The following is a 72,089-nucleotide window of genomic DNA, read 5'->3' on the forward strand; positions in this document are numbered from 1 at the left end:
GCTTGAAAAAAAAATATCCTAGAAAAGACACTGACTACTGGAAAGAAACTGCAGGAGAGAAGAAAGGGGAATAAGAATTTTAGAAAAAAACAGCTGAGGAAAATAAGGAGTTGATTTTCCTTATGTGTAAAGATAAAGACACAAAGGATCAGAGGAAAGACAGAATCCCTCATGCAAAAGGAAAAAAAAAAACTGTGGAGCTTTTCAGTGATTCTGACTCCAGGCCAAAAGAACTGAAATATTTGTGGAGTCAGCTTGAGCAGTGCTTTGCTTTACAAAAGCCTGTACAACTTTCTGCAGTTCACAGTGTTTGATTAAGCTCATTTGGGGATGAAATGATGTATCAGAAATTGGAATAAAGCTGAAACTAAATATCTGAACTTACAATACACTCTGCTGGCAATGCTGCATTACTGTAAATGTCTGTGCTATTGCCATGATACATAAACATTCAGGCACCTGAAGAATGAGCTTTAAACTCATGTTTGTAGCAATTTGCCAAACCTCTGGTGTTTAATAATGCAACAACCCTTGCTTAGCACTAGCAAAATAATTTGAGTCTTTTGCAATGTTCCATGAAGAGCATTAATGCAATAATACATTCTAAGTACTTAAAAAAGGAAAGCAACAATACAGTGATCCAGCTAAAAGCTCTATTAAATGAATGTAGAAGCAGCAGACATCATAGATGACTTGAATGAATGTTTTTAAATTAAAGTTCCCATAGCTGATAGGTTTGAAACCTCTCTCCTTCTGTGGAAAACAAGGAAACATGATTGAATCCAGTGAAAACACAAAATTGCAAATGTTTCATCATGGGAATTCTGTGATTAAATACACACCAGAGGTGACATAGCAGGTTATATATAAATTAAACCACTGCTCAGTAGCCAATACCAAGCACTGTGACCTGTCATGATGCAGGATTTGGAGATAAAATTAAAATGTGGTTCATCACCAAAAGACAGAGCCTGGTATTGGTAAAATATTCCCTTCAAGTTATCTCACCACATTGATACTTTCCTTTTGGACAGAAATCACTACTCCTAAAAAAAAAGTTGCTTTCCTGAAGTAGGACTAAATGGATGTTTTTGTTTTAGCAGCATTCATCACACTGCTATCACAGACAGGAACCTCACCTGCAATGCAAGCAGCCCCCTGGGACGTGAGCCCAAGGCAGGAGCTGATCCAGAACTCCCAAATCTGACAATCCCACAGGTACAGGGGCTGGGAATCCCCTGGCCCTGAGGATTTCCCCAAGGAATTGTGGAGCAGGGAATGAGTTCTGTGCTTCTACCCCAGCCTGGGCATTCCCCAGAGTGGGCACTGACCCCTGGAGCTCTGATAATCCTCCCAAATTGCTGCTGAAGGCACCTTACAGGATTTTCTTGAGTAGCACAAGATTCTGCTCCTCATTATGCTGCTCCACATCTCACATTCTGCTTCTACAGGCAGCGTGTCACACACAGACAAAATGTGCCATTTTTATGATGGGCAACCAAGAAACAATAATTCAAGCATTTTTTAAAATTACTGCTGTCAGAATTTTGATGAGAATATTCCTATGGAACAGCTGCTGTTATATGACTATGAAGTAGGATATTGATCTAGGAAAATAGTGAATAAACTCTCCCTTTGAGCTGTTTTTAGTGTTAGCTAAGCTTGATGCATATTTCATTTGTATCATATTTTAATGCTGGAATAACCAGATATAACTCCTATTTCTTGTATCCTGTTTTTCTCCCTGATTATAATCATGTGGTTCATTACAGAAAGAGTGCTAATGACATCATCTTGCATTATACCAGATAAAATAAATTCTGTTTTTTTGTTTCAGAGTGATAGTTAATCAAGCAGTAGAGAGTTGGTTAAATGGTCCATCTCAAGCAACTTCAGTTCACCAGCTCCTTTTCCTTATTTATTTGGGTAAACCATAGAGTTAGTCAGGAATTATGATGACTTTCTTCATATTACTAAAAAAAAAAGTACAGGAACATAAAGAAAAAAAAAAGTATCTTTGTTTCACCAATTCTATTGAACCCCTCTCCACAGCACTCACATGATGCCCTATTAAATAAACAAAAACCACTTCCAGTCTGCATACAAATCCAGAGTTTTCTGCAAGCTCATACTGAGGATGAACATGGTCCAGGTTTGTAATGAAGAAACAAAATCAAAATACTGATCTAAGAACCAGGAGAAAAAGGAAATTTTCAGCCCTTCCACCTACCAAAACAAGCTTTGCAAGGCTGACAAAGATACTCTGCTAGATAATTTTTGTTATTTTTAAATCACTTATTTGAATTATCTTGATGGTGTTTAAGAATATTTTCTGGAGTGAGCAGCAGTCACATGAATTCTAAAAGAAATCCATGCTGATTGTGAGGAAATTGGAGGAGGAGCCTTCAAATCACCCCAGTATCTCCAATAAAATGAGACAGTCACCTCCACACAAAATCACAAAAAAAAATAAATTCCATTGTGGTTAAAGAAATCAAAATGGTTCAATGAATAAATCAGAGTATTCTTCAAAGAACTGAACTCATCCCTAAGTGAAGAACATGAAAAATTCTGGCATGGTAAATGGAAACAGAGGACACAATGAAGATCCACCATAAATTCAAGTCCTGGGAAAAGAGGTTGTAGAGCAAATTCAGCAGAATTTTGAAGAGTAATCTCCAAGTCTACATAGTATTTTACACAGTTCTGAAAGAATTCAAGCATGAAACAGCTGAATTACTCACTGCAATTTAACTCAAAACTGTCTCAATAACAGACAAAGATATTTCAGTGCCAGGGGCAAATATGACACCAATTTTCCACAAAGACAACTGTGGCAGAGAGATGAAAAATTACAGCAAATAAGCCTGGCTTGCTTATCCCTCAAACTGGCAGAATTTGTAATAAACCTCCCATGTATTAGCAGACACCTGAATAAATAAGATATCTTTAATGAGTCAACACAGCTTTTGTTAAGAAAAGGCAGACTTTGAAAATAAATGGATAAAAAATTGTCTGATATCTCACATTCCAAAAGACCTTGTCCAGAAATGTCTCTGATACTCAGAAATATTGATAGCTGTCTGCAGTTATTGAAAAATATGCCTGGGGGGAAAGTAGGTCTTTTGGGTAGAGAAAAACTGTTAATGTTTTATGAAAAATAACATTTGAAAATTAAAAGACAACCTGCCAATATATCATATACAGAGGTAGTTGCATTCTTAGCACAATAGAATTTTCGTGCAGTAAACAGCAAAAATAATTTGAGTGCATTGTCCCAAAACACTCAAGAATGGCAACATATGAAAAATGAAAAAGATTGAGTAGCTGGCCATTTTCTTGAGCACAGAGTAATTGCATTTTACAAGTTTAATGTTGGTTCACCTGTGCTCTCCAGAAAAACAAGAGATATCTCATTTATATGTGCATATATAAATATATATGTATTTAATATGCATGCATGGAGTCACTGTTGCATATAATCACAGGAGGTGAATTAGATTTAACAATTTCTCTATAAATTGCAGTCTCACACTGATTTCTTCATAAATCACAGCTTCAGCCTCAGTCAGCTAAAGAGTGCTTTTGAAAAAACCCAAGATGCTCAAAAAACAATACTTAAAGGAAATTGAAAATATCTTTCAGTTATTTAAGGACAAAAAAGAGAATTGAAAACTGGTTTATGGTGAAGTCTCAGAACTGAAACAACTTGAACAGGGATTATTTTAGGAAAGCAGTTTCTGACTAGGTTCAGATCCCTCATTCTTCTCTCACCATGTGCCTGGAGCCAGTTTTAGCTCCTTCCCTTGGTCCTGTGGGTTTTGGCAGCTCCATTTTCCAGGAAAACCACCTGAGATCAGCCCTGGATCCTGCCCTCCACGTGCCAGGCTCTTTCCAGCAGCATTTAAAAGGAACACACACCCACATTGAGGTGCTTTGGATTCACCTGGCTGTAGCCAGACTTCTGTGTTTAAACTCATTTGCTCTTCAGGAACTGATATTTACTGGCAGGCCCAGGGGGATCTCAGTGCCTGGTGACTGGAGCCAACTGGGAACAAGAAAAAACCACAAAAAAAACCCCCAAATTAAACTAGGAATTGTGTAAAACACAGCAAAACCAAACAATCATTAAAATAATGGAATATTCACCTGTTCTGTTGAGATGCCATTTGTTTCCATCCTAGAGATGACCTGGAAATACACTTGGACTTTCTGCAAATTAAAAAAATTGTGTGTCTATACATTACATGCACACACTCCTCCCCCTCCCCATTTCAGGAATGACATTTTCCTCTCCCCCCAAGGTCTCATCCTATGCCAATAATGCATTCTGGTTATAAAGGACTGAAACAGGAATTGTAACATAGAAATGATAGATCATTTTCAGATTTTTCCTAACAATAAAAGGAATTGAATATTTCATTAACATTATTTTCTTCCTGATTTTAAAGGTTTGGGAACTGTTACGGCATGTTTATGTTTGCATTTACATCTATTTCAAATAAATATATGGTTGTATATAAAAGGCAATTTAAATACATATAATGATAAAACTAAGTTCCATTACTGCAATATTCTTTATTTTCCACAATAACAATTCACTAAGATTGTTATCCCTTTCATCTTAATTGGGTAATGTATTTTCCTCAATGCAACTGTTTGGAAAACAAACACTGGGTTTCTTTGAGGCAATTTGCAGACATTGTTAATCTCTGTAGCACTTATGATGCATATTTCCCTCCACCACTTCCATGGTATTTTATTATTGAGCCACAAACCCCTCATTTTACATGTGAAATAAACCACCACGGTCGTGTTTGTTTCAGCAATGTTTGTTCTTTTTTTTTTCCTTGGAATTTGTAAACAACCAGACAGGGAGGAAAGAGAGGGCAGACTGAAATTGAAATGTGCCAGCTCTTGAGAACATCCCAAATCTGCTCCTTCCTGATGGCTGCTGGGAGCTGAGGAGCTCATCAGGATTTCTGGTGGAACTGGGGATGAACACCCCAAAAACAAGCAATTATTTGTATGTGATCTCTTTCATGGGTCCAGGGGCAGCTTAGAAAACCAGGTTAGAAATAAGGGTTGCAAAAATCACCTCTTTCTGTGGCTCATGCTGCTCCTTTACTGATAATTTTATGCACATTGCTCTTGCCACAGCTTGTTTGGACTTTTCCTTTGTGCTTTTTGCTTTTTTTCACTCTCCCCTCCAATTGCAGAGGTGCTTCCACACCAGTGAAGCTTCAGAGGGAGGAAGCAAGCCCAAAGTGAGGGTGAGGATGGTGCTCTCCAGTTAAACTTAAAAAAGAACTGAAAAGTTGAAGAACAGGACCTTTCTGCTTCTACCCAAGTCCTTTGCTAAATTGCCTTCTGAATTTTTTTTGGCTTTTTTATAAAGAAAGGTTGTGGCACCATCTTTCCACAGTTGGAGGCTCTTTACTAAAGAGCAGATGAACTATAATTTAGTTCTTTTATTGCCCAAATTGTGATCAGGTATCATCTCTATGATCTCTTGAAGCTCCTGTTTGGCTGCAGAGATGGTTTCTTTTCCACCTGAAGGATTTTGTTATTTTTTTTCATTTTTGTTATGAAACTTAGATTTCACTACATCCAAGCCCTAATTTAAACAATCCAAACAGAAAGTTAAGAGAGAGGCACACAAGCTGTTCCAGAGTCTTATGCCTAGGAAAGCTCTTCAAAATCCAAGTTTAGTGTATTTTTGTAGAACATTTAAGATATCTCTGATATTTCAGTGGCAGAAACAAATTTCATTCATCTATTTCTAAGCAATACTTTTAATTTTTACAAAAATTACTCCTAGGTAATTAGGATTAAGATCAAGTCTAAATCAAAAGAACAGAGAATGCTTTGTATTAATGGCATAAGCCTGGAGTAAAAGCTGGATAGGAATAGATGATTTCTGCTGCTTTGGTTCAGTGACCTGGGTTCAAAGTCAGCCAAGGATAAAATCAAAGTAGGTTTTTCAGTCTGAATAACAGAAATGTTATGTGGGAAGATTTATATTCTGAATGCTATCTAAGCAATTAATCCAAAGGGAATTATTTATAATTGCTAATTAGTTAGACAACTACAAACGATATAGAATGGAATTATATATCAGCTCTCTTCTAAAATCTCGTGGGCTAATGTAATTGTGTTCCATTAGTATAAATCCCTTTACAATGGAGATTAAAATAAATGGGACTGAGCCTTCCTTGGCTTCTGTTTCCAGCCCTGCTGTAATGGGTGGTTTGAGCCCAAATCCTGTAATAGGATGAAGCTGCCCAGCTGAGGGGCTGGCAGAGGTCACAGGCTGCCACCAGAGTTTCTGCACTTTTCAGCAGTGCTTATTTGCTTCTCTTTCTTCTAACATTTACTTCCACTATTTATTTGTTACTTACAAAAAGTGGAAGCAATCTTCTGCTCTGTTTGGTCTCTCCCATTCCATCATACACAACCCTAAACACGATAAATAACTTTTCACTTTTCTGCAGATGTAAAAGTGTCATTTCTCTTTTTTGTATTTGCTCAAGATGAAACTTTTTACCACCATCACTACAAACATATACATCAATTATTTGAAGTAATTTTGCTTTTTGGCTTCACTGGGACATCAAAAAGTTGTCAGGAAAGAGAATGGACAGATTTGAGGGTTTTGTGGGGAAGTTCATTGCCATTAAATTCCTTCTCTCCTTTCTCAAAGGACATTTCCAGGATGGATAATTTACACATGAGAATGGTTAACTGAAAACTGGATCCAAACACATTTTCAGTCCACAGAAGCACAACAATGATGTTGGAAGGATTTCCTGTTGTTTTCCATCCCAGGGGCTGGAGGGATGCTACAGCTGTGCCCTTCCCAGGAGCTTCCTGAGGGACAGGATTCATCCCAAGTAACTGCAGCAAGACAATGGAATATCTGGGGAATGTTTTCACAGAGATTTCAATCAACAGCAGAAAAAAATCAAAACACTTTCTTTGCATCTCATGGAAAGTTTGTTGAACTAGAAATAATTTATCCTGGCAAGCTGAAGTCTCCTCCTGAGACAAGGTTTGGGAATTCTGCACAGTTCAAAGGACTTGTGCTTTGTAAAATGAAATGACCCCATTAATCTACATTGTGAGAATTTATAGTCAGTTTATGCAGAATAACTTTACCATTTCAAGAGCAGCAAGAACTTGATTTACATGCTGCTACTCATACCAAAAGAGTTTAACATTTTCAAACAAGTGCAGCATTTCCTTTGGGGATGGGACACTCAGCAGGGCTGCTAACAGGGTTTGTGCCAGAAAAGGCTGAGAGGATAAACTGCCCCAATCTGCAGAAGGTGTCCAGCTGCAGATGCTCCTGGGAAGGTTGGGAATGGCAAAGAAAGTAAGATCAGGACTCTCAGCTCTGGCCACTGGGAGAGGACAGCCCTTGAGTGGCTCTGGACATGTCACAGGTCACTGAAAGACAAAAATCTAAACAAATTAACTTACAATCTAAACAAATTGATTGTCTTGAACTGGCCTCTGTGTTCTCTTCAGGATTTTCCAAAATGTTGAGGAAAAGCACTGGAATCAGGTATTTTGAATCTATTAGAAAATTCCACGTGCATACAAAAATTGATCACTAGCATTGAACTGAAGGTTTGTACTGCCTGCTGTGCTGGAAAAATAGATAGATACTGTGAAAATGCCATGAAGAAGAGATAACCCTGCTCCTAAAAAACAGACATAGGAATTTCCTTTTGGGAAACTGGCTGAGAAGTGCACCAGAAATCCAAACTAAGCTAAAGTACTGCTGTATTAATTAGTAATTTAATATGCAGAGTAATTCTGAGAGAGAGACAACTAAGGAAGTCAAATAAAAGAGCCCAATAACCACTATTAGGGGCTCATTGATTTGTTTGTCCAATTAATTTTAGACCTAACAAATTACTGGCTGCCATGTGACTGATCTCTGATAAACTCAAAATACTGAGTGGATGAAAATATCTGCACAGATTGGATAGCAACAAAGCAGAACGTGAAGCTATGGGGGCTTAGATCTGTTTAATTGGAATTTCAACGAAATTAAATTGAATAATAAGGTCAAAGTAAACTGGTTCTGATTATTGATATAAATTTCATGTAGCTACAGGAAGATATTGAAGCAATTTATTTCAATCTAAAGTTTTGATTCATTGTTAGATACGTAATTAAATTTATTTTGTAGAAGCTTTAGAAATGCGTAAATCTTCAGTGAAATATTACCCTGTAACAGAAGGTTTGAACAAAACAAGTTACATAGTTATCTCTTGGATTTACCTTTCTTCATTCGGGAATCCTATTCTACTGTTTTACATCATTTTATTTATGTACATCAAAGATATTTCCAAAAACTAGAAAATCAGAGCTCATTTCCCATCCTTAGGTGGGAATTAAAATAATGTCAAAGATGAAAACCACCATCCCTTTTTATCTGCAGACCTACAGACAGCCCTGAGGTCAGTGGTGCTGCTGAACCTGTGCTGAATGTGAGGGATTTTCCCAAATTTCAACCTAAAACCCCCTGTGACCTATATATATGTTACATTTTTATGTTACAGCCTTTTGTGCTTACACAAAGTGCGTTTGGTGATACACAGATGATCTGTTCCACGGGGGAAAAGGGATTATCCTGATAACAAACCTGTTGTAGGGTTTTTTCTATTGTGTTTGTATTGAGCTAAGCCACCAAAAATAAATGGGAAGGTTTTATTCCCATCGAGGCAAATCAAGATGAGGTTGAGATTAATTAAGCAGGAAAGTACAGCACATGACATCTAGTCTAATAAAGACATTTGCATATTTAAAGGAAGTGAAACAATATCTGTTTTAATTAAGTAGGCTGCTCCTTCAGGTTAATGCATTCAGGGGAAAAAAATTAAATCTGTCTCGAATCCCTGGAAGAAATGGAGAGTGGCTGTAGGAAATTGGCCTCCTGAAATGTGATTAATGGACTGGCATGATGAGGAGTGGCTGCTGCAGGGGCACCCCAGGCACAGGGCAGGGGGTCCCTGTGACCCACAGATCAGATCTCTGTGCAGATGTTCCCCTCCAGCTGTCATCAAAAGGTTTGACATGTCATCTGCTCCAGCAGGGTGTGACATTTCCTGCACTCTCTGAGGTGGGTCAGAGGGAAATGCAGCACCCAAAGGAGAGGTGCAGCCCTGCTGCTCATCCTGCTGGACACAGGTTTGCTCCCCTCCGAGCCAGGGATCAGCAAAGACAATTAAAATCACACTGCCCTGCCACAGCTGCTGATTAGAGGGGTCAGGTCCTGATGTGCTCTCTTGTTAAGTGATTTATACCCTTTGAATTACTCCTGTGAGCCCAAGAGCAGGAGAAGAAACCTCTTGAAGTGATCAAAATTCCATTCTGCAAGGAATGGAGCGCAAGGAGTGCTGCAAGGTGAGGAGCCAAAGACTCTTTGTGTTCTAGCAGAAAACTGTGCAAAGCAAGAACAGAAAGGTGATTTCTACTCCCATCTGTGGGCCCCACAACACCTTCAGAAAGGGTGCCAGGCAGAAGAAAAGAGAATTTTTAAGCTGAGATTTCCAGAGAAAAGCAGTGAAGGTAAAGGAGTGCCCCAGTAAGATCAAAGGAGAATTAAATACCTGCCATGGACACAAATTTATGCATTTCCCCTGTTTTCAAAGAGCAATTTGATGTGATGCCACTTCAAGTCTAGCACATTATGCAAATATTTTCTGCAGAAATCTGGCATTCCCATGGCATGTCTCGTGCATAATCTGACCAAGGAATACAGCTGGAGTTTCTCTCACCCAAAACCACTGCAAACATCCCTGCCAGGCACAGGGATTTTTCTGATAAAGAGAGTTCTGGATGTTAAAGCTTTTAAAACAGAATTTATAAATATCAACAACTCTGCAAACTTCCACTTGAGCCTTCAAAGAATCATGAAGAAAAGTGCATAAAAGCCTAACTCATTATTATCTGGTAACTCATTAATATCTAGTAACTCATTAATATCTAGTAACTTATTAGTATCTAGGGAAAGTTACCATAAGAAATAAATATAAGAGCTGGAGAAATCCATATTAAATTCAAGGTTATTAAGTGAGTCATGCTTGATAAAAGCACATCTTCCTATTTTTTATTGCCTAGCACTGCTCAGGATGCATCTAGCAATTAAAAACATAATTGTTGCACAATAAAAATTGCCAAAGCTATTAACCAGCCATATAAATGAAAACTTTGACTCCTAGCATTTTCCATCAGAGTAATACAGAGTACAGTCAACATGCTTCACATTTCCAGGAATTCACCAACATTACATTTTTTTTTTTATTGGTAAGTCAATCTATTTAGTTAAAAAAAATATAAAAATCTTTAGATCCACCCTGCCAAATTTTGCTAGATATTTTTGATTTTTACATTATGAGAAAAATATAAGGGACAAATCCTCCATTAATTAAATCTAATTAGCTGAAGGATATTTTGATGTTTAAAAAAATGTTAGGGAGAGGATGTCCAAAGGTTAAAGCATCAGAGTGATGAAGTGCACTTTAAGTTGGGGCATAAATATGGCCCCAGTAATAGCTGGAATTAGCAAGACAAGGTTAAAATTTAATTTTTCTAATAGAGAGATGTTAAAAGTTACATCCTGCAGCATCAGGCATAAGTGGCTTGTGTTACTTTGACTTTCATGGGCAGAGCTGAGGTCACTGGGCCCAGCTCCAGGGATGGACTCCAGCACATGTTTAAGTGCACAATAATATAATTTATTATATTATTTATTAATATATTTATTATAATTTGTCCTGCCTCATTTGCTCAAGCTCTTGCAGCTCCAAAGCCAGTGGTAAAAATTAAGAAATGAGCTGATTTCTGGGGGGATACTGGTCACAGAACCTGCTGGGACACAAGCAGGCAAAAGATTTGCAGCTTGAAACATTTTCTCTTTCCTTAACCTTGGTGCAATCCAAGTCAAATTATTCTGGTTTTGGGGTATATATATTATTTATATAATATATTTATATTATTTATATATATAATATTATTTATATAATATATAATATATTTATATTATTATATAATATATATATGCAATAAAAAGAATCATCTCCTCAACCAAATATCCCCTCATGACTGTTATTTTTTAAAACACTCAGGAAAACGTTGCTAAAAATCAGAATTTACATAAACTGCCAGCTGGAGAAAATGAGGAGAGTTCTCATTTAATTTTAATTTCCAAATGGCTTTTGAGGCAGAATTGTAGAACCTGGAATATTTGCATATTTAAAAGCGGACTATGGAAAAGATATTAATATATATTAATTCTGGAATTCATATTTATTCTGTTTCTGTCCACCAGGGTCATATATAATTACTGGTAAAAAAAGTCACAGGCACCTTCCAATCTGCAATATCAATGTTTACTCTCTGTATTATTTTTATATCTAATATTTTGCCTCTATCATCTTTCCCAAGGTATCTAAAAACACTTTACACTATAGTGTAGTAAAAATTGCCTGATTTATTTACAAATTATTATAATTTAGTTATTCAGAAGCTGTACATTTTTATCCTGCTTATCTGATAGATATTCTGATGTAGTAGTTTAATAGACAAATGTAATTTTACAAAACACTATTAGATTGCATGCTTGTTTTAAAGATTAAAGTGGGTGACAGATTGATTGCTCCTAAATTGTTCATTCAGGGTAACTACACACATTTTAAACCACATTTATTTCATCTTCTGTGTACATAAATCCAATGAAACATTAATTTTTCTATTTAAAAACCCCATGTTGGAGGACAGGAATTATTGTCCATGCTCATGGAATTAGATTAGATTACTTTGGTTTTGATAACTTATATTAGAACAATCAGGTCTTAATTTTGTTATTAAGATCTAAACTGTGGATGTACCTTATTTCAAGGGTGATGATATATAAAGATTGCTTTTAGGGTAATTCTTTTTCCTAAAGCATTATTCCTAAAATAAGCTATAAAACAAATTACTCCTATACTGAATAAAATTTATTTAAGTTAACGATTTTTACACTTTATGAGCATAAAGTGAGAACAGAAGAAACATTAAAAACCATTATAGATTTGTAAGTATCTTATTAGGAAAAAAAAATGATCAACTTACTCTCCAGTGTGGCTGGCCAATTAGAGTGATTTGTTTGTAATAGAAGGATAATTTTGTTTTGGTAAAGAAAAGAAACCATTTTGTGCTGTCATTTATTCCAAGCTGGATTTGACAAAGGGCTTGAACCCAACAGTTAATTTGTAATTTGCCTCTGTGCTTGGTTTTGCTGCAGCCAAGGTTTCTGTGTGATGAATACAAACACAGGGTGGGGAAATGCACCCAATTTTTTATTTTTTATTTTTTTTTATTTTTTTTTTTCTTTGGTGCAGTGACAATTCTTGGGGATAAGAGAAAAGCACACTGTTAGAGTTCATCATGACTGCAGTGTTCTACAGTAACACACAATACTCTCCTGAGCAAACACAAAATAGATTGTTTGGATTAAGTTTTCTCCATATGGGATTATTTTTAATCACTGTCAATTTGAATGGATGAATAAAATGTAGTTCAGGTGTGATTTTTCCAGGAATGACACTCACAGTTTTCTAATATTGTCATGGATGAGAGAAGGAAAATATTCCTAGCAGATTGTCAGGTAATTCAGATGTGGCAGTAGCATAATTGCATAGCAAAAATAAAAGTTATTGTGATCCTGACCAAGAATAATAAATGAATAAAGAACCATTGTAAATAAACTCCAGTGATGCAGACTCTGGGAAGCTTTGTTAGTTTTAAGGTCAGTGTCTTACCTTTTTTTTTTAATCTCTTCCTTCAGAAAGTATCCACAGAGATGAGGAAGTTACTCCTCTTCCTTTGTCCTTGCAAGTCCTCTGTAATCTTTGTTTTGAGACAGAAGATCAGGCTCATTGCATCTGGTAACGACCCTTCTGCTCTGAGCAGATCTGTCAGCTCACACTGGCCAATTATTTTGAAGTGTGCAACGCTGTGAGTTGATGTTTCTCAAGAAATATGGAGTAAAAAGAAGAAATATTCCTCCTTTAACCTTTATATGGCATAAACTGACAATACTGTACTCTTGTGTCCTTTTCTTACCCATGTTTTCAACAGAAAATTCACTACTTCTCCATATAATGGTGGTGGTCCAAAACGTGCAAGGATGATTGGATGAGTGTGCCCTGAATATTTTTTAAAGGTGTTTTTGCCACCCAGTTGAGATTTGGGTGGCACTGACATCCCTGGAACCCGTGTGAGTGGGACAGCTGAGCCCAGGGGCAGCTCAAACTCCAGTGAAACCACAACTGCCCAGTTTATGCTTCCAAAACATCATGAAAAGATTTTTGCATGCCATTTTCTCTTTGACTTAATAAGTTTTCAACAAACAGATCAGAAATCTTCTTCTCTTCCCCTCCAACTCCCAGCACAGAGAGCAGCCAGCAGTGCCTCTCGCTGTGAATGCATCTCAGGTGTTACCTTGGTTGTTCCCATGCATTCCCTGAATCCTTAATGCTGTTGGACACCATTCTACAAACCCTGCTCCAAACCCCCCTGAGTGCTGGTGGCTTTGTGCTGGGCTGATGGAAGAGCTCTCAGCTCCCCTTTTCCTCTCCTGCCCTGCTCTGGCTCTGGGTCAGAACAATTCTCACACTTTCTGCTGCTGCTGAAACTCTTTTATCTTTCCAGTGCTCATCTCTGGGTGAGTAATTTGCCTCTGCCATGAGGAGCAGGGAAGGAAAATGACATTTTGCAAATGTAGAGTTAAACACCTACTTGAAAACCAACCCAGCTCAGCTGTGGATTTCCATAACTTTAGCAAAGCCTTAACATAGGAAGTGAAGATTTTGACACAACAATGCAATTAACACTTCTTTATACAAGCGTCTTTTGTGACAAAAATTACAATTTTTAAAGACTACAGGAAAAAGAATGTCTGATCTTGAAAAACTTGCAAGACATAGGTGATAAGCACATACAGCAGCAACTAAAATGTCTTGTTTCCTTGCTTTGCTTTTTTTCAAAGAAATAAATGGAATTTTCAATTTCATTCAAATATTTAAGAGTAGAGTAATTTTTATTAGCTATTTTTGTTTTTAAAGGGAGCTGAGTGCCTTATTTGCTTTGAGAATCTAGCAAGTATATTCTCAGTTGCTGAAGGAATGAGGACATGCTTGTTAAAACCTGTTCAGCTAATTTGACATGTATTTGCTAGAAGAAAATATATTACCTTACAAGTTGTCTGCTTCTATATGATGCCAAAATACATTTGCAATATTTTTCTCTAGTGAACTGAGCTATTAATTTACACAACAGAATTGCAAATCTGAGAAGATTTTCCAGGAACTAAAGTGACTGATGTTAACACTTTTCATAATTTACAGAAACAAGGAAAAAGACATTTGCTGGCATGCAAGTAATCTAGTTATAGGATTACAAAGATAAACCTCTTCTACATCAGTGTAACACAAACAATCTTGCTTTTAAATTGTTTTCTTGCAGTCTGCAAGGATTACAGGAGCACATCAATAACTGATCTGTGAGTATTCCCAGTCCCACATCCCTGTTCTACCCAGGGCAGACAAAATGAACTGGGTTCCACTGAGACCTGAGGTGCAAACTGTGAGCAGGAGGTGCCCACACCCTCAGCACCACATTCCTGCACTAAAGCCTGCACCTGCTAAAAGATGCCTTTTTTACATATTCAAAGCAGAAAGCAAAAAAATTTGGATTTTAATGGAATTTATGAGTTTCTGCTCCTCCTGTGCCCTTCATTCTGACTGCATTTTCACCATTAGATGTTTATGGAGCAGCAGTAGTAACTGAATTCTGAGCCTGACTCAGATGAAAAGAGAAATATTAAAAAAATTGTTATTTATTTTTGTCTGGGTTTGCTTGGGGCTCTGGCTGCCAGCTTGCAGGAGGCAGGCTGGAGCAGGTTAGCACATGCCCCAAGCCCAGTCTGTCACTCAGTCCATGGAACTGGAGGCTAACTTGGCTTTCTGTAGTTTATAGCACTGCAGAGAACCACCACTCCCTCCCCAAAATGGGCCAGGCATGAGAATGCTCTTATTTAATTACTCAAGGGAAATATTGACACTTTTAATTCATTTTCATTTCCTTTCTTGTCAATATCTTTCCTTTCTTTACTATCACTTTAGTGTGTGCTTGCAAATCTTCCTTGCAGGTAAACCACTGCAAAAACTCTTATTTCTCCTTATAGAAATATATATTTAATTTCTTTTTCCTCATTGCCCTTAAACACAAACATGAGTCTGCTCCTTAAACAAACAATCCTTATCACAGCTGTTGAAAGCCACCACTCTGTAAAAGCCTCCCCTTGCTCAGATGGAAAGTTAAAATTTGGAGATGAAAGAAAAATCTCCTTGTGATCAAATCCTTCCCTCCAGAATTATCTGGCTAACTGAGAAAAAAACCAAAGTTTTCTTATTTGCTTGTGCTAAATTTTGACTTTCTGTCTAACCCTTCAGCTGTGTGACACTGTACTAATGAGGCACCATGGACAGTGCACTCCTTTGTTTATTTGTTTCAATCATGATTACAAGAATGGGCAGTGCCCCGAGAAAAACACACTCTGCACTTACCCAGGACAGAAATTTCTGGCTGCACACACAGAAATGGGACCACACATCAACTGCTGCTGAGCAGAGATCTGATCTTATCCCTGGTCCAGCTTCTTTGTCAAGTGATAAGATCTGTAAAAAAATGTATTTTAATTGGCATTGCTGTCTGGAAATGACATTTTGAAAACAAATGCCAGGTGAGTCTTCAAAATTTTTTCTAGCAGCTGTCACAGTAGTTCTAACTTTATTTCCTGGTTTATTTTCTTTACATGTTCAAATGAGAGGGCCAGCTTTGGTGGATATTGTAAATTTTGTCATGGAACATGAACACTGACACACTGCCTCTGCTCCTCACTCATTGCTGGGATGTGATTTTTTCATTGTTGTTGGACAGGTAAGTTCAGTATATTTAAAAGTTGTGTGATTATAACTGTGTGAGGCTGTTGAAAGCCAATGGCAGGTTTACAGAAGTGCTTTGAATTTGCAATACTCCTCCAGATGCTCCTACATCCACTGAGTGTGTGCTGGCCACCAGAAGAGAAGCAGAGATTGTCCAGGCAGTGGCAAAGAGATATTACAAGATTAACAGAAAGACCATTCACCTTTTCCAGTGCTGAAGGAGAAGCCAGGCCAGGAGGAAAGAATTAGGAAATAATTACTTCCATTTCAGGTACAAATATTTACATCTCATTTCTGAACTCTGTCCCAGCCCCCAGAATAAGCACAGAGCCTCACCCAGAGTGTGACAGTCACAGACACAGTGGTATCTACGTGCAACAGCAGCTTTGGCCCCAGTTCCACACAAACCATGGTTTAGTTAAATGAGGATCCATGTAGGTGAACTCTGCTATTGTATGCCACCATAACAACGGAGTAAAATTCAATTTCTGTCGTTTTTTAGACCATTATTATAGCAGCAAATATCTGCCTTTGGCTGTATTGGATAACAGAGATAGAGATGGTGTGTCTTACAATTGTCTATGGGAGTGGGTAGAGCTGTGTTTATGCAAATGATGACAAGCATGCACTCTGTGAAATGTGAACATGCAGTTCTTTCATGTAGGTTTTTAGACAGCATTTAACCTGTAAAGTCTGAATTACACATGAAGGGAATAGTTAAATTATATCCATTTATAGAAATGTGGTAACTGGACCAGGAAAAAGACATTTAAAGTTGATGCAGCCACACCAAAGCACTTTGTTGAGCACAGAACAAAATCTTCCACTTAATCTGACCTTTATTAAACCATATCAAACCTTTTGTTTTAATGGAGTTCAATTTGAAGACTAAAACTATCTTTAAGTGATTTCACATGTATGTCTATGAAAGATGAAAGTGGCTCCTAAGATTCCTTCAAGAATCTTTTTATTTCTCACAAATTATTTGGATGAAAATATAAGTAGCTCCTCTGGCCTATCATTAACCACATGAACAGATAATTTATGCTTCAGTACAATTCTATATATGAAAATAAGAATTCTTTAAATGGTTGTGTGTATTAAGGTATAAAGTACAACATTTAAAGGAACTTATCTTCAAATTCAAAGATTCTGAATGCTTTAAAGTGAGTATGGCAAGAGAAAGTCCCCAGGGTGAGAATCATGGAATTGGAACTCACACAGGATATATGGAACAATCACCAGGTAGAGAATCCACCAAAAATAAATCTCTCAAATGAACAATTATCTTTAATAAGACTTGCCAAGAATGCAAAAATATTTGTATTACTAAAAAAAGAGATGTAATTTTCCATTACATTTTCTTTGTAAATGTGGTATATCCTAGACCCACAAATGCATCATCCAAGCCTTTTCAGGGATTAGCTTTGATGTCATTAATTCATAAAGACTTCAAAGGCAGCACCTATCAGGATAAAATTCTTTTTTTCACCTTTGTGGTGCTGTGCATTTTGCTTTTCCTCTGCTAAATATCTAATCCACAGGCCCATTTAATTAATAGGCACATGTACAGCACAATAAAGAACAGATAGCTGCAAATAATCCTGATTTCTCATGTTATTCATATTGATGCATATCAGGAATAAAATTCCTCTCTGGGATTATTTACCTCTTTTGCAAAACTAAAATTCTTCTTTCTTAAAGGAGTGTGATTAATTTCTGACCTTTATAGATCCCATTCAGTTATGATTATGCAGAAAATGTCTTTTGAGTCACATTCTAGTGATTAACTGGGCATTTTTGGATTTTGCTTTATCATATTAATAACTGTACATGTGTACATTATTTTAATTAGAAAAATAATAATTTTACATAAACTCTTTTAAATGTCCTGCTCCTATATCCTCCTGAGATTATTCTATGAGAATTACAGAGAAAATGAGACAGAATTGGTATAATGTTGTATGTAGGTCAAAACTAGAATGCTTATGCCACTGAAAAAAAAAAAAAAAACTCAGTGGAGAGACTTTAATCTCAATTTAATGTGTAGATGAATGGGCCAAATCCTAAACCCACAGTCCCTGTTTTAGTGCTGACCTGAAGCCAAAAGAGAAGCACAGATTCACAGAACATTAAAAAGTCTCAGGATCATCAATCCAGCCTTCAACCAGAGATCCTCCCGTCCATCAAACCAGATCAGGGAGTGCCACAGCTCCTCCTTTTAACCCTTCTGAGAATGGGGACTCCACCCCTTGTTCCAAGGTTTGACCTCTCTTCCAGTGAAGAAATTTTTCATTTTTCCTGTTGCCCAACCTGAGGCTGTTTCCCCCACCCCATTCCCTGTTTCCTGGGAAGAGAGTCTGACCCCACCAGACTCCTCTCAGGGAGCTGCACAGAGCAATCAGGCCTTTTCTTCTCCAGATTAGACACTCCTAAGATCACAACTCCAAGAATTTGATTCATTCCAGCCTCTTGTGTCTCAAAGTGTCCTAGAAGTGAAGTTGGAGGTGCTGCTGTGGGGCTCACAGAGAGAATTTGGGGTCTCAGAGCTTCCTAACCCCACAATCTGTGTCAGACACCAAACCTGGCTTGCCAAGCTCCAGCCCAGTGAAGCTGAGCTTTGGGGGTGTGATTAACACCACTGACAACCCAGAGCCTGTTTTGAGGGTCTGTCTGAGCTCTGCTTTAATCAGCCCTGTGACAGCAGGACACGTCTCTGCTAAAGAACACCCAGCACCAAACACTTCAAAGCACTTCTCCTTCCTTTTTCATACCCACCCCCCCTCTCTGATAGCTAATCCAACTTAAAATACACGGCTTGCAAATACAAACCTGATTTGTGACCTACCCAGATTAAAGAAGAGCCTTTGTTCTTCTTGCAGAATGTCTCACACACCAAAGGATAATTATGAGAGGTACAACCCCTAAAACCATCTCTGTGACAAAACAGCCAACCTGCAATGGAAAGATTCCAATAGAAATGTGAATAGTCAATGTAAAGAGCACTGTCAAAACCCTCCCCTCAGATTTATTTCAATTGCCTTGTTGATGAAAATATAACTTCGATAACCAAAATATTTCCATGCTATGGTATCCCAGTAAACAAAACCATCTTGGAGAGACAGACAGATCTTTAGGGCAATGTTTCTAGATTCCCTTACAGTTTAATATATGAAGCAAGTCTACATAAATTTAGGGAAATGATGATATGTCTTTGAAATGTAACAAATTCAATCAAAGATTAATGTTATCAAATCTTGAGCTGAAGAGGCCACAAGAAGGAATGGAGGGAAGGAGGAGAAGTTCAAACTGCAGAATGGTGTAGGAACACTCAGACTTACTCATCCTGTCATGTTTTTGCAATCACAGCCATCCTTTCTCACCCAGGGTCTCATTTATCACCCATGGTCATTTTTAAAGCTGAATGTTGAATAGGATAAAACAGGACGAGAGGAGACCCAAATAAATGTTGTGGTGTCACACACTGCAAACACATCAACATGGAATTACAGCTTCTTTGGAATCCCATGGTCCTGGGTCTCACACAGGGTTTGTAAAACAAATACAGCAGAAGGTCATGAGCATCTGCTGCACAGATCCAATCTGAGAGAAGCTTTAGTCAGGAAAGCTCAAGCCTGCCAGACCTGCCCAAGTCAATTAGAGCTGCTCAGGGCCCTCCACCCCAAGCTGGCCCAGCCTGTGGTTTCTGCAAAGCTGAGGCTGCACTTCCATCACATCTGCCCAGAGCCAGAGTCCCCTCTTGGAGCTGAGAGAACTGTTCATTAAATCTCTAGCACTTCCCATACACCTTCAGCCCCTTGAACATGGAGAGCTGTTAACTGGCTTAAACATTCCTAAAAGTGCATGTAGAGTAAGTTGAATTAAGCTACGTGTGTCACTAATTAAAATCATTGAGACTTGAGTGGGCCTTAAGGGCAAAAATCTGTTCCTTTTTAAAAGGAACACACATAAATACTCTGGGAACATTTAAGTATAATTATTATAGCCTTTAGGACTCTGGCCTAAAAGTATCAGAGTGGCTGCATTCCTGATGGCAAAGTTTATTAGCACTGTTTATTTTTATTTTCATGCAGTTATTACATGAATGCCTGGAAGTGACACTAGCATGGAAGATCTGTTAATAATACATCCTATATAAATACTTGGATTACTTTTGCTTATCTAATTTCTTTCAAGGCAATTTTTAAAGCTGAAAACATGATAGCTGAAGAAATTTTACTCCCTTATTCAAAGGAAGAGCAAGAATTGCATTTTTATCATCAGTTAGGAACCAGCCTAAACGCCACCTGAAAAAAAAAGAGAAAACAACTTGGGCCTCGATTTTTCCATCATGGTGCTTCTGGGAAACTGCTGATTGCTCTGGCATAAACCTGGATCTAAGTCAAGGTCTAAGTCTAAACCTGGATCAAGACACTTGACCTGCTGTGTGCCCTGCTCTCAGTAATAACCAATATTTTCTGTGCTGCTGTCAGGCAGTTTGGTGCACAGTGGTGATGCTGCTGTAACTAATAGATATTAAAAACACACAGTTACCACACATTTATGGCTGTACACATAAATGTGTGTTTTAATGGCCTATTACTTTGTGTAGAGAACTATTTAACGACCCTAGGATAAGGATGTATGCATGGCTAGGTTGTTTTAAAAAGGCTTTATGTTCTTGGCAAGCCAGATCTCAAAAGCTATTGAAGGAATTCAGAAGATGTAGAAGAGGTTTCCAAAGAAATCCAGAAAAAAAAATGAGGAGAGGAGGGGCTTGAGGGGGCAAGCACAGATTAATACCAGAAACCCCAGCTGAACAAACACAGGGCACTGATGATCAATCACTGATCAATAATGAAAGCTACAGAGCATAAGTGGAACAAGTGCAGAGCTCTGAAACACATTCTGCAGCTGATGGTGACTGAGAGAGAATGGACAGAACCATTTTAGCTATGCAAGGCTCCAGTTAAATTAACCATTAATGTGCCTTTCCTCAAACCAGGGTAAGAAAGGCTGATTACTTTGATAGCCTGTAATAATACAAAGAAAATATTTATTATCACAGAAAGGAAATCAAAGTCTTGGCCTGTGTTATCATAATCCTCCATCCTGGAAGCTGGGAATTCACATACAAGAATATATTTATTTCCTTGTCATGTTTCCAAAGCATACTTTACAAAAGTGTCAAACCATTAGGAGAAATGAGGAGAATTATTCTTCTGACCTTTTGAAAGTAGATTACAGAACTGTGATCAAATCTCATTAGAATTGTATATCCATAAAGACACTTCAGCATATCCAAAAATCAGGGTAAAACATTCTTAAACTATTTTGGTTTTGCTCTGCAAAGAGGTTTAACCATGACTAAGAGGAATTTTGTAGCTATCCTTTCATTAGCTTTGAGACTTGCCATTCATGTGCAGCAACTCTTAGGGATCAACATATATTTTTAAAGATGAGACAAGATGAAGTCTTTTATCTTTAAAGAGTGGGTAAAGAGGCTAAAGACTGAGAAAAAGGCACAAAAGTGTCTCATTCAGAAATGAAGCTCCATTTTAAATTAATGAAATCATTAAAAATCACTAATGAGGGAGCTGATAATCACACAAGAGCTGGCTGAATATTGGACTGGGGTCTGTGCAGCCATCCCAGGTGAGTGGAGAACATTAAAGGAACAGGCAGAGCTGGTTGGGATGTTAATGACAGCAGGCTCAGGTGGAGCTGTGCACAGAAGGATGGAGCTGGGAAGGGAAAGGAGAGGAGGGAAGGGAAGGGAAGGGAAGGGAAGGGAAGGGAAGGGAAGGGAAGGGAAGGGAAGGGAAGGAAAGGAAAGGAAAGGAAAGGAAAGGAAAGGAAAGGAAAGGAAAGGAAAGGAAAGGAAAGGAAAGGAAAGGAAAGGAAAGGAAAGGAAAGGAAAGGAAAGGAAAGGAAAGGAAAGGAAAGGAAAGGAAAGGAAAGGAAAGGAAAGGGGTGTTAAATGTCCATGTACCCAGGGTACAATTTGAATTTGCAGCTTGTCTCTTTGTCCTTGCTGTGCATGCAGCCCCATTTCCTCCAGCAGAGGAAGATCTCCTCACCCCAGGGCTCTGCCCTGACCCCCAGCTGGACCTGCCCTGCTCTGACAGAAGTGACTCTGCCACCCTGCTCCTAACAGATTTTAGTTTTCCCTCCAAACCTTTAAAAATAGCCTTTATTTTACGTTTGTGGTATAGAATTGATGCCTGATTTGAAATTTTCCTTAATGAATATTTGCTGGAGTTGGACATCTGCCTGTTTGCAGAAGATTTTTAAACCCCCAGCCAATCATTACTGCAGCTCCCCTGTCTTACAGGCAGCTCATATTTAATCTGGATGTTCTTTAAATGCAAAGCATGCTATATTTAGTGTTCAAACTGCAGCATTAGTAAACTGAGCCCTCATTTATGTGTGCATGTGGGTGCATTGGGTGTCTCACAAAGGATTCAAACAGATGCTTTAGCTTTAATGATATTTCTAATCATCTCACTTATGCCCCAAGGATATTTTCTTATGCTTTATTCTCTTGTCATGATTTCTACTCATTACAGTAAAGTGTTATTTTAAATCTACTTTTTATATTTGAACTTGCTTCAGCATCAGCTCCTTAACAACTTCATTTTTTTTTTAAACACACATTTTCCCTGTGCTGTCTAATTATAGGCACTGTCCTCAAAGGCATAGGCAGCACAGATAAAAACAATCACACAATTCAGTGGTGACTTGTAATCTTTAGTGGTGACATCAGTGGTGATTATGATGCATTTTTCTAAGAGAGAAAGTCAGGAAAAAGTCAGGCCAGGCTGGGCTGGGCTTGGAGCAACCTGGAATTTGTCCCTGCCCATGGCAGGAGGTGAAACAGGATGGACTTTAAAGGTTCTCTCCAACTCAAACCTTCCTATGATTCTGTGTTTCTATAAATTTTTTAACTCCAAACTTCCTTTTTTTCCCATATGTTCCCCCTAGAAACTGCAACCTTGTAATCCTGTCCATTAAACCAGCTCATGCTTAAGCATCACATTTAAATTCAGATTTTCTGAAACATAAATAAATATATTAATACCTTTATGGCAAGTATGGTATCAATTGTTTTATTCCATGCAAGTCAGATTTCTGAAAGAAATAATTATCTTTTCTGTGTATAATGATGTGCTATTTCTTGTGGGACAGTCAAGGAAACCTTTCTTGGATTTTTTTTTTTTTTTAGAAAGGAGAAAAAAAGGGGGAAATAATCTGACCCCTGGTGGAAAGTTTGATCCAGGAAAAACAGCTGGGAATGTCAGAATTCCCTCCCTGTGAAAGCTCATCTTACAATCATGAAAACAATGACTTGGTGAGGAAACAAAAGGAGGGGAAAATAGGGGATGGAGGAAAGGAACCACGTGCAGGGGAGGAAATTACCTTGGTGTGAATATTGATTCCCAGAAAAACCAGATATTTATCTGTTAGGAAAAAGGAAATAAAAAGCCATGGTAAAATTTAGTTTCTTGCATAGAAAAACAGAAATAAAGCTGCACAAAACTGCCCTGCAAATTACAGGCCTTAAATTGGCCAGGCTCACACAGAAGTCAAACTGTAATTAAAATCTTGATCTATTATTTTGTGTGGACATTGATTCAGAGCAAGCAAAAAGCCAAGTTTTCTGATTAAAAACTTTAAATTTCTTTGAAAGAAATAATGATAAAAAAAGCTCTGGCAGAAGTAATTGGCAAAGTAAATTTGAGAAGCAAAATTTGTCATTTTCATTAGCAAAAAAAATTAATTAGCAGTAGGTATTGATTATCCAAAAGTAATAAAAACCCCTGAAAAACCCAAATACTCCTACTAATTTGCAATCTGAAATTAATCACCCATAGCCATATGTCTTTGCTTTTGAAGAGCATCTGACAGATTGGAATTAAAGAGTAAGGAATGTTTCCTAAATCATATTTTCAATAATTGTATTTGAAAAGCACTTTTGTATCCCATCAATAAACACAGTCATGGTATGGGACAAAATTAGAACTGATTAATTAATCTGAAACAGAAAAATCCTGGCTCTGAAGTTCTAGAAAATTATCTCAGTGTAGATGTTGGTACTTTAAAAATAATGTTAGAAGCAAAACAAAATTCTGTCAAAATAGATAAGGGTCCATTGAAAATAGATATTTACTTTATGGGTTTAAAACAGGTATCAATTTTTACCTGTCAACAGCTGGTTTTGCCCAGGTGCATGTTTTTGGGTATTTTTAACTTTTTTAGAAGTTCATAAAAAAATTATTTGGAATTAGGGGAAATTTTGTTTTCCTTCTATTTTCTCAAAGCCTTTTCCAGCTGGTTTAATTAAGAACTCTCAATTTATTTTATGTCCTTTATTAAACCTTACTAATGCTTTTGTTAAGGGAATTTTTTTGGTGTGCCTTCAAAGCCAGTATTTATTCTTTCTCTATTTCCTACTTTTGCAGGCACAATTTGCCAAGATAAAGACTGCACACATGCAGATTTATGTTCAATAAAACCAAACATTTCATTTGGCAACAGACTATGTTTCAACCAAAGACACTTAATTTGCTTCCACAGAGAATTTAATTTTTATTTATCAAAGATTAGACTCCAATCTGCCTAAATCTTGATCCTGGATCTAACACAAATAGTTTCTCTCTGAAATTTGGCAAATCAAGCCCTGTGACTCTCCTTTTTTGGGAGGGAAAAAGTGAATTTTTTGTCCTTGGGACACCCAAACCCCCCTGTGCAATGCACACACCAGCCCTGGTGCCTGTAAATAATAACTCTGATGCTTTGAAAGCCTCCTGCAGATATTTTATAAATTTCCAGTTGCATACTGGCTGTAAAATCGTCATTTAGGAAGTTGATTTATTTTAATTAAGAACAGAAGTGATCCTGTGTCTCTTGAGATTTGCTGGAATGACTCATGGACTCATATTTATCTTATTACCTGGGGACTTAATATAATACTGAACCAAATTTTTCTTCTTACTGAAGGTTTCTGCATCAGAAATCGACTGATTTAATGATTAGAGTACTTAAAGAAAGGATAACACTTTATTTTCTGTTTTAACCAGCTATGAAGACTTGCAGAAGGTGTTCACATTTATTATATTATGATTTATATAATCTGCAATTTTTTCCCCTCATAGCTGAGCACGAATGGATGAACATCTTGATTTCAGACTTTATGTGAAAATGACTCCAAGCATCCTAAAACTTATTCAGCCAAATTAATCTCTTTATATAATGGATAATTTGTCACTATTCATGAAAACCCTAAAGAGCAATACTCTAGAATTTGTACAGTAGAAGTCTCTGGTTGTCTTAAATTACAGGCAATTATATCAGCAAGAGAGTGAATTCCCAACTTTCACAAGAGACTAAACATTCCTGAGTTTTTAGGAGGAAATCATTGCCCAAATGTATCACTCAAAATTGCTCTTAAATTTTGGGGGAGCATGGCCTGCACCTTGTAAGGACAAGCCATAACATTGTAAATACCTTGTGCAAAATGATTGCTTTATACTTCTAATATCTCAAAATTCTAATTAGTTAATTGCATAATTCTAAAGGATAAAATTTGCCTTCTTCTAGAGATGGAAGCCCAATTAGAAAAGTTTAAAACAAACTGCATTCTCCAACAATTCTATGTCATGGAAATTCCAGCAGGAATATCTTTTATCTTCCTTTATACTCAGTTTTCTTGGTGTGGTTCATGTGCCACATAATGAGCTCATTATGTACATGAAGCAGCATCATAGCATTTGCTAAAATATCATTAAAATTTATATTATTTATTCCACTCTAAAGAGGCAAGAGTATCCCTGTGGAGCCCTCTGAGTTGTTTATTATAATAATGCTGTGTATTTGCAGGTCTGCAACAAGGAAATCTCATAGGGAGAAAGATTAAAGATGGAATTGTACATTAATATAATAACATTTTAGAGGTTACCCTCAAAGCTGAAGTTCTTCTGTGACCACAGCTTCACATTGTGCTGAAATTCCTCTGAACTGGGGAGATCTTCTACAGGAATTTTGTTCTTTGGGGAAAAAAAACACAAGTTTGGTGTTTCTTTCTTAAAAATCATCCCCAAACACTGAATCCCATGTGGATGAGAACAGAAAAACCTTCCAGAAAAATCAGCAGAGAGGGTTCATCTGTCTTTGCATGAAGAAATATCAGCCCCATTTTGGGTTGGAATCAATTTGAGTTTTTATCACCAGGCATTTTAGGCATTCTCCTGCTAACTGTACATCTGCTGTCTGCAGAAGATGAATAGGGTGTCTCAAGTAAGCATTTAACCATCCAATTAATATAATGGTTAGACAATGAAGATCAAATTATTGGCAAAAATTAGCTTGTTATGTTCTAATAAGGCAAAAAGCATAAAATATTATATTTTAGTAAGGCAAAACACAACATTTATGTTTCTGCTAAAGGAATTATACAGCATTTACCAAAGCAAAAAATAAAAGCTGCACAAAAGTTCTGTGTTTTTTTAATAAGTAGCATTTCTTCCTCCACTTATTTGGTAATAAGATTTTGAACATCATTGAGGAGTTTTATAGAAGTATAAAAGAAATCAGTTGGTTTTGAGAGATTGCTATAAAACAGGGAGAACACAATGATGTTCAAAATCTTATAAGTCCAGTGGAAAATATGTAAAATATTTTAAAAGCTTCAAATAAATATAAGCTATTTCTCAGTTTCTGGCAGGGGGTTTAAAATTTAATTTAAATTCCCTTCCAACCTCAACAATTCAGTTATTTTAGGTAAGGAATCCACACTGCAGAGGCAGCTCCTCCTCAGCACGACTCTTGAAGATGTTACAGAGGGAAAACAAAAAGCCAAATGCAAAATCTTTGTAACATGGAAAGTAAAACCAAAGGTTTAGATACAGAAAGACTTAACATCTTTAATCACTCATTTTTATTTTGCAAGACAAACCAGACATAATTTGAAATGGCTCAGTGAGCTGTAAAAAATTGACAGTAGATGGATGTGAGAAGACTGAAGAAGCAATTATCTGAGACTAATTTGAGTTTATCAGGCAGAAATTAGACTTTTATGGGCAAAGTTAGAGTTTTGTATTAAAAATGAAGCACTAAAATATATAAAATTTCAAGGGCAATATAGTTAAAACTTCCTTGGCAAATAACTGATTTTCTGTCTGCACAGCTCCTGCTTTCTCAACAGCTTTTATTCAAGTAGGAAACATTCTAAAATAACAGATAATAAAAAATACTGTAATACATAAAAAGGAGGGGGAAAAAAATCTCACTTTGGCTTTGTACCTGACTTTGCAACATTAGGGATTCCAAACTATTGCCAGTTCCTGAAGAGGTTGGGCAGAGTTCACAGCAGAGATGCAGCTCTTGTAAAACACTTTTTGGAAAAGGTGCATTAACATGGATGCACTTTGTCTTTCACTCACCCCAGAGAAGACTTTACAAAGCAGTTTGGAGGTTTTTCTACATTTTAAAAGGTGAATAGATGCCATACCAGGGCAAAAGTCTAATTATGTTATGCAATCACGTCAAAGTTTCTCCTCTTACATGTTAAAAGCATTAAGAAAAATGAATTTTATTGCTCAAATTTTAAGAGCTCTCCTGTTTCTCTAGAAGGTATCAATCCTGCAATATTTCATGCAGTAGTTACTATTTAGTGGCAAAACTCTTGTTTATGTAATTTTCCAATAAAATAAGGGGCTGTTTAGAATACATTGACATCCAACATGAAATAATATTTCTCAGGATACAAAATGGACATTCTGAAGGGTAGGAAATAGAAATGACAGGCTAAACTTTGAGTCTGTGAATAAACTATTGAATAACTGCCTTATTAATCACTTTTTATAGTATTAAATGCCCTATATGGGGTGTAAAACATTCCAATAAACACTGGACTGAATTTATTTGTACAGGTAAGTTTAATTCTAGTGTTTCCTCAGTTGTCAGTCATCAGCCTTGCTGTCTCTTTCATCATCATTTACCTGGGAACTATACACAAAATGACTCCTATAATTATATTTTTCCTACAATAATTCTGAATGCTTCAGAGATGTTGTTTATTGCAGGAGGTAAGGACCAGAATCTTTCTGTAGGATCATTAGGAAATCTTTTATCTTGAAAAACTGTCTTCATTGCACAATTTAATTTACTTGATTAGATGCAAAAGACAATTGAAAAAAGGAAACAAGAAGTCAAACATAAGGAGTTCCACTAAATGCAGTAAAATTTAGATTACTGGCAGGAATTCTTTCATTTCAAAGATTCATATCTTAATGAGCCCTGGAGAAGCCTTAATTGTCTCTCTAGTGAAGAACAATAGTTCTCCAGCCCATAATTGCAGATTTGGTAGATAACTGAACCTTTTCTCTTCCCAGAATCCTGTCAGTGAAAAGTATTGGTGCAATTGGTGAGCACACTTTGCAAACATGGGCAAACTTCTGGGATCTAATAATAATAATAACAACAAGTTCTGATGACTGAAACAACCAGAAAAAAAGCAAAATTAATTCTTTGTATTTCAGTAGTCCATGTATTGTAAGGAAAACTCACACATTCAGTTCAACTGGAAAATTGCATTGGGGTTGGATTTACAGAATGGACTCAATACCCTGAAAGGTTTGTGAAGGACATTTTATAAGCCAAATTTATTGCCAAAGAAACAACATTTTACCACATCTGTCCTTTACAAGTTCAAGATTTTCTTCTGATCAGTTGGTCTAAATTCTTTGTCAGGTCAATTCCTTAAAAACTTTCCTGATCATATTCCATTGTCCTGGAAGAGGTTTGTCCCCTCCAGATCAGAGGGTGTGTGTGAAATGACAGCATCAATGCCACAAGGATGTGTTCCTAAACACAATTTATTGTCAACTGGCTTTGGGGAGAGGGGAGGAGACAAAGATAATGGAGGGGAAATTCTTCTAAAAATGAATTTTGTGCATGTAAATGTTTTTAATAACGCAGATGTTTTGATAGCACTGCCCTCCACAAATGATGGCTCGTGCTGCTCCAGGGTGTTTTCCTCCCTGCCTGAGACATTCACATCCATGAGAATGGAGTTTATCTCCAGATCCTGAAATTCTGAGCACATTGCTGCAAGCAGGCTAAAGGAGGGGCTCTTTTCCTAATGCCTGTCCTTGATCATTCCCACATTTGTCCCTAAAGGCACTTTCCATTTTTTTCAGCAGAGCCTAATTCTTTTTTTTTTTTTTTAATTAAAATGATAATATTCCATCCATATTCCTTTGAGAATAGCTTAGCCTTTACATTCCCATTATGTGCTATCTTACATGTCTTTACATGATAATGATTTTGCTGTTGCTCAATAACTATGCAAATTTCAAACACAGGAGGTAAGATTATCTCCCTCCCAACACTTCCTTTCTTCCCATCCCACCCTGAAACATGCAGCCCTTCTTCCCCTTCACATAAACATCATTACCAGGGCCTCCCCACTATCACAGCCTCCCAAAATCTGTTGGTTTTTATGTCCATGACACTGCTCCTTGTTGTCCTTAAGTCTGTGCAACAGCAAGATAATCAGGAGCTCAGGATGAAATCATTCCATTCCTGTCTTAGTCTCAATTTACATCGAGCACAGCTCTGCAGTGCAAATCCCATCCTTGGCTGCACCTCAGCAATTACATTTACAGGTCACAGATTGTTTCATTCTTTTTGTTTTTCAGACTATCATGAACAAATAAATAAATGGATAAATATTTCAGTGCCTGGCCAAGCAATGAAAGTACAAGCATTTAAGATATTATAACTGCAAAGAGCTTTTTTATTTTATGGTTTATTGCTGTGTTTCTGTATGAGAGGGGATCTCACCAGCCCATACCAATATCTCCCAGGGTGCCAGAGGATGGTGCCAGGCTGTGCCCAGTGGTGCCAGGGACAGGAGAGGGGCAGAGCCCATAAACTACAACACAAGGAGCTCCACCTCATCATGAGGAAGGATTTATTTCTGTGGAGAGGGCAGAGCCCTGCAACAGCTGCCAGGTCTCTGTCTGGAGACACCCAAACTCACCTGGACACTCACCTGGACCTCACCTGCTCCAGGTGACCCTGCCTTGGACTGGGTGATCTCCTGAGCTCCCTTCCAACCCTGACTTCTCTCTGCTTCTGCTCCACAGAGAACAGTTTTTTGCCTTATTTTGAATGTAAGTTTATGCTGAGTTTAATGAGGCTTGCTAAATCTGACACATCCTATCTGGATACCACAGTGATAGATACATTAGACATACCAAAATAGATATATTAGAGAGGCAGAATTAGCACTGTATGTGCTAAGGTTGATTGATTACTTGATGAGTATTATATTCCCTTTACTGTTCTCTAAACCCCAGCTTTATTAACTCCAACCAATTTTCTCCAACTCTTCAATTTGTAGAACTAATTGTGCCTCGTTGCAGCTTCCTCCATTTAACTGATGAAGACTTAAGAGACAGAAGACTTCTACAGATGGAAGTTGACTATATACATAAAAAGCAGATTTTTATGAACTGAAACTTTTAAAACCATATTTACATGCTAATTGAAACTTTTATGTACAGGCAAATGCCTGTATATGAATATTTAATAAATTTAATTCTGGATTTTACTTTTTCCTCACAAGAAAATCTGAATTTTGGTTGTGTACAATTTCCATAAACCCTTTACAATTTTCCTATATTAACTATAGAAAAGTAAGGAGATATTTGTGTTGTCTTCATTGTTTCTGAATTAAATTTATAGCACTAAAGCCTATACTTGTGATTTATAGAGGAGAGTGTCTTTTCTCCTGCTCAGAGCATTGATTTTCTATACCAATTTAAGGGAGGCACTGCATCTATAGAACAGGTAATGAATAACATCTTCATAGGCAGAAAGGCACTCTAAACAAACATTTGCAAGAATTGATCTCACCTTTGTTTTGCCCTCTGTCTTGGGAAACATGTTGTATAGATTGTTATTAGTATTACTCTAATTTTCATGGCAATACGTTTGTTCTCTCTCCAGATAAAGAAAACATAAATTAGAATTAATTTGATATTACATTTAGAATCTTGCATAAGTTTAGAACTTAAACTACTGCTGATCATTTAACACTTGAATCAAAAGTTCTGTTCAGCAATATCAGATGCATTAAACAGTTTGGAGCAGGAGCTGGTCTTTGGAAACCAATCACATCATTATTACAGGGGCATAAAATTGACTGCTCAGAGTTATTGTAGCATTCTATGAAACAATAACTGTTTTCACAATTAAAAACATGTTTGCTGTGGGAATTTAAAGACAGATGTTATTTATTGTGTGTTTTAGTTACAGCAGAGTGAAGTTGGGTGGTAAATTCAGCATTTACTATTTATTTATGGCTGAATTTGACAAAATAATAATTTTTTCTTTATTTGTTGAGGGTTTTTTTAGCAGAAAATACTCTATCATAATTTCATTTTGTTTTGTCATTGTAAGTGAGCTTCCACAAGAAGTGCTCCACTGCTAAACAACCTCTCAAGCAGCAAATGGGGTCTCTGCAGACTTATTCCAAAACCACTCAGTGCAAAGGTGGAATCTCCTGCCATGACATCATAGTGTGGCCAAACTGGCTTTGACACAGAAAATGATTTCATGTGAGACCTGCAGGGATTTGTCCTGCCCTGCAGAGCCCTCTGTCCTCACCACCAGACCTGGAGGCACCATCCTCTGTGAGCCTTGGGATTTTAGCTTTTATATTTCCAAATCCTCTCCTGCATCAGGGTATAACTCTAAACTCCATATAAATTGTTAGTTACTGTCTTCCCATGCTGGTCAGACAGAACAACCCCTCTAGACCTGAGATCCAAGGACACCCCAAAGCCTCGGGCCCCAAAAGTATAAAAAAAGTGAATTGGGGGGGGGAGAAAACTGGGGGTAAATGACTTCATTACCTGGAGCTGAAATTGGAGAATTTACCCCTGATATGCAAATAGACCAAACTTATTTCTGCCTGAAAAACTCGTGGCCACTGTCCATGTTGGGTGTAGCTCTGGTAGGTTTGACTGCCCAAGGTGGATCTGTTAAAGGCCTTTAATAAACACCCAATTTATCCCATTGACCTTGTCTGGTCTCTGCTCTAGGTGGCATCACCTGAGGGCAGAGCACAGAAACCAAGGCTGGTTGGTAAAAATCACCTGAGAGAGGCTGGAATCAGCTCTGCTGCTCACAGAGCCCTTTGCTTCTCACCTAAAAATCCCCCTGACCCTACAACAACCAGGGCAGGACAAAACCCCCAGCTGCTTTCTCCTATCAACTCCTAACATTTTATATCTGAGTTTTAGAAGAAAAGAAGAAATAGGATATCACAGAATCACAGAATGCTTTGGGTTGGAAGGGATCTTAAAGAGAATTCCACCCCCTGCCATGGGCAGGGACAACTTCCACCATCCCAGATTCTCCAAGCCCCCTCAAACCTGGACAATTCCACAGATGGGGCAGCCACAACTCATGAATGTGATGAATTTCACTCCTATAACTTTTTTCCTCTTGTACTCAAGTCAGATTCGTTATTTCCAACATTAATAACAGAGATTTATTAAAAATTATTATGAACTTAAATTGTCATTAAAGCAATTCTTACCCCATCTGTGCTAGAAGCTGCTTTTGTTTTAGTATCTCATGTTTAATTTTTCAAGACTTCAGAAAGTATTTAGTGTGAGTGTTTTAATTGTTTAGCACAGATGCAAGAAGCTGGGTGGCTTCAAGTCAGCAAAATGGAATGCTGAAGTACCTTGTTGAAAATGGAAACAAATTAATTTTACAACAGCAAACTGAAAAATAAAATCTCTGCAACATAAAGAAAATTTTATTATCACAAATACCTACAGCTCCTTCTGATTTACCTTGAACACATTTTTATTACTTTAATTGGAAAACAGCTAAAATCTTGTCTTACAATAAAGTTATGCAAATATTCAGCTTTCTTTAAATGGCCTCAGGAAAGAAAGAAGAAATTTTGGAACAAAATCCTTTCCAAGCTATTTCCTATGATGAAATAACAAAGAAGAAATTATAAAAATTACTGTGACATTACCATTAGAGGCCAGAGAAGCCCCTGGGTTGCAGAATTATTGTCCCATTCCATATGTGAAAACCATAAATGTTAACTGAATGTGTGTCTATTCTGTGATTACTTGAGATGACAGTAAAAAGAATTGAAGATTTCCATAATGGGATCCCCAGCAGGAGGGAAATTCAGGGAGACAAATTCAGGGAGCTGCTTCCATAAGTGATGGTGGAAACACAGAGCAGAGGGACACTGAGGAGCAGCTCCCTCCTTCAAAGCAGATCTTAAAGAAATTGTCACTCACCTTTTACTATGCACAATAAATAATTTGATCTGGAGCTACAAATAAAAAGCAGATTTTTTCACCCAATAAGTTGTAAGTTAAGTTTAAAACATTGGGGATATATCAGAGACACAAATAAAGCTGTGTGTTAATTATTGTATAAAATATCCACTACAGAAGTACTGTCAGTTTTGGGATAAACAATTGTTATTGCCATGTAGAAGATCTTAGATATATAAAAATTCTATGAACATTGTCACCATGGACATCAGGCTTATCCACATTTACAGCTGATTTTTTTGTGTTTTTTGTTGCTGTAAGGAAGGCTACACCTATCTGTCACACAACTCCACCATCTTTCACATATATATTGGAAATAAATAAATATTGGAAATATTTCTTTCTCCAAATGCTCTCACAGACCCTATAAACAGAAATCTGCAGATTGTCCCTTGCTGCCATCAAAGATTTGGTCCTTCCAACATTTGGGTGTCCAGTCTGTCAACACCCTGAGCACTGAGCCATCCTCTGCCTTATGCAGAGGAATAATTTCAGGAAGATAAATCTGCAGCCTGTTGCTCTGTTTACATCATTAACCTCTTAGCCTCAGCTTACAATCGTTCCTTTTATTTCCCAAAACTCTTTTTTGTTTGCTTTCAAGTCCAAGGTCACCTCCCATTTCCACCAAACCCTTTGGATGTGCTCATTCCTGACTCAGGTTCTCTTCATTCCTGCATTTCCAGCCATGTGCAGTCAGACATTTCCACGTGGAGCCTGCTCTGGGTGTTACCAAGGGACAACTCTGATGATTTTCCCTTTTTTTAGTTTTCCCTTTCTGTGTAAAACACCCCACAACAATCAATATGATTTCTACAAATTTTTTACATTTGCATCTACCCACTGGAAACCTGTGAGGACAAAGGTGAGCAGCAACAGGAAACACTGGGCACAGGAAATTCTGGTTAAACATGAGGATTTTAACTCTTTCTTTCCCTCCCAGAGGTGTGCTCAAAGTCTGCCCCACTCTGCCCTGCTGCAGGGATTGGAAGAGGAGAACTCCCAAGTGCTCCCAAGCTGGAATTCAAGTGATATTCTGCTGATGCAAGAAAAAATAAATTGAAGTGATGAGTGCCATAAATGCCTCTGTTACAAACTGTAATGAATACAGAATGATTGGACAAAGCCCCATAATAGGATTGCTTTTATACCCCAGTTTTATTTTCACTTATATACTGCTCACATTATGGGCTGTAACTTACCCCTGCATACTGCCAGCACACAGACCAGTTTTTCATAATTTTCTTTTGGGTCATCAGTTTTCCCTCACACACAAACTGCAAGCAAACACCTTTACAACAAAAGGAATTATTCCAGATATAGCAGAATAGAGCATATCTATTATATCTTTTGTGCCTTTGATTCAGTGCCATGCAGTGTACATTTCATGAAAATAAATAGTATTTACTATGATGTAAATTGAGAAGATATTTCCTAGGCATGGTATGAACAAGAGCCAGACAGCTTCCACTTTTATGCACCTTTAACATTTCTTTTTATATCAGCACGTTTCTCATTCTGGCCATCTCTGACAGGTTTCAAATTATAATGCTCTTTTTTTTTTATATTCTCAACACAGCAATCAAATCTTTAGACCTTGAGGAGAAGGAGGAAATTAAGGCCATTAACATGTTAGAGAATTGTTTGATTTACTCATTATAAATTATTCTGAAGCTGAGCAGCTCATAAGACATGCCCAAAGGGAAGACAAATTTTGATTGGCAGTGTCAAAAAAGTCAAGGACATGGAGAGGTTTTGTTAATAATTACTAAGTGCCATTAAGAAATGCTGTGTGCTATCTCTCCAAAATCAGGGTGATTCTGATCCCGAATTTCCCAGCTATCAAACATAGTAAGACCTGAATTTATAATTAAAAGAAAGATTAAGATTCCTTTAATAACTATAAAAGGTGGAAATTTTAAAAAAATAAAAAAAAAAACCAATTTGTCAAGCTGGAAAAACCAAAACCTCTCAGATACAAGGTTTTTCCTCACTATATACACAACTTTCCATCAATTATCAAAAGTACACAATAAAAACCAGTTGCACATCAGCCAACAGGATGTTCTCAGAATCCCACCTTTACCCTGTAACCCTTGTTATGGGATGGTTAAAAATAATAACACAGCATAAATCCTCTGTAACTCTAAATCCCTGTGCCAAGCATGGCAGCTCCACAGTCTGACTGTGCCCTTTACATGTGTGAACTTCCAGAAAAATGGTTCCTTATACAGTGCAAAAACTCAGTTTCCAGGAAAGCAAAAGCCACAATATCCTAGGGAAGGAGGGAAGAGTGATGTTACCATCCCTCCACCTGGAATAAGCCAAAATCCTTACCTGAAAAAGCAGGTGACAGACCTTACAGGTGGACTTATGCAAATTGAGAGTTTTCACTAATAATCTGGACCTTCTCAGATTTTGGAAGAGGTTCTGTCCTTTCTGTCCCATCAGGGTTAAGAGTCCAGGGGGAACAGGAATCCTGTGCCTGGGCTGGTGGGGGATGCACTCCTGGATCCCAGCGCTGGGCTTTGCTTTTCTTCCTTAACACACAAATTCTAAACATTACCTGGGATGGAAAACAGGGCAAAAAGATCACCCAAGCACCACTCTTCTCACTGCTGCTGCAAAGCTCTTCACTCCAGTGAAGAGGGAACATGGATGTGCATATTTGAATAACATTTATTTTTATTACTTGTACAAATTACAGCAGAGCAGCCAGCTAGGAAGTCAAGGCTGGAATTTTTTTTTTTTTTTTTTCCATGTTGTCCTATACTATCCCCCTTGCAGGCAATTTTCCCCTCGAGCAACTTTAAAGCCCTGCTCAGCTTCTGAAGCCAACCTTGATGTGTGTGTGTCTTTCTTAAATAAATAAGGCAGCCCAGCTGCCCCCTGGGTATGGCACAATGGCTCAGGGACATCCTGGGGACAACTGAGGGCTGCCACAGGGCTCTCTCCTCATTTCCAGCAGCACAAGTTCACTGCTCTGTCAGAATTAAAAGCACTTTACAGGGGGTTTCCTATGGACAGACATTTTTAAAGCCAGGGAAAATCAAAATTTTCTTCTGGCACTAAAAAATATTTTTAATTTGTAGTTCTTTTACAGCTGGAGCTGTATTATTGCAGACCACGAAAAGCTGCATCAAGGTTTTTTTTGCTTCATTTTTACATGATCACAAAAATTAATATCTTATTTTGAAAGCATTTTTTCCTGAAAAAAATCCGGTAATCGTTAATTTTTAATGCACTGAGGTAAGGATTTGTCTTTGATATCATTATCACAGACACTGCACGTCTGTAAATTTGAAGTGATAGGACAGCAAATACCTTCAGAAGGACAGACACTGCCTTTGAAGTCAGTGTATATATGGTTTAACATAAATGTAATTTCACAGCAAACTGCCTTTTATTGTTCACTCTTGTTTTGTCCTGACACTCAGTGTCTTGTAAAAAACATTCTGAACTTTGATATAAATAAATAATGTAATACTTTCCTTTAAACTCTTTGGAAACAAACTAAATGGAGACAGGCAAGTGGGATAATGAACACATTGCCTTGCACACAGACCTGCAGGAATTCCAGTGTCCAGCCCACCCTGAGAAGCCACATCTGCCACATCTGATGGCCACTCTCTTTAAACTCATGGATCAGATTTTTTAGCCCTTTTATAGGCTGCAGTGCAGCAATTTTTCTTTATCCTGAACACTTTTTTATAGTTCATATTCTGTTCTACCATGAGCAAAAATTGCCCTAACATTGGTTTTGAAATGTTGGGATTTTTTTTTTCTTTTGTGTCTTTTAGCCCTATACAAATATCAATTTTAGCAGTTAATGTGGAACAAGAGTGATTATATTCTTAACCATTTCACAATAAGTTTTTAATTTTATTCTTTTGATAGAGAGGGGCATTTCTGCCTTCAAAGTCTGCAAACCAAAGAGGGAGCCCACTGTCACAGAAAGGAGAGAAAATCTGGCTAGCAAAAAATTGCAATTAAAACTGAGCTCCCCTAAGGCAAGGCAGCTTTTTGTCATCAAAGAAAGCACAGACAGCCCCATGTAACTGACCTGAGTGCTGGCTCATTAAAAACCTGCATATTTATGATATTTATGATGGAGTGATTATTGCAGAAGTGTAAGGAATATAGAATATTTCTATCTGTGTTAAGGACTGCATCATTTCTACAGCAGCCACTCTTGCAGAGATGCAGTCTGGGACAGCATTGCCAGGATCCAACCTTCAGGAAGGAAAAACAAAAGGATTGTGCACACAACCCTCAGTGAGCCCCAAATTCAGGCTGAAGCTGATCATAAAACTGTGAGTATTAGGCTGAAATAAATAAATAAATCTGAGTGCAAGAGCAAAACAGTGAAATGAAGGAGGGGAGATGGAGCTGTGGATGAGTGGATGAAGTTCCCAAAAAAGCTGTGGCTGCTCCTGGATCCCTGGAAGAGTCCAAGGCCAGTTGGACATTGGGTTGGAGCCCCTGGGGCAGTGGGAGGTGTCCCTGCCATGGCAGGGGTGGCACTGGGTGGGCTTTGGGGTCCCTCCCAACCCAAACCCAAATTCTGTGGAAGATCAGAAGATCGGGCTAAAGACACATGGCCTACATGGGGAATGTGACAGAATCTGTCTGTCCATTGCATCCTCAGAAATCCAGGGAAAAGTCTGATTGTTTGGGGTTGGTTTTTTTTCAGAAAAGCAGGTCACACTCCTCACATGTACTGAGCTTTAGGGTTCCCATCAGGACAAAGGAGAGGGTGCAATTCTTCCAGGAGGATGAGGAGTGAGATCCTCTGTGTGCCCCATCACAGCCCTACCCATAAAAAAAGGAATTTTCCATTGTCACTCAGCCTTGCCTTGACTGGGGCTTAGCAAACAAAGCTCTTCTGACTCCAGCTGTGTGACTGCAGCAGCAAAAGCTGTGTTCCCATGCAGAGAATGAAACTCCCAAAATGTGAAACTCATCTTCCTTCTGTTTTACATGAAACAGTCACAAATGTTGTCACAGTTCTCTTCCTTTTCCTGCAGGTGTGGCACAGCTCTGCCTTCAGAGGTACCTGACTCACAATGTCCAGAGATGTGGGAATGGAGCTGGGTGCAGCTGATGAAACATGACAAGCAGAAAAAATTAAATGAAAGAAAACATTCCCTTCCATTTGATAGCTGTGATCAGCTTGACACAGAGTTGGTGGTCTAAATTTCTGGCTAACTGGAGGGTGGAAGTGTTGGTAAGTCAGGAAGATTTCCAAATTTTTGAAGTAGTAACAGTTCTATTCCAACATATTTCATTGATGAAATAGCCAGTAACAAGACACTGCTTGCAAAAATATTTCCCACTTGGGTGTCACATCTGATTACTCATCCTGCTACATTATTTTTATTTTATCTAATGAATCTTCTATCAGTTAAGACCAAGGAATATACATATTTTCTACCATAACAGCTTTAACTAAAACATTATTTAGTTTTCTTAATGTCTTTTATAAACATATTTTCTCAACAGATGCAGAAATTAATTTTCAAGCCTGCAGCAAATCATGTGAATATTGCACCTAACACACCAACTTTAAGTGCAAAATGTTACAAGGATAACAAAGTCAGCAAGGAATATTAAAATTTTATCCATGTGCTGCTGTGAATCATTTAAATTTCAGAGATTTTGCTAATAGCTTAGATAAATATTTAACACTTCTGATTTTCTGTTTAGACATTCTTCTAAATATAATATAAAAATGGCAAATAACATAGCATCTACTGCAATTAGAACCTATTTTACCAAGATAAATATTCCAAAAAGCAAGGCTCTGTCATATTATTATTGGAGATAACATTGGAAGTTTAGATGGAGAAAACTGGAGGATAGAATTAGCAACTCCTTATCTCACCTGATTATACATGTTTATTTATTTGCACTTTTAAACTAAAAGTCAGTAATCAAACATTTTATAGCAAAATTTTCACTAGAATCTCCCTGTCTCCATTTATTGAGGATATTCTGTTTTAAAAACCTTTCTTGAGGAAAGATTATGAGCAGAACTAGGAGTAAAAGGATTTATTGAGGATATTCTGTTTTTAAAATGCTTGTTGAGTAAAGGTTATGACTAGAACTAGGAAACCATAAAAGCAGAGAGCTGGGCTTTTAATAAATATATTAATTTGAGCTAAATGTTGCAATCCCAGAATCTCCCACTTTGGAGCAGCCAAGTTTGATAAACACGTCCAGCTTGTGATCAACCTGACAAAATATAAAATTTCACCTGCTAAGTGCCAAAGATTCCACCAACTGCTGCTGCTGCTGTAAACATTTAACAGCTTTCAGAAATATTCCCATATTTCTGCTCTCATAAAAAGTTCTTGTTCTGCAGAGCCCTGGTTTCATGGGGGCTGATAATCAAAGCATCCAATTCATACCTTTGATACTTCTGTTCCAATGATACCAGAAATTTCTGAGGAGTTATTTTTCCTCTTCTGCAGGAACACTATTTCCCCTGTATCCAGGTAAATAGTCATAGATCTGAAAAAAGCAATTGAATTTTTATGTCTTAAAAGACTTATCTGAAAGAGGAATGCTCTTTTCAATCTTCAGAGCCAGACATAAACCTGCTTTCAAATGTTACATTTTTATATACTCCACAATTTATTCTTATAAATGATGGATCTGTTTCTAAAAAGTGACAGAATTCTGTAGTGTAAAAGATGAGTTTCAGTTTAATGAACTGTGCTATCTACCATTTATTTAAACAACAAATAAAAAAACCTTCACTGAAAATTATCATTTTAAAGAATGGAAATAATACCTTGGAATGATGTCATGAGTTTAATCTCAAGTAACTTTAGACTGTCTGGAAAAGCAGAAAATAAAAAGAAGAAAAAGCAGAAATATTAAGTATAAAGAGTAAAGCACCCTACAATGCATAATGAAACCTTTCATCCATGAGTTGCAGTAAAGATTTTTATAGTTTCGGTATCTAATGAAATTTATTTCTGATACATAATTGATATTGACTTTCTCAATGATAATCCCATTTATAGCTAATAAATTATGGATATTGATTCATTTAGACCCCCAAATAAATAAATAAATAAATAAATAAATAAATAAATAAATAAATAGATTACTGTAGATCTGAAAGCTTTCAATTAAAAAAAACAACCAAACTTCTTCAGGTACAGTAGGATATGTGACAACGTAAAAACAATTTTATTTTAACAGGGAATTTATATGGAAGAAATTAACATTATAAACTAAAAAAAGTTAAAACAATCCCTCAAAAGTATAAAATTTTAGAGATCTAGATAGCAGATATATGCAAAAACAATGATCAACCAACAAAATCAATCAAATGTATTTCTTGACTTGTAGTGAAGGCAAATACTGTAGGTGCATATTCTTATATTGCATATAAGCATTTATATTGCATATATTGCATATATGTAGGTGTGTATTTTTCCAGCTGGAGGCTCCCAAACATAAAATATTATATATATATATATATATATATATATATATATAAAAGAGGAGTTTTGCACATTAAAATAAACTAAAAGGGACTCTGCATTTGGTTTATTTCTATCACTTTTGAATTTCTTTGACTTTCTTTACTCTCAGAAACTTCAGACACAGCACAACTGTATCTGTCCTCAGTGAAGGGACCACAAGTCTCCAAATCTGCTTCAAATCAAACCCCTGAAGTTTCTATTTGGCAGATTCACTGTGGGTTCTATTTTGGCTTTACTCTCAATGCAACATTGTGCAATTCTCATTTATTTTCCTTTCCAAGGTGTCTATTTCCATTTCCTGTCTCCAGAGTTGTGCATTTCAAAGGAAATTTCAAACTGAAAATCCAAGTCCTGCCAGAAGAAAAGGAGACACAATCAGAAGTTTTCCATCCCCAGGTTTGCAATGGATTTATTGCATTATGAAATAACTCCATGCTTTGGAAGAAAGGGGCACTAATGCAGTGCAAAGCAGCCTAATCAGTGCAACATTATGTTAATTTTTATTAGTCAAAACTTATATCCTGTGAGAGCAGCTTGGGACTGGGGAGGAAAAGGAAAGATTTGTTGAAAGCTCCTGCAAGAGCAGGTCACATTTTAATACTTTAATGTGCATCTACTGCCTAATGTTTCCTCTTCTAGTTCTCTTTGTAAACTTTATGCTGACCTTCCAAACTGAAGCTGGATCAATACCATTTTATAAGACCATAAAACTGTATGAAGCACCAAGTCAATACTGTATTTTTATCATGCTTGTGATATAATGCAGCCCTGTACATCAAATAACCCTGAGAGCACCAGGGAAGGCTCGAAATTTTGTTTAAAGAGATTAATTCAGCCAGGTGCTGGCCAATACCTAATTTGCTGAATGCCAAAAATTTTCATCAGCCCAAAGACACCTTAGTGTCCAAAAAGTCTCTGTGAACAAAAAGGATCAAGCTGATGCAAAAAATTGTCCAAATCCAACAAATGTATTTTGTATGCATGCTTTAGTGGTTCTTTGTGATCTAACTCAATTTTCACCTTAATTCCTGAGTAGTTTCTACAGAGATTTACCATAAACTGTGTTTTCTTTGCTCTTCCATCACAGTTTTAAATTCACATAAGCTCACTGTGTTTTTATAAAACACACAGAGACACAAATGAACATTAACAAACAAACAGGACTTGGAAAAATAAAACATAATAGCAAAGCAGAAGAAAAGGGAAAGAGGAACATAGGATTATTTGCTTTATCCTGCAGGGAAAAATCTAGAGAAATAAGTAGCTGCAATTAGAATTTGTTTAATTAGAATTATTTCTGAGAAGCCCTTGCATTCCAGGTGCAAGCACAAATAAAACCCTTTGGATCAGAACACCTCTGTGACCTCTCCATCAGCAGGACAGCAATCAGGCCAGCTCCTCTCACCCCCCATAATGAGAGACCTCTCCATCTTTATGGCAGAGCCAGGTTTCCTTGGGCCCAGGATCAAATTTGACTCCTGAATCCTTTCCTACATTGGTTTCATCCCTGATATAGAGCAGGAAGGCTGCTGACACTCCTTTAATCAGAGCTGTTTTGCTCTGCTGGCCAAGGCATTCATCCTCCCAGCTGTGAGCTGCTCCCCATCCTTTTGGCAATTAGCACCCATCTAAGCCCTGCAGGCTGGAGGGATAATGCTCAGCTTCAAGGGCAGAACTATTTTATTGCCCTCAGCATGAGAAATCTGTACACATGAAATGCATCCCTTGTAAGAGAAATCCCCACACACCCCATCTCTAAAGAGAAAAGTATTTCTTCTGTTCAAATAAAGCTGCAAAGGCAATCTCCAAACAAACATTCAGCTGGATCAATAGCTAAAAATTGAAAAGAACATTGTCTCATGCTGCTTTATAGAATTTTCAAAAGGTTTGAACCACACAAACCCAACTTTTCAAGTTCCACCACTGGGATTTATAGTCTTGTATCCTAAGTCTAGGAAAAAAAACTAACAAAGAGCAGATTCACGTACTAAAACTTAAAAAAAGAGATGTATGGTCAAAAAATACCTGGAGTCTAAACTTAAGCCTAGAAAAGAAAAGGCATTCCAAGTTAGGCTCAGGTGGTTTTGTTTACCTTGGGGAATTTCAGAGCTCAAAAGGGATTTTATACATCTTTCTTTTTAATGCCCAAGTGCAACAGATGTAATTCTCTTTTACTAAGATTTGATAACATATCTTTAAAAATGAAAATTAACAGGCACATATCTATGATAATAGCCTTCCCATGACTTTTAGGGGAATATTGTTAATATATTTAATGATCTTTTTTCACTTGAATCACAATATATTACATTTTTTCTCTATATACATGGTATAAATTACTTAATTTTCTGTAGCAAAAAAACAGGAAATAGATATTTTATACAGCAACTACTGGCCTAGAAGAAGTGCCTTAGACATTACACTTAGGGAGAAAAATTTGCTCCATTACATGGAAAGAAACTTCATGAAGTAAAAGACATCAAATTGTAATTCATCCCAAAAAATCCAAACCAAAACAAGCAAAAAAAAGAAGGAAAGGAAAGGGAAAGGGAAAGGAAAGGAAAGGAAAGGAAAGGAAAGGAAAGGAAAGGAAAGGAAAGGAAAGGAAAGGAAAGGAAAGGAAAGGAAAGGAAAGGAAAGGAAAGGAAAGGAAAGGAAAGGAAAGGAAAGGAAAGGAAAGGAAAGGAAAGGAAAGGAAAGGAAAGGAAAGGAAAGGAAAGGAAAGGAAAGGAAAGATAAAAAGTAGGGAACATCTCATTTGAGTGTTCTGTTTTCCTTTGTGAACAATAAATTAATATATAATTTAATAATTTAAGTTTATTTTTTTTGGCTAGGAGTTCTAAAGCCATGTGATCCAGGAGAGGTACCCAGTTCCTCAGGTAAGGTGACAAGAGAAATTGAAAGAGCAGTTTCCCACCTCCAGAGTCCTTCCAGGTGTGGTTCAGTTTTGCTGTCCCCTGTCTGGTTCTGCAGAGCAAAGCCAGATATTCCATAATTCCCACAGCTTATCATGGGTGAGGAAAAGGGATTTTCAGAGGAGGAGGGAGGAATGTGGGGCTCCCAGATTTTTTTTTTAATATAACAAAGGTTAGAGGAAAGAAAGAGTCAATATTTTTTAATAATCCAGGAGAAAATAATTTGATCAGGAGCATACACAGATTTATCCAGAATTATCAAGATCTGGTACAGGATCCCAATCTCTGACACAATCATGTATCAGCCATGGGCTTGGAGATTTGATTCTCACCTGGAAAGATGCAGCTCAAACATTTACAACTAAAGTACTGCCTTGGTTGAGGAAATAAGTAGGAAAAGACATATTTTTAAGAAGAATAAAGAGAAGTGACAGGTTTGGATTATTATATTTAATTACTTTAAATGACAATGCCTTTTTTTTCCCCCTGTCTTTCACATATAATTTTTCTCTTACTTTCTGTTCCTTAAATCTAAATGCAAAGAACAGGAATTATTTCTGTTTCCAGTAACAAAAACTAGTTTGGGTTTTGTTTGGTTTCTTTTTCTCACACAGTTTAATTTACACTAATCATTGCAAAGAAGCTCAGAAACATATAATTTCTTGGTTTTTTTTTTTTTTTTATAATGTCTCGGGAGATTCTGCTTTTTTTTTAGAAGATGTGAGCAAATAAGTCATCAGAAAACACATCAAACTTGAAAGTCTCAGACACCAACTGTGGAAATAAGTACAACCTACTCTTGTCTCTCATAATTAGGTCTATTGATTTATGTGTTTTGTTTCACTTGCATTTCGTACAGTATAAACAGATGAGAAAGTAGCAAGGGGAAATAAAAAGAAAGTAAATAAAGTGGTTCAGCATAAAGGAAATACCTAGAATGAAAATCATTATTGTGGTGTAACATCATCTAATCTAGTCTTATTTATTCTGGCTTGTTTTACCTGAGCTGTTATTCCTCAAAAATTTCCAAGATCATGGCAGACCAAAGCCATGGGCAGGGGCACCTTCCACTGTCCCAGGCTGGGATCCCAGATCCCAGATAGTGGATTGGGATCCAGCATCCTGGAGCTCTGGGTTTGCTCCAGCAGCTCCAAATCCTGTTTGTGTTAGAGCTCTGGGTTTGCTCCAGAATCTCCAAATCCTGTTTGTGTTGAGCTCTGGGTTTGCTCCAGAATCTCCAAATCCTGTTTGTGTTGAGCTCTGGGTTTGCTCCAATATCTCCAAATCCTGTTTGTGCTGAGCTCTGGGTTTGCTCCAATATCTCCAAATCCTGTTTGTGCTGAGCTCTGGGTTTGCTCCAATATCTCCACATCCTGTTTGTGCTGAGCTCTGGGTTTGCTCCAGCATCTCCAAATCCTGTTTGTGCTGAGCTCTGGGTTTGCTCCAGCATCTCCAAATCCTGTTTGTGCTGAGCTCTGGGTTTGCTCCAATATCTCCAAATCCTGTTTGTGCTGAGCTCTGGGTTTGCTCCAATATCTCCAAATCCTGTTTGTGCTGAGCTCTGGGTTTGCTCCAATATCTCCAAATCCTGTTTGTGCTGAGCTCTGGGTTTGCTCCAATATCTCCAAATCCTGTTTGTATTGAGCTCTGGGTTTGCTCCAGAATCTCCAAATCCTGTTTGTATTGAGCTCTGGGTTTGCTCCAGCATCTCCAAACCCTGTTTGTGTTGAGCTCTGGGTTTGCTTCAGCATCTCCAAACCCTGTTTGTGTTGAGCTCTGGGTTTGCTCCAGAATCTCCAAATCCTGTTTGTGTTGAGCTCTGGGTTTGCTCCAGCATCTCCAAATCCTGTTTGTGCTGAGCTCTGGGTTTGCTCCAGCATCTCCACATCCTGTTTGTATTGAGCTCTGGGTTTGCTCCAATATCTCCAAATCCTGTTTGTGCTGAGCTCTGGGTTTGCTCCAGCATCTCCACATCTTTTTTGTGAGCTCCTCACCAATGCACACCCCCAAGTCCTTCTGCCCAGGGCTGCCCACATTCTCTGAGACTTTCTAGTTTTAGTTCATTCAAGGATATCTATCAGACATTCTGACACTTAGGCTAACTTCAGTAAATATTTCTCAAAATAATAGATTTTTGTACCACACACAAGGAAAAAAAAAAAACCTACAGAGGTATTCAAATGGCCATCAATATTTTGTCCTTAATACCCTTTTAAAATCAAATGTAACATACTACCTAACTTCTGACTGCTCAAAATATAGCAGAATTATTTGTAAGCTGACTGACAGATAGCTGGAATTGAATTGACTTCTATAACCAGAGCACTCCTCCCTTGGTAGGTATATATGAAAATGGAGTGCACTTATGAATGTCAGGCTCTGCTTTCTTCCAGAACTACACACTTTTTTTCTGGAAGTAAAATCAATACAATAAATCAATGCCTTTCCAAAGTACACAGCTGCAACAGCAAGGCATTACCATCTTCAAGTTGCAGTGCAATGATTTGAAAATATTCCTAAACTTTCATATCAGAACTAAAATATTATTTTTTTACTGCTAAATTTTTTTAGATCTCTAAGGGTCTATGTATATAAGCCTTGCTCCAGCACATCAAACCTCAGAGATCAGATAATGTTGAAATACAGTCACCACAATAATGACAAATTGCCATTTCCATTTTCCTCCAACAATGTTCCTTACCTTTTAGTCTGGAAATGCAGTGTAACATTTCGTTCCTCAGTTCTTAATTTAAGACTGAAAATTTTACTTTTTCCCTCATTCAATCTCTAATTAACACACTCATTCCATGATGACAGACTTTGAATATTTTTAGTTATTCCTGCTACAAGCTTCTAGGCACTACAGCTGTGTAGAGCATATATTTCCTCATTAAGGCAGTGGTGATACAACTAACATTTAAACGTGGGAATATGTAATTCAGGAGTACAGGGATTAGTTGTCTGGCTGAAAACTCATGAATACATATGGAAATAGTGATTACCTAAAAAGATCCTTTGCAGGTTTCTAATGTAAATGTGTACATTCACAAATTACTTGGAATGATATGAAATAGAGCTGGTTCCCTCGAGAGGCAAAGTTGCTGTTCCATAAATTGTTTCAGGACTGTGTTTATTATCACTTTTTTTTAGAAGAGTGGATGATTCCCTATCACAACTTGATAAACATTCATTATAGCTGCATCTATTACACCAGCAAAAAATGTATCTAATATTTCTACATGACATTTATATTCCAGGAGCTTTCTGTGTCAATTGAAAAAAACTCTTGTTTTAACACAGCAGGTAAATAAAGTTTCCAGAGTCTAAATACCTTATCTTTTAACATGTATAAAGCACCTTCCATAGAATACCCCTGCTCACTGTAATTAAAATTCAGCTTATAAGGTATGAACATCTGTAACCATATGCATAAATGATTATTCAGATTGCACATTGTGAGTGGATTCTGACTGGGAAATGTGAGATCTGACTGAAAGACTGAGCCCAAACTGCAGTGGAAAAGAAAAAAAAAAACTTGAACTGATTTGAAGGTGAACCAAACCTAAAAACAAGAGATATACAGAAAGGTTGGTTGTCATTTTGGGGGTTGAATAAGGAGAACAGGTGTTGTACCAATCCCAAAGTGAAATAAGGAAGCAATAAAAAAAATCCATTTATCTTCATGGAGTTTCCTGTGAGGAGCAAACTGTGCAGGAGCAGTGAGCTCCAATTTACAGGGACAGATGTGTACAAACAACTCAGCTCTGAAAGAGAAAAACCACCAGCATGGCCAAAGGGATGATCAGGAGGGAGGTTTGGGAAGGTGCAGCCACCTCAGTCCTGCTCCTGTGACTTTTTGGGAAGTGACCAAGTGCAGGAGCTCACAGGGAGCAAAGCACAACCACGAGCAAGAGCACCACTGCCAAAATCCCCTACCAGCACCATTGCCCTAAATGGATCACAAAGGCATTAAAATTATCAATATTCATTTATTTTGGGCTCCTCACTGCAAAACTGGCAGCAGTTTTGGTTGCATAAATGCAGCAACACTGGGTAAGAAAATGGGATGTATATAATATTCCTGCTTTGATAATGATGTAACAGGAGGTTGGTAGAATTGTCAGCTGTTCAAATTACATATAAATTACCTCTTTCCAAATATTTGACAGGAATACACCTTTGAAATGTTTTTGCAGCCAACATTTCAATAACAATTTGAGGCAAAATTGCAGTTGAATGAAATTCTCTCCTGTTTTAAGTGAAAAGAAGGAATTGGACAGTAAGTGGCTGCTCAGACTCTCAGCCCAAGCCTTCTGCCAGGATCCATGGGATTACACTTCCATTGAGGCCCCCTAGAGCCTCTGTGTTATTTGTGACAGCAACCAAAATACACACACAAAGGATTAAAAGTGCTTTTCAAGGTTAGTGCAGAAATTGGAGTTTGTCAGAAGATGGTGCTGTTAGGCTGCTTTTATATGAGAAAATTACTTCTATTTACAAAATAAGTTTAATGTGTAGGGAGACCCCAAACTGTTGATTTGTTTCAAAATGAACATATTTAATAAATAAATAATTTTGCATTTATTAAGGCAGAGCTTTGACCTTGAATGACTTCACTAAGTGTGCACTGATGCACTCAGGAAATCTTTTCTCAATGGGATGAAGTTTTGTTTCTGACAAATTAAATAAAATTCAGGTTCAGAATTATTCTAGCCAAGTGTGGGATAACATGGCTTCAGATATCACAATTTTTTTCCAGTTATTGGATCTATCATAGGTAGGCTTTTTAAAAATGTCATATTGTCAGTGAACTGACTGCAAGAACACACAATTAAAGAGCTGAGCATTGTTGGGGGCATCCAGGGGAAAGCAACTCAGGAAAAATTCCAGTACCACATTCATATGAACATCAAAAATTGTTCTTTTATGAAACATACATTTGGGGCTCTTATGTTGAAAATGTAATCTTACTGTAGCTCCAGCAATTCCCAAGAGATATTCTATGTGAATACTTCTGAAAAAATATATGATGATCTCCAATCATTTTTTGTCTTAATTTATACTTGTCTAATATTTATATGTTTATTATATTATTATTTATTATATTATAATTATTTCTATATTTATATTTATACTTTATACTTGTCTAATATTCAATTATTAGTTTTTTTTCAGAACAAATTTCAATGAAGGGGAAACTTGCTCAGCTGCTGTGGGGTGGATATTTCCAGCTTTTTCTTCTAACCAAACACTTGAACAATATTTCCAATTTCCTGGCTGAATTAAAGCTCTGTCTTTAAGACCAGATTGGAGAGATCTGCTTAAGAGACTCTTGCCTTGGAGAGTGGGAAGTGGGCACTTGGGGAAGGAAGCCTGAGAACAAAGGAAATAATTCTGGTTCTTTCCATGGCTCCCTGCAGCCTGCAGTTTCCAGGCTAAGCTGAACACTTGACTCACTTGTTCTCCTGGCTCAGCTGCTTGGGAAACCATTCATTATTGGAAAAGAAATAAAATCACAACCAAGAGTTACAGAACTAAACTGTCTTCTTCCCTTCCTGTTAGAAGAAGAGGCTTTGAAAAGTCAGATTTAAGGTGCTACAAAATACTGACAAGCAGAGGTGGGGGTATGTTATCTCAAGGTGATGTCTCTCTCAAGAATTGTGGTTTGTTCTTTAGGATTTTCTGATCTCTCTGCGACCTGATCTTACTAACAACTAAAAACAACAAACCCACTCCCCCCACGCAAAATTGGACCAAGCAGGTTTTTTTGTGAACATCTGGGGCTTTGAAACAGCTTCAGTTTTTGAAAAATAGAAGTAAAAGGAAGCTAAAGAGTAGCAGGAACTGACAGAGCAAGAAGAGTTGGAGGGGCCATTGCAGGGGCACCTGCACTTCCACCAGAGCAGGAAAGAACAACCAGAGCTTTGCTCAGAGGTTTTACCCTCAACCTTTGTCCCTGGCATCACCTCGTATTTCTGTTCAGAGAACCTCCTCTCCCACTCTGTCCTTCCCTCCATAAGATGCCACTTGCCACTTGCCCACTCGGATTCTGAGCTGTTTCCTGGGGAGCTGGCACTGACCTTGGCTCTCAAGAGCACAATTAATAACATCTCCTCCAGGGCTTCCCTTCACCTGGAAATCACACCCAGATAAATCACAGCCTTGAGAAGTCACTTAGTGGTGTTGTCTAATTGAATGTAATTGCCAAGTGACCCCAAATCCTGGGAGATATTTCCACATTACCACAGCACCCCCAGTGCTCAGTCACTGATGAAGTGTTGATCTCCCTTCCCAGGGCACTGCCAGCCAGGAAATGCAGCAGGGCAACAGCCAGAACAGCTTTTATTTCTGCTTCTGCCCTTGGTTCATCATGTACTGTTGAGGAAAATAATGTGTGTTTTTCTGGGCTTCTTTGCTTGTTTTACAGGAAATAATAACTGTGACCTGCTAGGGAGGGGAATGATTCAAACCTGGAAAACATGCTCAGATAAGAGATGTTAAAGAAGCTCAAGTATTTATTAAGAGGAGTTGGGCAAATACCATTTTTCAGAATAACTGAATTTTCTTGCTTGTCATACAATTGGCAGAATGATACAAACTATGTTTTCTATGAATTTAGACACACAACACTTTACCCATATTCCTTTGCTGAAACACTTTCCCCACCAACTTAACAGGTTGGAATTTTTAGTGGTGTCAGCTGTATTCTGAAGGGTAACTTTAGAGGCCTGTCCTTTTTGTATTAAACAGCAATATCAAAAAGAATATAAAAAAATCGGTTTTTGCAGGCTTTGCACTCTGCCTGCTGTGCAACCCATGTTCTTGACCTACTGAAAGCTAATGACAGAGTTAGGACTTAATACTCCAGCAATCATGCAGGTGATCTGTCAGACTGAAAGGATGAGCTCTCATATTAAATAAGAAATTGGGGAGGGAAATAAAAATCTGCCAACACATCCAGCTCGTTAAATTACCTTTGGCCAAATCCAAAAATGAAAGAGAACTAAGGCTGAAAGCAGTGGCCCAGAGCATGGGGAATTTAAGTAACTCAGAAGAGGCCAAGGCTCTCTGCAGTTAATGAAAAAGCCACTGAGCTTGAAGACTGATCCCAGGGACCTGATTTAGAACCACTGGGAAAACAGAAAGGTTATGGGCCAAATAACCTATTTCTCCCATAACAAGACTTTTGAATGATGCCCTGGCTGAACATATCAATTTACACATGCCTGCATGCTATATTTTCTAAATTTAAAAATCTATAATTTATCTTAGTTAAAGATCTAGTACAATTTGCTTTCACTTGATGCAGGAAGAGGATTAATTCATTTAGCTTAAAGATCCCTGTGCTTGAGCCCACATCAGATTTTACATAGATTGGCTCTGTGTCATGAAAATTCAGTGCAGTAACTCAGTTCTGTGAGTTTTTCATGTTATAAAGACACTCCATCTGCCATTAGGGGGAAAAACCATAATCATGTATAAAGAGGCTTTCTCTTACTGCTGCTTGTTTCTTTCTGCTGAGCATTTGGATAAGCAGGGAGAGCAGAGAATGAAGTCCAGAGACATGAACCAACTTTCTTTTTGCAATTTCTTTTTTCTCTAATGACACTGACAGTGAGGTTGGAGGCAGGATGGGTCCCTTTCCCCTTGCCTTGCTGATGACTCTTCATGCCAGGAAAACAATTTCCCAGAATAATATGTAGGATAAAAAAAAAACCAGAATATTATGAGCTTCATACTTTTTTGCCCTGATTTTGCTCAGTGGCTGACATCTGTGCTAAGCACAAAATCAGATCAGAGCATGGGGTGATTATGTTGCTGGACAAGTTTTTGCACGTTACTCTCACCCTTCCATCTCCACCTCATCCTTTCATTAAAAACACACAACCAGCCATCTTCCAGCAGCACTTGGGCACTGGGGGGTGAGTGACACTTCTGATGAAAATTAATTGAAGCTGAAGCAGTTAACACAGTTTGGATTGGCTCGACTTGAGCACGTTAATAATGAGATTGATCTTTGTGGGCACAGGAGGGAGAGCAGTTCCTCCAGCAGTGGGTACCTGGGACAGTGTCCATTCAGGGGCTGAATGTGTCCATTCTCAGCCTGAGAAGCAAAGCCAGCTCTGCTCCAGAGAGGTCACACCTTCCAACACCAGCCCTCCTTCAGCTTCAGTCAAGCACAAGAAATTATTCTGGAAATATGCAGGGAACCAAAGCAAGACTGACAAAGATTGGCAAACACGCCAATTAATAACTGCATTACACTGCAACGACAATAAATCCTTTATAAAATACAGAACCAATTACAAGCCCACAAATCATTAGCAGACTGTTGAGATTTATGGGGAAAACTGAGACTCGATATGAAAATGCAAGCTATGTGCCAAACAACCTGCAAAGAACATTCCCAAATGTTCTCCAGAGGGTTTGGGAACACTGACTTTGAAAAAAAACAAAACAATCACAAATCTTGGAGCTCCTGGCAGATGTCATCCCTTGGAATCCCAGTTGTTTATGTGCAACCAACTGGCTTGGATGTTGTTTCATGGCCATGCATTAGAAATGTAAAAATGTGTGAAGCTCACCTTGAGGAAGGAAACAAAACACAGGTAATGGCACAGGATATCACTGCAAAAATGGGATAGAATAGTGATAGAAGCAGAAGTATGACAGCATCACACAAAAATTTGTATTTTTTAGCTAATGTACATAGCTATTCTGCTATTGATTGCTCTTGTTCAAAGAAGTACCTGTAGCAAATCCTTAAGCAAAAAACATGACTAAACAGCAGGTGTTCTCAGCCAAAAAAAATTCTGGGAAAAATTTTTTTTTTACATTTTCCATGAAGACAACCTGGGTTGTATACAGAACTGGGGGCTCTTTACAGACCAGCTGTTTACCCTTTACATCCAATGGAAAATGTTGCATTTAGCAAGACCCCATTCTTCACTTTACTTTGATAAAGAGGAAAAAAAAAAAAACCCAGACCAAAAGGATAAAAACTGTTTAAGGCATGAGGTAAATCAGCTGTAAGAGATTTACACGAGTGTAGAAACAGTTTATACAGCTGAATGTCTCAGCTAGGATCATAAAAAATGCAATTAATTTATTTTTCCAATATGTTTCTGGAGATTTGTGCCATGGAAGACAGAGTGTTTTAATTGAGGATGGGTCACAGCAGGTGACCTGGTGCTGCCAGGCCATGGCTGGTGTGACAATGTGCTCAGCAGGTGATGAACAAACATCTGTCACCCACCTTGTTATTGTCTCTCCAAAGAGATCCCCACCCTCAAAGCACCTTTTTCTTTCTAAATTACATGAAAATCCAATGAACTAAAGACAAATTGCTGATTTTCAGTCAGGTTCAAACACATCAAGAGCTGAGTGAAAGCTGTGAAATCCTCCCCTTGTTATTTCCAGCAGAGTAAACCCTGATTTTGTGTGGGATCCTGCAGGAGAGGAAGCTGGGCCACACATTCAGATCCATTCAGGAACTTTCTTTTCCCAAGTTTTATGCGCTCTAACAAGGGAAATGCAGCAAACCCAAGCACAGAGGCCAACTGAGTATTTACCACAGAGAACAAATGCACAGAGTTCAGTGGGGAAAGCAAGAGCTTTCCACTCTGTGAAAGGACTATTTGATCAGAAGTACCCTACAGAAACACAGAGCTCTGAAAGGGAGGAGAAAATTCTTTTCAAAGCCATTCCTGAGTAACTGAAGCTGTGAGACAAATTGCTAAAACTTGGACTAGGGGCAGGACTGGATCTCACTCAGCTACTGATTACCAAAACTGCATATCTAGAAAGGAAAAAGAATTTTCTTTTTCTTGATATCTTCTATGTGCAGGCCAGCTTTTGAAATAGTAATAAAAAAGCATAAATAATATATTAGCAACTAACCTGAAAGCACTGACATGCCATTTAATTAAAAAATAAAAAATAAGAAAAATGAGAAAAAACTACATTCAGGTTCATTTAAGCATTTTAGTCCCATATATAATATCAGGAAAAGACAAAGGGTTTTAAAGAAAAAAGTACTAAAGTGGCTCATGGTTTGATTAATAATAAGGTATAAAGAAAACATTATAATTAGCAAACAAACAACCTCTTTATTTGGAGAATTTGTTGATTAAAAAGACAGTGATCAAGAGCTAAATTGACACAAGTTTTTAAACTTTTAAACTTCACAAGTATGATAAATTTGATAACATGTAGGACCTCTTCCAAGCTGTAAACCAAGATTTTTTTTGTTATTTCCAATATCTTTCCTAGTCTTTGGCATTGTTTCCATCAAAGCCTCCTCTGGGATGTGCCAGTGAACATTTACTGTGGTGAGAATCAGGGGCTGAGATTAAACCATGGACATTTGGTGTTTCTACTTCTTGGCTCATTCACATTCTGTATGAGCCCAGTCTTGTATTTTCCCATTGGAAAACAAATGTCCAGATCTCAAGGAATATATCAGCTTTTGAATGCTACCTTAAAAACAATTTTGTCTTAGTTGCACTTCCCAAACTCCCAAATTTCTGAGTTTCACATCAAGCAACCATCATCTGTGATCAAAATTCCTGCTGAGATGGACAGCAGCAAGTTATCCAAGCCTGAGAGTCAAACAGGTTTAAACCAGCTGGCCAGAGAGATCTAAAATAAATTAGAATTAAATTCAGAAACCATTGCTATAACACCTCAACAGCAAACAAGCTGATTTCCTTCAGCCCCTGTTTGCTTGGGTCCGTGCAGGTTCAGCTTTGTTAGTCCTTGAAATCTGCTCTGTCCCTGTTCCAGGCCTAATTCCCCACTGCTGCCTGATGTAAGACAAGGCAATAGTGAAATACCTGTCCACATCATATATAAGATGTCTGGAGAAGAAATCACACAGCAATTTCTCTGCTGAAATGACTTGATTACTGCCCTGAGAAGTTTGAGGTCAAAATTCAAATAAATAAGGAGCACAGGAGGTAGAACAGGAAAAGATATTTCTTTTTCTTTTTCTATTTCTGTGTCTGTAGCTGGTTAAGCAAAAGAATGAGGTTCTAAAGAGGGACTATAAATAGATTATAACAATTATTATTACTTGAACATGGCCTTTAGCTGGTTCTACCTGCCAAAAATACCATTTCATTTAACTCATTTCTGTATCACACTGTACTCCCAAATATATTTTTCCTTCTTTAGAAAAATATCTCACAATAATAGGGAGACCTTTTCACAGATCCTGCAAAGTTAATTGAGGCAAGGTAAGTAGCAGAGGTAATTGAAGCAAAGGAAGCTCAGCACCAAGGTGAAGTCATCCCCACTTAGGGTTCATATTTAGCAGGCATTCAACCTAACAACACTGCTAAAGGGAATAAAATTTGGTGTGTCAGGTTTAATGACACAGAAAGTGGAGAGAGGGGATTAAAATGCAGCCCAGGTGCATGGTCTGAGGGAGTTTATGAGCCCTGGTTTTATTATCCATATTCACCTATAGGACCAGAGGCTGTATATTATAATATACATTGCATTATATTATTATATTATATTATAATGCAGTGTTCAGGTGGGCAGAGCAAGGTTGTGGCACCCTGTGTAAACCTGGCAATGTGAAAGCATCCAGTCTCCATGGGGTAAGGCTTGATACACATTGTTTAAAATTTTTATGAGAAATAAACTTTTACATTGAGAAAAACAAAAACAAAAACAAAAAAACCTCAAGCTTCTTGCTGTCTTTACAGACTTATTTGACTTTTTTCTTCTAATTCTTTAGAATTTGAATTCTTTAGAATTCTTCAGATTTGTCTGAATATCTAAATCTGGAGTAGTCAACTCACTCTGCATCCTTTAAAAAAAACTACAAATTGTTCCTATTCTTATTCACATTGCTCTCTTTCCTCTCTGCTTCCACTCTGACACAACTGCTCAGCTCATCTTTCCCCTCTCCCTGTTAAAAATTCCTTTTTATTAATAGGTTTGTTTTCTCTACCCATGTCTTGCAACCCAAATGTCTGTATTTTAGGCTTAACATACTGCATTTAATTAAAGAATAATTAATCTGGGCCATCTTGAAATTGCTGTGTTTTCAGAGTCTATTAAAAGTCCTTAACTTATTCTAGTTTTAATATCTTTAGCTGTTTGATTAAATAGTAAAGAAATGAATGTCTGTTCTCATTTACTGAAATGATAGACTGCAGATTACTAAAAGCAAAGAATGCCAAATTTCATTGCCATTATTTTACAACATTGAGGACTGTAAAAATTTTCTCTGTAGCAAAGATATAATCCACTTGCTGTTAGAATTTTTGGTATTTTGCACCAGAGTAAACAACATAAATTCAGCATCTCAATGTAAAAAGTTACTAAATAAATGCATCATAAGATATAAACAAGATTAACCATTATAGATTAATAAGCAAAATCTGAATAAAAGATCAAGAAAAACAAACTGCAGGAGACAGGGTTTTTAACTGCTCCTAATAGAGGAAAATTATTAAGCACACATGCAAGTGAAGATATTCTGGGGTTGGGATCTGCACTACTCATCCCCAGTTTGCATCAAACTTTGAGAGAATGAAACATTTTGATGCTGCACTAAAGCCTAACTGCTCTATAAAATTATTAGAAGCGTGTCTGTATTGTGATTATTAATTATTTACTATACTGCTACTGATCAGCCTGGTGTCACAAATCTTATTTGTGATCAAGAAAATGTGTGTACAAGTAATATTTAGTTATATACTTAGACTGAATCAAAAGTGAAAAAGCATTAACTAATTAATTAATAATTAAATAATAAGCATCCACTGATTATTAAAACATCAGTTTTCAAATTGCAGCAAAGAAACAGGGCAGAGCTGCTTGGTGAAACCCAAATATGCAAGTGGGGCACTTTTCCTCTTTTTCATGTTTGTCCTACTTATGAAGATGCACTAAACTTCAATATATTCAAAATACCCTGACTTCCCTCTATTTTTTTGTTCTGCCTTCTGCATAAAACTCAGAAGGAAAATCAGTTTCTCATCTCTAAACCAGCATCCCAGTGCTCAGCTTCCCAAAGTCCCACTTGTGTGATAAACCTGTGACAGGGCAGCATTTACCCATCCCAGCCATTCCTCATTATTGCAGCATTTTTATTCAGTTCATAGTGGGATCACTCAGCTCCATCCCTTTCACTGGTACTTTCTGGTAAAATACAGTATATAATACAGTATATAATACAGTATATAATACAGTATCCTGCTTTTAACTGTTACTTTGTACAATGAAAACAGGCCTGATTAAAAATTAAAAAAAAAAAAAAATCAACCAAAGAGCCTAAGGCTGCTGAAATGAAATAAAAGTAGTTTTTTCTGAAATAATAACAAAAATTAAGTGCTGAATTTATGGTATTTCTGTCTAGAAACCAGCTTCACTAGCCTGGCAAGGACATCAAGAAATGGCAGGGAGAAACAAACAGACTCCAAAAAACAAAATAAAACCAAGGGAAGGGGAAAGGAAAGGAAAGGAAAGGAAAGGAAAGGAAAGGAAAGGAAAGGAAAGGAAAGGAAAGGAAAGGAAAGGAAAGGAAAGGAAAGGAAAGGAAAGGAAAGGAAAGGAAAGGAAAGGAAAGGAAAGGAAAGGAAAGGAAAGGAAAGGAAAGGAAAGGAAAGGAAAGGAAAGGAAAGGAAAGGAAAGGAAAGGAAAGGAAAGGAAAGGAAAGGAAAGGAAAGGAAAGGAAAGGAAAGGAAAGGAAAGGAAAGGAAAGGAAAGGAAAGGAAAGGAAAGGAAAGGAAAGGAAAGGAAAGGAAAGGAACACAGACTGAATTGTGTGGAAATAAGAGTGTGCAGACTCAGGTAATGTAGCTCTGGGTGTGCTGGCCATTATGGACACCAAGGAGTTCCTTCCCCCTTCCTTTGGGACCCTCCCCAGCAATGTGCCATGGAACAGGGCTCTGGCCATTTCTGATCCCCAAATGAGTGAAGCCACCCTGCAGGCAGCCCTGAGGCACAGCAGGGACATCTGAGGGTTACAAAGCCTTGCCCAGTAGCAGGGAAAGGATAACAACTGTCAAGGGCTTTTTTTGGTGTTGTTTTTATGTAAAAGAAGTAATTACACAAAAGTCCTTTTCCCCTTCAGTAAGTTCTGCACCAGGCAGAGCCTGCCTTGCTTTTAAATAAGTTCTTTTCTGGCTTTGATCAAAGGGAAAGAAAACTGACAGAGCAAATTGGCAGAGAGCTGGCAGAATTATTGATAAAATGAACAGTTTCTTTAAGACAGCACAGTGTGGTTCCATCATTTTATAGATCCTTACACATAAATAATTACTGTTCCCACAGAATCAGAGAATTGTTGGGGTTGGAAGGAGATCTGGAGATCACCCAGCCCAGGGTCACCTGGAGCAGGTGACACAGGAAGGTGTCCAGGTGGGGCTGGGATGTCCCCAGAGAGACTCCACACCCTCCCAGGGCTCTGCCACCCTCAGGTTCTTCCTCTTCTATAGGTGGAACTTGTTGTGTTTTAGTTTCTGACCATTTCTCCTCAGGATTGATGAAATCACTTTTCATTCTTGTCCAGCCTAACCAGGCCCAGCTCTCACCAAAGGATATCCCTGAGCCACCAGCATACAGAAAGTACATCTATCAGAGGAGGGGGAGTTCTAAAAACGTCTAAATTAAGCTAATAAAATTATTCAGATAAGAGTGGAAATGTCTTTCACACCCTTTACTATATTCTTTTCTTCTCAATTGTAATAAATGTAATAAGAGGGAGAACAAAGAATGACAGAATCTTCCATGTTTCATTATCATATCAAATGTTTTACCATAGCCACTGGCAAGATCATTTTATGAAGAAAAAGTCCTGGAACCATTATTTTTTTTTCCCTTCACAATTACTGGAGTAATGAATGGCACAGCACAGCTCTAAATCAGAGTGATCTGTGGTGTGGAGGCAGCAGAATCCTCACGGGCTGTGAGCACAGCAGAGTGAAACAGTTCTGTTCCAGGCACCTCTCATGAAAAAGGAAAATACCTGTGAGCATCAGGATGCCAAAGCTGGGCAGTGCTGCTCAGTGTTTAATCCACTTTGGGCTGACTGCAGCAGATGCAGACACAAGTCCCCCTTCCCTTAACAAGCATCCCTGGGAGCATCTGTCAGAGCAGGAAAACAAGTGGTTATTCACTGAGGTTGATAGCCAGATAACACCCAACAGGAAATAATCACTTATGCAGTGCAACAGCTGAGCAGGGATTTACAGCAGCAATGCCCAGAATGACTCTGCTCAGGAAAGGTTCCTTTGGGCTGGTGCAGGAGGGGCTGAGCTCACACCCAGCTCTGCAGGATGGGCTGGGGCTGCTGGGGTCTGGTTAGACACTGGGGGCAGAATATCAAACATTCATCTGCCCCTATTTCCTTCCTCATGAGGGGTTAATTCAATTTTCTGTGTGGCAGGGAGCAGGGGATGAGCAGGGGTCATGGCTGGGGGTGGCACTGGGACAAAAGCTGCTCCCTCAGCAGGATTAGGGTTTGGACACTTCTCAGTGCATTGGCAGACTTTGAATGATGCCCTGTATATTTATTTAAACATAAATTTCAAGTTCTGGTCTCCCTTTCAAAGGGCTAAGGTGGACTGGCTTAGTCCCAGCAGAGGATATGAAAGTTTTGTTTGCTATTTCCATAATGCCCTCATGGTTTGTGCCTTTCCTGTTTGAATCTCAGCATGTGACTGGTTCAGATAAGCAGAATTTCCTCCCTCTTTGGGGTGATAACCACAACCCTGAAAGTTAAGCTACAAAACTCTTTGCTTCCCAGTCTAATACAGGGCTGCTGCAAGATTTCATTATCTGAAAATGATGAAACTTGACTAAGAGGACAAGTTTCAGCTGCTGAAATAAATTCAGCTTCATCTAAGCCTTAGTGGATTTTTGTATTGGACATGTTTCCTACTTGAAAATGAAAGCCAAGTATATAAAAACTGAAAAATGTGAACTTTTGTTAAGAAAGAAACTTCAAAATTGTGTGCTGGCTTTGGGAATGAGTTCATGCCTTCCTTTATCTGCTGCTCCCTGACATTACACTTGTAAGAAACAATAATCATAAAAGATTTCATTCACAACAAAGCTGAATGTGAAATGACATTTAATGACATCTCTTTAATATCTTTTAAGTTTTTAGGTAACACTAAATGCTACAAATGATTGCCATGTTGTATTCTTGGATTTTAATTTTGTGTCAAATAATTTATACTTTCATTTGTGACTAAAACTTCACAACAGAAACACTAACTGCACTTGTGAATGTCATGGAAACTATAAATTAATTTAAAATTTTGTCTAAGAATGTAGAATAAAAAACTGTGCAGTTTTTTCATATATTTTAATATCAGTATTAAGAACTGAGGATGTCTCAGCTAATAAATCTGAAGTTTTAGAGGAGCAGATTTTCAAGAACTGCTGCACTGTGCTTCAGAATCAAGTTTTTCAATAACCACAGCAGTTTCTGCTTTGAAACCATCAGATCCTCTTGAAAATCAGAGATAGGACAATGAAAAAGTACTCAAAAGTTTTTCACTCTACTTTAAAAAGAAAGAGGAAGGAAGCATTTCTCCACCCATATATTTTGCTGGATTATTTAACCATTGCTGATCTCCACTTTCTATAATTTATTGAGGAGCCCATGTTCATTCTGCTCTGACAGTGATAGAGGGTGCAGTGAACTTTAGAACTTCCTTGGTGCCTTTATCAGATAGAACCAAAATCCAAATCCACGTTTCATATTCATTTATTTCTTATTGAACAGAAGGACCAAAGATTACTTTAACTGTTTGAACTCTTAATTAGCAACAAGTCTGCATGTTCTGTTATTTCCATGTATTTAGAGAAGAAAGTAAATGCATTTACCTACATTCACTTGGTTTGGATTGATTTCTTTTAGGTTAATTCCAGTTTTCTTTAGCTGTGGCCAGAGTCATTGCCAGCCATCCCCTTATACAGAGTAAATTCAGAGGAATTAAGTTGTTTTTTTTTCCCTTGGCAGTAATCCAGCTCAGGAATCTGCTGAGCCATTTTAAATTTGCCACTGAAACCAGTTATTACACCTGTACATGTTCAAGTATCCACTCTCTTGTAATTTAATCAATGTATTAATTTGTTTCCTCCAAAAAAGGAACCAATACTTCCTGAGAACGTGTTTTCAGGATGGGAGGTGCTGAATTTTGAGAAATTTATTATTTCTGACTGAAAATTTCTTGCCATTTTACTTCTCAAGCCATTTTTGCCTCCTTTAGTCTAGAACTCCAAATAAAATGATGAATGTAAAGCTCTGGAATGTTTCCAACACTCCTGTTTTCCCAGAAAAGAACAACACCACTTACCTGCTTTCCCACCATGAAGAACTGAGCATTTTCTCGAATTAGGATTTCCTCCTATTTCCATGATCCTTGGTTTACTTTGCTTCCAGACTGAAATTTCAGTTATCAGCTCTAACTGCTCAAAAAATTGCTTCTCCTGCTGATGCAGGTTCTTTTTCCTGGCACAGGGAATCCTGAGCAAGAGGGATAATTTTGGTAAGGGGGTGTGGGAAGAAATAGGTAAAAAAAAGAATTACAGCATATTTCTAAAGAACACATTTAAATTTTTCCTTTTTCCTTTTCCCAGGATTCCACTAGAGGAAATTCTTTAGGTACAAAAAGACCTGCCTGCATTTTTAAAAGATTCTTCTGCATTATCCTTAATATCAGCAGTATAATTCATCCCCTTCCACTGGGAAATTGCTGCTCAAAAAGAACTCACTTGTAACAGGATTTTATTCCTCTAGTTCATTGATTACCAGTGATTTTTTACTTGTGACTGCTAAGACCATTTTGCATAAGGGATATAAAAATTGCCTTTCCACACTAAAGTGAAGTTGTTAATTTTGTCACCTTTATTTTTTTTTTTTTTTTTGAGGTTCTAACCTAATTTTGAAAATCAGTGGAAAAAAATAATGAATGATTGTAGGATAACCACTTACACCACATTAATGCTGTGCATCTCTTCCACCAACACCTGAGAAAGAGTCCAGAGGGGAAGAGTGTTCCAAAACACAGCACAGATCTTCACAGAAACACTGATAATAAAAATAATAAAATAAAAAAAAATACCACCCAGGTATTAATATTTTCCTCAACATTTTAGAAATGAGTCATTCTACAAAAACAGAAAAATATAAATTAGTCCTAAAGATTGCATGAAAAATTTGCAATCATATCAAGTGTGTGAAATCAAAGAAATGAGCAAATCTGCTTTGGAGACACTGTAAAAGTGATACAGCACTGTTAAAACTATATAAAAATCTTATTAAATAGCTAAATCTGGAAACATCTTAGCAATCTTGTACTTTTGTAACACTGGAATTAGAATTCCTTATAAACTGAGTACCTTAGAACTGCTTTGCAGAAAATGAGCCTTGAGTTAAAACAATGCTGTAAATACTTGAGGGCTTTTAGAACAGGAGACTTTCCAGTCCAGGATCTCAGACTCTGCTCATCCAGATCCCTCAAATAAAATAAATTTACTTTATTCTGTTTTCAGTTTCTGAAAATATCAAGTGAACTTGATGATCCCCATTTATATAACATCAGACCAATATATACATATATAACTGTCCCAAAATGAACGTGACCATCCCAAGCCATGGCACTTAATTTGGATGTATTTGTAAATAACTGTAAAATGCACATTATTTGAGAAGGTTTTATTGTGTTGAATGATCAAATATTATTAATGTGAACATGGCATTTATATCAAATCTTAATAATTTATGTCTGAAATATTATGCTTTGTATGGCAAAGCTTAGACTGCAAATGGAACTACCATTCCAAACTCTTCTGCATTTTTAACATTCATAATTTCATTTTTTTTCTAGAAATCACCGGTTTTAGTGTTTATTCTGTTTCTTCCCTTGAAGTTTTTTCTTTTTAAGCACCTGCATGCAAGACAGAACAGAAAAAATCTGGCAGTGCCTGCATGAGGGCCCTTCAGGAGAGACCATTGTGGTGCTGAATATATGTTTTGTATCTTTTTAATGGTATTCTAAAAGTTATCTGGATTAAGCACCATCAAAGTTAACAGCCTCTTTTTATAAGACTTTATCTTTTTCATTTTAAGATGTTATTAGAATAATAAACTCGGTGCCTGGTGGGCTGAAAGCAGGATGCCATTTAACATATTTAATGGCCATCTGGAGATTTTTTTTTTATATTCAAAGCTTTATTTTGTATTTTCTCTTAAGCATTTCTTACATTTTTTTAGAAAAAAAATAAAAATCTCATTTTTCCTTTCCAATTTGGAACCACTAGAGGTGCTAAACAGAAAAACCTTGACTCTACTTCTTTATCATTTATTATTTCCTGTGCTTTGCTTATTTTCAGTTGGGTTATTATTTTCTGTCAGGCCTTGCTCCTTCCTGCCCAGGGTAACCTCAGGGTGGGCACACCAAGCATCACCCACAAGGCTCAGCTGGTAAATAAACTTTTTGTGTTAATCACACCAGGGTGCTCTGTGTTTCAGCTATGAAATATAAAGAAACCCTCAGACACAGCCTGGCTTTGGTCCTCTCTGTTAACAGCTTGTCTGCACTGCAAGCAGTAACTGATAATAATGGGATTATTTTCTTCTGCAGAGGAACACAGATGGAGGAGAAGGACAACGTGGTTGTCCCAGTGTAGTTGCACTGGGACTGGCATCAGAAAACATTCCTCTGTTCCTTGCTTAAATGTTGTTTTCATTAATAAAAAATTCAAACTAGATATTATCATGTATGTTACCTGGAAATCAGTGGTTAATATCCTTAAATTAGTAGTGCTATGTTGTTAATATTTTTTTAGACTTCTGTGCTGTGCTGTTGCAAAGTGTGAACTGCATAGCCTGGTACTGTTTAAAAGTAGAAAATAAAATAAGTGGTGCTGAATATGTGCAAATAAACTAAAATAGGACTGGCAAGATTTTTTTCTATCTATACAGTTTTCCATGAATTTCACATTCCACTGTGTATGCTTGGCATGCAATATAAAACATATTCAAAACAAAAATTCTTGCAAACTCTCCTAGACATATTTCAACATTTTGATTGCTGTTTACCTGTTTACTCTTTATTGTATTTGGGGGCAATTACAATAACTGGCATCCTTCTGAGAACACCTGCCAGGAAGGAAAATCTATCTGTGTGTCTTAATGGGTGGGAATTTAGCACCATTTCTACACTGACATTTGGCATTTTAGGTAAGCAATAGGGAGATAGAAACATAAACATCTTGGAAGTAATGCTGTTAGATAAAACAAACATATTCAAAGTAATCTGGGGCCCAAGTGACACATAAATGACAGAGTGGAATGTCCCAAACAGCTTCCCAGAGATGTGAACCACAGCACTGACACCCAGCCACCACATGAATAAAAGATTAAATGCATTTGTGCAATTGTTGTGCAGTCAAGAGTGCAGCTTTCCTTTGGAAGAGACAAAGCACTTCCTGAGTTATTCTTGGCCATATGATGAAGTTAACTCAACCAGGTGTGGGTGTTCCTGGAGCTTTTCTCAACTGGAATATCCTTGCACCACCTTTGCTTCCAGGAACAAATCTGTTGGAGTCACCAAGTAAATTATTTATAGGGTTCATTGTTGCTGTTTATTATCTGCAGGAGCACATTTCAGTTCACATTTCAAATCTGAAATGCAAGGAGAAGTGTTTCAGCTTCTTAAACCTGAATGAAAGGATTGTTTGGGAGGGTTCACAGATGGAATTTCCCTGCTCATGCTGAGAAGGACAACAGGAACTGAGCTCTTTCAGAGGCATCAACATCTTCCCTAATTCTGGCTGAATGTTATCTGCTGCTCTCACACAAATATTTGAATAATATCTAAAGAAACACAGTTCAGAAACTGAAAAGGAAGAATCCAAATATATTTTTGTGTTCTATCTTTCCCCCTGAAGCTGTGTTTAATGAAATTCAGAGTGGGTCTCCAAACCTCCTTCCCAGCTGTGATGGTCCCAGCTCCAGCAGCATCAGGGCATTTTTATTTCCACATGGTGTCCTTTGGAGGGACATCTCAGGCTGCTCTTTCCTCCAGGAGCAGCACAAGCCCTCAATTGTCAGAAGAGGCTGGTGCAGAAGGGCAGAGCATGTCCTAAGCAATAGCAAAAACACTCAACACCTTACCAAAATCACCACTGGTTAAACCACTGCAGCACCTGCCTCTGTCTCAAATTTCCAACAGGACAGAGTTCAGTTGCCCAAAGTCACTGTTTTTCTATTAATTATTGGGAAATTACTGTAAAACTATTAATGAGTGCTGTTCAATACTTAGAGGCAAACTCTCATAATCTGAAAACATAAAACAGTTTTTCTAAGCAAGGCCTAAATTCAAAGTAAAAATTCACAATTTGGACAAAAAGTGAAACATGACCTGGCATCCCCCTGCACTGCAGAGCACATGGGCTGATGAGTTGATTGTGCTGTGGCCAGGGGAGGAAATCCAGGCACAGGAAGATTTTCTGGGCTGCCTCTGAGAGCTGCACAGTGAGCTGACTCTGCTGCCCAGCTGAAATCATTTACACCCAGTGAAACCCTTGGCTGGGGGCTGATCAAAGTGGAGCATCCTCAAAAGCAAGTCCTTGGATTCTAGAGGACCTAATTGTGGTTGACATGTGGACTAAAGGCAGCCTCTGAAAGGAAAAAATAAGGTTCAATTAGTGTAATTTATTTCACATTTTCATATTTCTGAGTCTTTGGCTTTCATCTCTGTAACACTAATTTTTTACAGGAAAAAAAAAAAAAAAAAGAATCTTATCATGTCCAAAGATAAATGCAAGCTGCATTTCAAACAGAATAGGCATAACTTTTTTCTCTCAAGATTTCTGGTCTTTCAAAGTTTTAGTTCTTGTCTGCTGGATTTACAATGAAACAAAAAAAACCTGCATGTTCCTCTTGAGCTCTGAGAGTGTGTCTGGATGATTCAGATTCTCATTTCTTTCAATTTGCCATATTCCTCTTCAGAAATGCTCCTCAGCTGTGCTCCCACAAAGTGGAATCCCCAGCTGCATCCCTTCTTTTTGCTTCTCCCACTCCCACTTTTAACAAATGTGATTTATGGACAAATTAATGTAAATCCTCTGTCTCAGGCTTAAATATAATTTTCACAAAAGTGAAATAGCACTTTTTGTATTCTTAAAAACAAGTAATAGAAATAAAACCTGGAATCGAAATTCTTGCTAGGATGCAAATTGAATCTGAAGCAAAAAAAAAAAAAAAAAATTAAAAATTGGAGCTTGGGCTGAAATATTCCATATTTCAGTCAGCACAACATAATTGCAGTAAGAACATATCTAATTATGGTTGTTTGAAGAACTGCCTCTTTAGCAGAAGTTGTGAGCCTGAGATGGAGGAGATGCCTGCACAGCAAGGTGAGAGCAAAGGCACAAGTGAGATCTCAACATGCAATCAAAGCCTTGCTGCACTCACAGGAGATGACTGTCAAAAATCCACCAGGGTCACACCCATTAATCATTTCATTTAGCTGATAAGCAGGCAGCTTGCTGACTTAATTACATGTAGCAGCAGCCTTAAAATTCCTGCACTTGCATGGATGTTGACAACACCACAGATTTGTGTTTGGGCATTCTTGTTACTCAAGCGACTTCTGAGCCTAAACATTAATTACACTTCCATAATTATTGCACTGACAATTAATCTGAAATTCTGTGCTGAACAAGGAATGTTTACTTTTTTTTCTCCAAATTGACATATTTGGTTTATTCCCTCAGTCACAGATGTACAGCCACCCCTTTGTCAATCTGGACTAGCTGCATTATGTTAATTAGAAAAGAAACTTTAATTTCTTTCCCCTGTGTGCCCAAAGGAATCAAGGGGACATGGTTGCTAAGACACATTCCTTTAAAAAAGAAGAAAGGATTTTTACATATTCACATCCAGCAAATGCTGATTATATACTGAAAACAAAGTTCTGTTAACAGAAAGCAGCGAACTAAATTTTAATGATTAAAGGTTATTGTGTAAAGCTGGAAGAATTCAATAAGTCAGAATTTAAGTTGTGATTAAAACCAGTAGGCTTGGCCACTAAGCTTGGCAGCTGAGGCTGAAATGTGTGCTGCAGTAAAAGAAATTAGGCACAAATACTCAAAATTGGTTATTATTTTCCTAATTATTTTTACCACCTCCTACTATTCTTTTCAACTACTAAAAACTTATAAAATCTACAAACCTTAATTGTTCCATTCCACTGCACATAGCACACACAGGAGACAATTTCCTTAGGTAAATATTTACTTGTCTGTAAATTGCTTAAATTTTGATGAATCTTATATGTGTAATTCCTTTTTTAATTTGCATAGTAAATAACATATGAAACTTTCTTTAAAAAAAAATAGCTGGATAATGAAAACATTTCTCACAGTGCACCTCCAAAATACCCCCAGTTCCTGCAGTTCCCCACCATGGTGAGCCTGTATTGTTTGAGCTGCAGACTCAGGCAGCAATGGGAGCTTAAAAATTCAGTTTTTGCTTCTCTAGCTCATCATTTTCCCCATGAGGTGTGAGCAGTGTCCAGTAGGACCTGTTAAAATCCCACATAACACACATGCAGCAGCAAATGAGCAATATGAAAACTCACTGTGCAAACTCATGAGTCAGGTGTTACATTAATTACATCAGTAACGTGGAGAACATATGGCACTTGGAAAATATCAAGAACCAATGCTCTTAATCTAGTAATATTGCTTAAGTTTTATCCATTACTTCAGAATTAAAGCTTTATTAATTTAATCCTCATAAATAATTCAACCTTGACTGTCTTCACATGTCTTATGTGGAGTTTTTGCCTTTATAAAATTTGAAAGGATATGTATTTTAATGGGATATTGGTTCCTGACTTCCTGTGGCTTTTCTGACAGCCTCAACCTAAAAGCATTTTGAATGAATTTATTTTCTGTTCCACAGGCTGAATACTAATACAATGGTTGCAACAATACTTAAGCATACCATTTTTAAATTATATTTTTCTTATTAGTCTCTATAACTCTTTGTCCAGAAAAGTTTAGTTCAAACTCTCTCATCATTAAAGCAGAACAATCCAGTAAAGTTTGTAACAGAATAGTGGGATTGATGTCCAAAAATTGTACACAATTCTTGCAGTTTCCTTTCCTGGAAGGCTGTGCTACCCTTTGTGTTATACCAATGTACATTAGTGCTAGATTGGTTAAAAAGGATTCCACTTCACAGTTTGTGCCTTGTCAACTTCCCACACAGCCACACTGCTGGAGGAGAGCAAATTGTGCATTTCCTTGTCACTTCAGTCACTCTGGCTCCAAGCAACAAACATAAATCACATCCTTTTATTCACTCCTACCTGTGCATCCCAAAAAACTCCAGAGCTCTTCCCAAAACCAGAATGTAATGTTTCCTCCTAGGAAAGGTTAAAATGAGGAATACAGTTACATCTTCAGTGATGCTTTTCCCTAGACTGAAACTTCAGATGAAGGAATTGTATTAACATACAAGTTTCCAGCCAGAGAAAAGCCTCTGAATTGCAGTGTGGCATCACTGAAGAGTGGCCACCACTAGGTGAACAATAATTGGCTTTTTGTATCAATCACCTTCATAAATATGTAAAGAAAAAAAAAAAAAGTACAAATTTATATACCCATATATAATAATTTTATAGTTATTTTAGGTGTATTTGTAATTTTACATATTTATATCTTCATGAAAACAAAGGGCATAACTGTGAAACTAATCAAAATGAATTTGACTCAAGAATGCCCACTGTGTTCAATCATGAAATTCTAAGTTAACCTGGATTTTATTATTTACTTTATCAGTGGAAGCAAGACACAACAAAATAAATCAGTTTTTCTAAACTTTTTCTCAGTAAGGTGAAGGCTTCTGAGGCAAATGAGCACAACAGCAGGCCCAGTGCTGCCAGCAAACCTCAGGAAGTGTTGGTGGTGACACAGATGACACTGACAGGCTGACACTGTAAATTAATTTACAATTAAAGGATTTCTGATACCCTGATCACCAAGTCAGACAGTCTGCAATGGGCTGTTTGTGCTGGAGGCACAGTGAGACACACGTACAGACACATTTAACATCTCTTTTTGTGACAGGGGCTGGGCATGGAGCCACTGGGGACAGGGACAGGGGGATGGATCCATTCACTGGTGTTGGGGACACTGGGATGGAACCATTGGTGTCAGGGATAGGGATGGAGCCACTGGGACAGGGACAGGGACAGGGACGGGGGATGGATCCATTCACTGGTGTTGGGGACACTGGGATGAAGCCATTTGTGTCAGGGATAATGATGGGGTTGGAGCCACTGGGGACAGTGACAGGGACAGGGACGGGGGATGGATCCATTTATTGGTGTTAGGGACACTGGGATGAAGCCATTTGTGTCAGGGATAGGGATGGGGTTGGAGCCATTGGGGACAGTGACAGGGACATTGGGATGGAACCATTTGGGACAGTGACAGGAGCCACTGGGGACAGGGACAGGGGAATGGAACCATTGGGGACAGTGACAGGGATGGGGATAGAGCCACTGGGGACAGTGACAGTGGGATGGAACCACTGGGGACAGGGACACTGGGATGGAGCTATTGGTGTTAGGGATACTGGGATGGAGCCATTGGGGACAGTGACAGGAGGATGGATCTATCCATTGGTGTTAGGGACACTGGGAAGGAGCCATTGGTGTTGGGGATAGTGGGATGGAGCCACTGGGGACAGTGACAGGGACGGTGGGATGGAGCCATTGGTGTTGGGGACAGGGACAGTGGGGTGGAACCATTTGGGACAGTGACAGGAGCCATTGGGACAGTGGCAGTGGATGGACAGCAGCAGCCCAGGCTGGGTGGGATGGTCACACACTGGAGGGAAGGGATGGATCCAGGTGGGGCTGGGCAGGTGGGGCTGGGCAAACCCTGTGGAGCTGGAGAAAGCCAAGGTCAGGGTGCTGGATCTGGGCAGGGAAGGGATGGAGAGCAGCCCTGAGCAAAAGGATTTGGGGGATGAGGAGCCAGCCAGGTGTGCTGGAACCCCAAAACCCCCATGTCCTGGGCTGCATCAAAGGCTGTGGCCAGCAGGGAGGTGGCACAGGGTGCCCAGAGCAGCTGTGGCTGCCCCTGGATCCCTGGAGTGTCCCAGGCCAGGCTGGACAGGGCTTGGAGCAGCCTGGGACAGTGGGAGGTGTCCCTGCCATGGCAGGGGGGGCACTGGAAGAGCTTTAAGGTCCCTTCAACCCAAACTGTTCTGTGGTTCTGCTTTGCCTTGCTGGAGGCAGGGACTGATCAACCAGAACTATCAAAAACCATCAACAGAACTCTGCCAGACCCACAACTCTGCCAGACCCACTTCCTGTTTGATTGTGTGGGCTATTTGCTTTTATAGCTATTTTTTTTAATGGCTATTTGCTGTTTTATTCCACTGAAGTACATCCACTCCACATGAAAAGCTGAAGCTGTGGCTGCTTTGAAAATTGTCTGCAAAAATGAGCAAACACTGTTTCCTTCCTTCCTAAAACTGCATATAAACAATGGCTGACAAACAGATAAATGGGACCAAAAGACAGAAAAATTTTCCTGATTTGAAAGGCATAACTAACTTTACTTAAAAAAAAAAAAAATGTATTTCCTGGAGCTTGGTGAAAACCCATCAAATTCATATATTTTTGTAGACACAAATAAAACACTGAATTAATTGCTTTAAAAAGACTCTTCTTTAGCCATGTTTCAGTATGCTGACTAGGAATACATGATTTAGTGGTTATAAAACAGGCTTGAAACCTGGATTTTGACTTCAAAATCTATTGGTGGCAGAAAGAACAATTTTTTGGAACAAACTATATCTTTTAAAAAATTATTTTCTTGTTTGTCACACCTCAATTTACCAAAATTTTGATGTCATCTGCATACAGGTACCTTCATGTTTGCAGCAAATCAGAGATGCTGAAGGAAGGCATCCATGGAATAGCCACAGGCAGAGGTTAAAGGGGAGATCCACATGCCAAAGCTGGAAGTTTTAGCTCTTTTACTAGAGAAAATATAAATTTATTAATAAGCAAATTGTCAAAACAAAGCACTTAATACATTGGCTTACACTGCAAGTCACTGATGCCCTTGGGCTCACAGAATTTATAAGAACTCTATTGATTTTCTTCCCTCTTCTGACTGAATGCATATTTTATATAGATTATTTTTGGCTGCTTAGGCTCTTTTTTTTCAGAGTTGTTCATTTTCCAGGATAAATAGTGACGAGAGCGTTCCCTTCTGCATATGGAAAGGGTTCAGTGCTCGGAATTTCAGATTAATTAACAGGGAGTAGATCTGTAAAAACTGGAATGAGCCTCATGGTGACAACTCCATGGAAAGCAGAAAGATCCAGGGGTGGGTCAGGAACCTGATTTGGGACTCAGTGGAGGCCTTTAAGTGACACAGATGATGATGATCAGAGATAATAAAATACAGAGTGTGATAAGGTGGAGAAAGAAAATAAGAATGTTTCCATAAAAAGCTCACAGATCATAGATTTAACTGGCAAAAGCAAGAACAAATAAACAAATCCCATTAACTGAGGCTGAGTGAACATAAAATGACTTTTTAAATAAAAAACTTAAAGAGATTGAGCATCCAAAAACCATCCAAACCTTTCAGGCCACTTGCTTTTAAATAATGAATGCTGCATTTTTAGGAGCTTAAACTCATTTGCTGCTTTAGACTGCTAACATTTGTAAATAAACAAACCACAAACTTTTTAGAGCAAAAGAAGAAACTTTCTGCCTTTTGTGGCTGTTGGGAAACCAACCCAAAAAGTTTCAGAGGAGAAAACTGACTCTGAATACAGAAGTGAACTTGTTACAAAAGAAATTATCTGGTTCAAATTTTTTAAAGCATAACATGAAAACAACTTTATGGTTCTTAGAAGGAAGTTAGCCAATGAGCAATAGACTAGGAAATAAATTTAGATTTCCAAGTGATGATTAATTTACTTTAAATATGAAGACAAAAACCCTAAAAAATTTAAACTTCTCTAATATGTAGCATTTCTTTCATCAGTATTAAGCTATGGTAGTTTCTTATCTTTAATGTCTGAACTTTTTTCTTCACTCTATTGAATTTTTCTGCCATGATGCAAAATGCAGTGTTTCTAACATTAAATTATAAAAGTGGACTTCAGAACAGTTTGAGTGAGTTTTAGATATACTCTTGTCTGTATACAAACAGTCACTGCAAAGATCTAGTTAAGATGAGAGAATTTTGGAAGACTTACACATACAAAACATG

This window comes from Oenanthe melanoleuca, chromosome 4A (assembly GCF_029582105.1).
Source record: "Oenanthe melanoleuca isolate GR-GAL-2019-014 chromosome 4A, OMel1.0, whole genome shotgun sequence".
NCBI classification, from domain to species: Eukaryota; Metazoa; Chordata; class Aves; order Passeriformes; family Muscicapidae; genus Oenanthe; species Oenanthe melanoleuca.